At 37.5% G+C, this 72,089-nt stretch overlaps 5 protein-coding genes across 5 annotated transcripts; 2 read left to right on the top strand and 3 right to left on the bottom strand.

Moving 5' to 3' along the window:
* Positions 1-14,997: 14,997 nt before the first annotated feature.
* LOC114144157 (zinc finger protein 394-like) lies at positions 14,998-22,006 on the bottom strand. The gene is made up of 4 exons (XM_028016680.1): positions 19,430-22,006; positions 19,211-19,344; positions 18,393-18,501; positions 14,998-18,009 (listed from the first exon to the last, which is right to left on the bottom strand). The coding sequence occupies exons 1-4, from the start codon at positions 19,713-19,715 to the stop codon at positions 16,820-16,822; spliced, it is 1,719 nt and encodes a 572-aa protein (XP_027872481.1). The 5' UTR covers positions 19,716-22,006; the 3' UTR covers positions 14,998-16,819.
* A 129-nt stretch (positions 22,007-22,135) lies between these two features.
* LOC114144158 (zinc finger protein with KRAB and SCAN domains 1-like) lies at positions 22,136-29,180 on the bottom strand. The gene is made up of 4 exons (XM_028016681.1): positions 28,365-29,180; positions 26,851-26,972; positions 23,747-23,855; positions 22,136-23,555 (listed from the first exon to the last, which is right to left on the bottom strand). The coding sequence occupies exons 1-4, from the start codon at positions 28,624-28,626 to the stop codon at positions 22,438-22,440; spliced, it is 1,611 nt and encodes a 536-aa protein (XP_027872482.1). The 5' UTR covers positions 28,627-29,180; the 3' UTR covers positions 22,136-22,437.
* Positions 29,181-30,977: 1,797 nt separating this feature from the next.
* On the top strand, positions 30,978-41,239 carry LOC114144156 (serine-rich adhesin for platelets-like). The gene is made up of 6 exons (XM_028016678.1): positions 30,978-31,091; positions 31,304-31,622; positions 35,387-35,565; positions 35,670-35,712; positions 35,822-37,905; positions 37,990-41,239. The coding sequence occupies exons 2-6, from the start codon at positions 31,352-31,354 to the stop codon at positions 39,811-39,813; spliced, it is 4,401 nt and encodes a 1,466-aa protein (XP_027872479.1). The 5' UTR covers positions 30,978-31,091; positions 31,304-31,351; the 3' UTR covers positions 39,814-41,239.
* Positions 41,240-42,359: 1,120 nt separating this feature from the next.
* vwa11 (von Willebrand factor A domain containing 11) lies at positions 42,360-53,518 on the bottom strand (the record flags this gene model as incomplete). The annotated part of the gene is made up of 18 exons (XM_028018648.1): positions 42,360-43,830; positions 44,759-44,918; positions 45,276-45,409; positions 45,983-46,254; positions 46,437-46,529; positions 46,646-46,798; positions 46,903-47,032; positions 47,116-47,289; positions 47,388-47,504; positions 47,944-48,056; positions 48,144-48,313; positions 48,857-49,043; positions 49,488-49,616; positions 49,884-49,977; positions 50,258-50,402; positions 50,498-50,634; positions 52,169-52,358; positions 53,451-53,518. Coding segments are annotated over 18 exons (2,844 nt in total), but the record flags the coding sequence as incomplete, so codon positions are not given.
* An 881-nt stretch (positions 53,519-54,399) lies between these two features.
* On the top strand, positions 54,400-61,458 carry LOC114144550 (prostaglandin D2 receptor 2-like). Its single transcript, XM_028017495.1, has 2 exons — positions 54,400-56,136; positions 60,055-61,458. The coding sequence occupies exon 2, from the start codon at positions 60,062-60,064 to the stop codon at positions 61,439-61,441; it is 1,380 nt and encodes a 459-aa protein (XP_027873296.1). The 5' UTR covers positions 54,400-56,136; positions 60,055-60,061; the 3' UTR covers positions 61,442-61,458.
* The last annotated feature ends 10,631 nt before the right edge of the window (positions 61,459-72,089 follow it).

The following is a 72,089-nucleotide window of genomic DNA, read 5'->3' as shown; positions in this document are numbered from 1 at the left end:
ATGGCCTAGAAAACTAGTTTAAAGCTGCATAATTCATCAAAATGCGTTTCTAATTCTGTTCATTTTACAATAAAGTAGAATATGGCTTTGGTCTAAGTCGCTAAGTCACCATAACTATTGCATGAGCAAGACGACAGATCCACATTTCACTCATTGTGTCTGTTTTCAAAAAATAATATAAAAATATAAAACATGCACAATCTGATGAACAAAAGTCAAAATGAAATTGTATTTCGCTGGAACACGTATCATTATGAGGGTATGAACAGATGCATTTTAGGCAGAGTTTTGATAAAAACTGACAATCCCTGTTTGGACATGATGTGTTTGAAAAGCAACACAAGAAAAATGATGCAGCTCTACAAAACGATAAACAATCAATGCTCATATTTCCAGGGAATGATCTGTGAAATTGCAGAATCATTTTTTTGTCAGATGCCTAAAATGTGCAAATACAGTGTCCATTGCAACATGAAAGAATACACATGGGCTAAATAAAATAATGGCTAAAAAAGCAGACACAAACTGAACAGAAATCAAAAACATATATATTTTTAGTGAGGTGACAGTTACTATTATATGTAGGATACAATGTCATCCACACGGATAAAATATATATGCAAGCCTTAGCTCTGTATGGAAACCATAAGAAACTAAGTTTTTAACATTCTCTTACAACAAAATAACAGCCCTGCTCTATCACTATTAGTAGCAGCAGCAGGTGCAACAGTCCTCTACAGCAATATTCCACCCCATCAGGGCAAAGCGTAGGCTAGCTTTGCAAGGTGCCTATCTGAGGATAATGATGTAGCATGATGTGATTCCATATTAGATTCTTGATGATTATATTTTGTTATTCGGCTTAGTACTCTAAGCTGTGTTAAGGTGTTTTAAAATCTTGTTCTACGTGCCCCTTTTTAAATTTGAGCACCCGCCTCTCTAAGGTCTCTGCATGGACTTGGTTTTCACACAGTTTTGAAGAGAGCTAAGCAGAGTCTGCAGCAACTAAAGAACCACAATCCTCCACAGGAGGCAGTAGTCATCTTCTAAATCAGTGGTTCTCAAATGGGGGTACGTGTACCCCTGGGGGTACGTGGAGGTACTGCAGGGGGTACGTGAAGCTTTTCAAAATATCTTTAAAAAATCAGTAGGCTCCTCATAATAAGTCTTGGGAAAAATTATTTTGTGAAAAGTTTGATAAAATATAAATGTGTGTTCATGTACTGAATTTTATATTCAGTATTTAGTTTCAATATCCTTTAAAATAAAACGGTTTGACTGGTTTTATACCTTCCTGGTGGTCACCGTCTTCTGTTTTTCTTTTTTGTTTAACCTTGCAATGTTTGCAATATGGATGTATTTGTCAGGTTCACTGATATAAGTTGTTTGGCTTTAATAAATCAGACAGTGATTTTACAGCACTGTACCCCTTTTTAATTCCAAAAATGTTTTGCCCGTGTCAGGGGGTACTTGACTAAAAATATATTTTTAAGGGGGTACATCACTGAAAAAAGTTTGAGAACCACTGCTCTAGAGCAACGCATGGAAGGAGCAGAGAGTAGAAACGGTAGAAAGGTACTCAACTTTTTCTACTACTTTTACACGACTTCACAGGCCCTCGCATACAGGTGCTGGTGCGAGGGCTTTCACAGGCCAGGGCCTTCACATGCCTTCGCATCCAGGTGGCGGTGCGAGGGCCTTCACAGGCCAGGGCTTTCAAGGATCCCTGGCCTTCACAGGCCATCGCATCCACGTGGCGGTGCAAGGGCCTTCACAGGCCAGGTTGTTGTGACTTTTTTACACTTATGTTGTTCGGTATATTTGCATGATAAGTGACTGATTTACAATTATATGTTAAGCATAATTTACATGATGATTATTATTAATTGTATTGAACATGATTGTATATAATTACAAAGGTGAAGTGAAGTGAAATATATTTATTGCAAGACATGATTTATTTGAATAGAGGAAGTCTTTTATTTTGAAGAATGCTTAAGGATCTGTTACTGTTTGTCACTATCTTGCTTTGTTGACTTTGATTGCCTTGGTTACGAACAGCTGTTGCTCGTTATCAGCCTTTCTTTTTCTCTTCAATAAATACTGAACAGAAAGGTTCAGTAAAAGAAATACGAGCCTCCGTCTTGTTTGAGAAGAAGCTTTACTCCGTAACACAGGTCCTTGAAGGATCCCTGGCCTTCACAGGTCCTCGCGTCCACGTGGCGGTGCAAGGGCCTTCACAGGCCAGGTCCATGAAGGATCCCTGGCCTTCACAGTCCCCTCGCGTCCACGTTCGGTGCGAGGGCCTTCACAGGTCAGGTCATTCAAGGATCCCTGGCCTTCACAGGCCCTCGCGTCCACGTTCGGTGCGAGGGCCTTCACAGGTCAGGTCATTCAAGGATCCCTGGCCTTCACAGGCCCTCGCGTCCACGTTCGGTGCGAGGGCCTTCACAGGCCAGGTCCATGAAGGATCCCTGGCCTTCACAGGCCCTCGCGTCCACGTTCGGTGCGAGGGCCTTCACAGGCCAGGTCCTTGAAGGATCCCAGGCCTTCACAGGCCCTCGCGTCCACGTTCGGTGCGAGGGCCTTCACAGGCCTTCACATTACCACGTGGTCGTCTTATTCAAGCACTTCTGAAGGAACAGCCTGCGATGTCATCGATGACATCACGTTCGTTTTGTCGGTCTGATGTCATCAGTGACAGTCAGGGATGGACGTGATGTCATCGATGACATCGCAGGCTGTTACCTCAGAAAAAATGGTTTTTATACCTATGTTACATGTCTCAGCTGTATTGAAACAGTTGTAACAATTGATGTTTGTTTTGTTTTGTCTCTTCTTCTCCTTTCTTCCGAGTGGGAAGCCTGTAAACAAGAACAGCTTTAGCGAACGAAGAACGACCGCCGTTTTCTTCCCCAAACTCTGTCTGTTTTATTACAAATTGTCAAAATCATGAAATCATGCAATCATACATTGAACATTCCTTTGTGCATTCATGTCCATGTGTCCTTCCGTTGCTCCAAAACAACCATATTACATCTACTTCAATAAACAACATCAGCCCACACCAGCTGTGACAGCATCCATGGGCCAAATCAAAACAATTCAACAATCGATTTAAATCTTACAGATTTACATAAAAAGAAAACTATTCCTCAAGTTCAGTGAAATTGTAAGGCTACTAATTTCTTTGAATTGTAATAACTCTGAAAAATGTAATCATATTATTAGTTCTATAATTTAATATGGGCATATTTAGAGGACTAGATCTAGCTTAAGCTAGTACAGTAGAATCAATTACAGGGTAGTAGGGGAAAAGTGGTAATGTCTATAATAAATGTTTGAAACTGATGAGAACTGATTTCCGGTACATGTAACAGAGTAACTTTAACACTTCCTATCAAAAGATAACACAACCCGTCAGGATACCACCGAAATCTTAATAAGGTTGGGTCGGAGAGTGTATCGAAGTTTAGATACATGTAGCAAACTTCTATAACGGCTGTTTTACGACCGTTATCGCTACAAACCGTAATTATGAAACAAAATCACTCTTTTTCCCTCGAACGTCTAAACACGTCTAGCAAGTAATTACGAAATCAGCACGGAATGAACTTGTAAATTTACATTTTAGCGGGGACAGTTTCCACCAGCTTCACACTACTAACCTGTAAACAAGAACAGCTTTAGCGAACGAAGAACGACCGCCATCTTTTTCCCCGAACTCTGTCTGAGGCGCAAGGGGGAAAGGGGCGGGGCTCCTCACTCTAGGTCTCCTGGTGAAACGCTGTCTATAATTTGGCTCTAACAAAACTGGAAACATCAGTATGTGACCTGAAAGAGCGTAGGGACACCCTAGAGCAGTGGTTCTCAAATGGGGGTACGTGGAGGTACTGCAGGGGGTACGTGAAGCTTTTCAAAATATCTTTAAAAAATCAGTAGGCTCCTCATAATAAGTCTTGGGAAAAATTATTTTGTGAAAAGTTCGATAAAATATAAATGTGTGTTCATGCACTGAATTTTATATTCAGTATTTAGTTTCAATAAATACTGAATACTACTTTTACACGACTTCACAGGCCCTCGCATGCAGGTGCTGGTGCGAGGGCTTTCACAGGCCAGGGCCTTCAAGGATCCCTGGCCTTCACAGGCCCTCGCGTCCACGTAGCGGTGCAAGGGCCTTCACAGGCCAGGTCCATGAAGGATCCCTGGCCTTCACAGTCCCCTCGCGTCCGCATGGCGGTGCGAGAGCCTTCACAGGTCAGGTCATTCAAGGATCCCTGGCCTTCACAGGCCCTCGCGTCCACGTTCGGTGCGAGGGCCTTCACAGGTCAGGTCATTCAAGGATCCCTGGCCTTCACAGGCCCTCGCGTCCACGTTCGGTGCGAGGGCCTTCACAGGCCAGGTCCATGAAGGATCCCTGGCCTTCAGAGGCCCTCGCGTCCACGTTCGGTGCGAGGCCCTTCACAGGCCAGGTCCTTGAAGGATCCCAGGCCTTCACAGGCCTTCACATTACCACGTGGTCGTCTTATTCAAGCACTTCTGAAGGAACAGCCTGCGATGTCATCGATGACATCACGTTCGTTTTGTCGGTCTGATGTCATCAGTGACAGTCAGGGACGGACGTGATGTCATCGATGACATCGCAGGCTGTTACCTCAGAAAAAATGGTTTTTATACCTATGTTACATGTCTCAGCTGTATTGAAACAGTTGTAACAATTGATGTTTGTTTTGTTTTGTCTCTTCTTCTCCCTTCTTCTGAGTGGGAAGCCTGTAAACAAGAACAGCTTTAGCGAACGAAGAACGACCGCCGTTTTCTTCCCCAAACTCTGTCTGAGGCGCAAGGGGGAAAGGGGCGGGGCTCCTCACTCTAGGTCTCCTGGTGAAACGCTGTCTATAGTTTGGCTCTAACAAAACTGGAAACATCAGTATGAGACCTGAAAGAACATAGGGACACCCTAGAGCAGTGGTTCTCAAATGGGGGTACGTGGAGGTACTGCAGGGGGTACGTGAAGCTTTTCAAAATATCTTTAAAAAATCAGTAGGCTCCTCATAACAAATCTTGGGGAAAATTATTTTGTGAAAAGTTCGATAAAATATAAATGTGTGTTCATGCACTGAATTTTATATTCAGTATTTAGTTTCAATATCCTTTAAAATAAAACGGTATGACTGGTTTTATACCTTCCTGGTGGTCACCGTCTTCTGTTTTTCTTTTTTGTTTAACCATGCAATGTTTGCAATATGGATGTATTTGTCAGGTTCACTGATATAAGTTGTTTGGCTTTAATAAATCAGACAGTGATTTTACAGCACTGTACCCCTTTTTAATTCCAAAAATGTTTTGCCCGTGTCAGGGGGTACTTGACTAAAAATATATTTTTAAAGGGGTGCATCACTGAAAAAAGTTTGAGAACCACTGTTCTAAATGACTGTGTGGTTTAGCTCAGCCACAAAACAAGACAGATCAAGTTGCAATGAACAATCGCGTCTACAGGGAGGATCATAAGCGAGGACCTTCCCTCCATCCAGGACTTGTACAGGTCCAGTCAGAAAAATCTAACATATCTGCAGACCTCACACATCCTGGACTCAAACTATTTAGACTTTCACCTTCAGGTTGGCATGACGAAGAGGCTTTTTTTTTTTATTGCAAAAGCCAGCCAACACAGAGACCTTAACTTCTCCCACTGTGATGAACACAAAAACTCTTTACAGCCTGAGTAGTCAGTTAAGTTGATGATATACAGAATTATTGTCTCTTTATCTTTTCTTTCATTTTCCCTCCAAAGTGTATGATTTACCTAATATTTGTGAGTGTGTGAAACTAAGTCAAGTCCCTTCCTTTTGCACACAATCTTGGCCAATAAATCTGATTCTGTTTTTAAGTGTGATGCTATCTGATAAAAACAACAAAGCCATTATAACTTAAAGCTTGCCTGTGGTGACTCAGGTGTGTGTTTGTGTGTTTTTCTTCTTTTTGGGATGATTCACAGACAAAACACGACCCTCTCCACTATTTTATTTGTACTGCTGGCAAATGTGTCAAACCGAGCCCATTCAACCTCCTTCACACCCACTCTACCTCCGAGTACACCCTCCACCTCATCTCTAACGCCCAGCCCACACAATCTCATTCCATACGGATTCTTGCTACCAGGCGAGATAATGTGACCGCTTTTGTTTTCACCTTTTCAGTACCTGTGAGTGATGTCCCATGAATGCAGTAATGGATACTTTGGCAGGTGTTTATATGCTTCTATATAAGTGTGAACAGGTTTTCTGAACACATTTTTGTGAAGAGAAAAAGAAGCACCAATCACTTTCCAGCTTCTCTATACCCTTAAACACAGAGAGAGATAGAAATGAAAAGTCAATCCAAGCAAAATGTAATATGCAATTAAATAATCCTTTTCTTTAGATGATTTAAATCAGCTGACATTGCTTACTAAATTAGTAAGTAAATTTGAATATGTGTAAATAATCATACTGATTGAATATATTTCTGAACAAAAATTGGATCTATTTGGCCTGTAACAAGTCATGAGTAAATGAGATGACATTTACTTTTAATGTATTATATAAACTGAATTAAACATAGTAGAAGGGATAATAAAATATACAATAGCTTTCATAGTCACTGCTACATGCCATGTCAAAATTTTGGTTGCTGTAACCACTCAAAACAAATTTGTGAGGTCTAATGCAGTCTTTTATCAATATGTACACACCCATTCAAAAAATATATATATTTCTAAAACGTGTATTTATTTCAGTAACTCAATTCCAGTCCATCTCCAAATGGCTTAAAAAAACACAAAAATGTTTTGAAGTGGCCAAATTAAATCCGGATTAAAATTCAATTGAGACGCTAACTGTGACTAATAGGTAATTTATGCTTGAATAACTCTCTAATATGGTTTGATTAAAGCAACCATTTAAAGACCAAGGAGCCAGAATTCCTCCAAAGTTATGTTAAAGACTTGCCAATTATCATAAATGACTGGAAGCTGTTTTTGGGTGATACAACCAGTTGTTAGGCTGAGGGGGCAATTTTTTTTATAGAGAGCCAGATTGATTTATAAATTGAATCATCATTGCCCAGTTGGTTATTAAAATTTGTTTGATTTGAATTAAACTGTGAAAAGGTGAAAAAATAGATCTTTGAGGGAGAAATACTTTCTCCAAGGCCTCCAGTACCAGTTGGTCCTGTATGCTGCAGACACTGACAGTGAAGGTCTGTAGAACATGTTAGGCTTTTTGCCTAAAACTCTAGTTGCAAATCATTAGAACCTGTTTCAATATTTCAGTTTTTCACTGCTTGTACGCAGAAGGAACCTCTGTTCTGAATGGGTTTATGAAATCTCTTAAGACTAATATCACAGTCAGATAAATGTGTAGCTCCCTTTTGTGTTAATAACGGCCCAAGACTTGCTGTACTTGTAAATAAAGTTCCAGAATTGCCTTCCTGTACAATTACTACTTTTCAATTTACACTAAATTTATTTTTAAATTCTACTGAAGCTGATATGTGATATGTATGCAAAAGATGTCCCACTGTAACTGCATTTAGAAAGCTGGTACACAAATGTAATAGCAATGACCCAGTAATGTTACTGATACACTATGCAAACACTTTGTCTGCACTGATGAAAATGTTATCACTGGATACTGACACTGAAATTGATGATTAGCCTTACTTTTTAGACCCTTTGAGGGCACATTTAGTCACATAAGCCTTAAAAATAAAAATGGAAAACATGAGAGAGTGACGTCATAGCAAAAGTAATTTATCCTGTCCTGGTGCAGCAGTTGTGTGGAATTTCTGTGGGTGTATGAACAAACTAGCTCTAGTGTTTAAATAAGAAAGGCATTAGCTGAATCAACATGTTTCTTTCTTTCTCTATAGTTTATGAGACTGCTAATGTACCATATTCAAGGGACAAAAGAGACCGGAATATTAGTCAGACAAAAACTCCCTCTGCTCTTGTATTCATCTTAATGAGCATGTTACGAAGGATCTCGTTAATGAGAAGATCTGTCTCAGCTGTCGGTACAGTACTGGTTAGAAGTTTGCATATCTTTATAATTGGCCATGAATCTCTGACTCCTTTTGGGATTTTAATAATGCATTTAAGCTATTTTTTGGAGTGGAATTTTAATAAAAGGACTTGGATGCACAAAGTTGTTTTTTGTGTGAATATTTTTTCTAGCCCATATATATATTTATGTATATTAGACAGACTGACAGATAGACAGATAGATAGACAAATAGATAAACAGAGAAAATGTTAGCTGTATCATCATTTTACTCTGAAAGAGGGAAAGAAACAAAACGATTCCACTGAATTGTGTATGTATACTTTGGCAAAACAGAGAACAAAAATTATCACAAATAAAAATGCATTTAATTTGTTGTCCATTTATAAGCTCAAACAGTTCTTTTCAGAAATTCTAAAATAATCTGCAATAAGTGGATACACACACAGCAAGACGACTTTTATGACTGCAGCAACTTCTACCAACTTCAAGGACAAACATGTACCTAACTGTGAGACTGGCACAGGAACAAGGCCTTCAAAGATATTTTTAAATTTCACACATAGTGATGAAAGACAGTGACAGTGTGAGCCCCAATGACATGCATGACTCTCCCCCTTTGTAACAGAAAAAAAATTTAAAAACCAATTTCATAAGCAATTAACGCCCAGTGCCAGGTTTTTTACAATAGGTATAGAAAAGGGCTTACTTGTAACCACATACAGCTCTGAAAAGGTGTTTTATCAAAACAAAAGAAGTTCTTAATTCTTCAAGCTACTAAAAGGTTTAAACAATTTTCATCAAATTGAAGGAGAAAAAAGTTATGTGCATGACATTATGCAGATTATGAGGATGGGCATGATAAAACTATCTACAAAATTAACGTCATGACTTCTTTTCAACTAAAGAACCAAAAGACTCCGGGGCTTAGAAAAACTGAGCTGGTGATTCTAATAGAAAGAAGTTTTTTTTGTACATGGAATTATAAATGGCATGATCATGTTATTCCTCATCTACTGTAATGTTTTAGTTTTTAGCTAAATAAACGACTCAAAAGCAAATACATCAGAAACATTTTGCTCAAGTGTTAGAAGTTAGAAACTTAGTTAACACCAACTTTCTATTCAGAAATCAGGCAGGAGAGACATTGGTTTTGGTAATTGTGTTAAAAGTAATTGGAAAATATTACAATAATTTTAAAAAACATATTGTAATTGTGTCTGGTACAGCTATTAGACAGTTATAGTTGCAACAGGACTGACAACTGCTGCAAATTGAAATTTAAATGGATGTCCAATTTGATTACATTATCTTGAAGAACAGATGAATGTCCCTTCATCAAACAACAATTACTATTCATTATAGATGGCATTGGAGGGGAAGTCTCCAAAGTCAACAGCATTACTCAGCTATGCAGCTAAAATTTCTGCACAAATGCTTTGCTCTATACATTCTTGATTAATCCTTGCAGTGTCATGGAGCGTTTAGATATTAGTGGACTTAATGGACTTTCGGTGATAGGTGAGTGGCAGGATGCTCTTGACAAGTATAAACTTCTTATTTAAAAAATGTTACAACTAACCAATTAGACAGCTACCTAATTGGTTATTTAACATACTAACATAAGGCTTATTTAACTTTATCTAAACAACACGAATGACCACAAGGAGTAATCATTTACCTTGCTTTAATCACAACTGAAGCAACCAAGCTAATTTATACAAGCCATTTATTCCTTTTAATTAGAAGTTCAGCTCTAACAAGTCATGAATATCTCTATTATAAATTTCTTAGAACCAACCAAAAACTAATCATCAGGTCCTTCAGTGTCAATTATTTTAAATTTGTCTTATTTGACAAATTCTCACTAAAACCAGGAAGATAGAGCACATAACACCAGTTTTAAAGTCCCTCCACTGGCTCCCTGTAGCTCAAAGAATAGACTTTAAAATACTGTTGTTAGTTTATAAATCACTGAACGGCTCAGCACCACAATACATTAAAGATCTGCTGTTGTTGTATCAACCTTCTAGACCTCTCAGGTCTTCCGGTTCTGGCCTGCTCTGCATCCCCAGAACCAGAACCAAACGAGGAGAAGCAGCTTTCAGCATCTATGCACCACAAATTTGGAACAAACTTCCAGAAAACTGTAAAACAGCTGAAACACTGACTTCTTTTAAATCTCAACTAAAAACCCACCTGTTTAGAATTGTATTTGAAATGTAATCAATTACAAATTTATGGATGGAACTTGACTTAATACTTTGTTTTGATTATTGATTCTATATTGCATTGTGATTCTGTGTTTGTAATGATGTAAAGCACTTTGAAATGTCTTGCTGCTGAAATGTGCTATACAAATAAAATTTGATTGATTGATTGATTGATTGATGTACCAATATAATAAGTATCAATACTATAAAGTGTGGGGGGGGAACAATTAAAATAAAATATTTTTTTTGGTCTATGGTTACACATCTCATTTCATTAGGTATAAAAAGTAGGTTTTTCTCTATCCCTCTCTTCCACAAGATTCAAGACTTTTGACATTGCATATATTATGTGGTACCTTCCCTCTACTATAATCGTTTTAATTTATTGATACTGTTTTTCCCACTGTGGTTTTTACATGGTTAAATAGTCAACATTTTATTAAGGTTTATAGTTGTAATTTTTCCTGTTGCTTAACAACTGCTCCCTGTTGTAAATAATGACAAAAAGGGTAATAAAAGGCAAACAAAAGACAGATTTTCAAGTTGTAAACAGAAGCATTTTAAGGCATTTCATAATTTTCCTTTACTGCTATTCTGGTTTGCAGCTTGCATTAATTATGTTTATTTCCTGCAGACCACAAGTAAGAAAAAGTGTGAAGGAAAAAAATTGCACAAGGGAGGCAAGAACACAGCCAGATAATTGTGAAATAGCAATAGCGTGAAGCATGGTATGCAAAACATTGAACACGAATGTATTCCATAACACAATACACACTAACATGAAAGTACTGATATCAAACTTTCCACCTCAAGTGTGCCTTCTCAAGGGACTATTTTATACCGCAATTTCAGAGATGTGAAGGAGATCGGAAAATATGCCGTCTAAGAGCAGGAGCTCAGAGCTCCAACAGGCCAACATCCTAACCATTCAGTAGTGCTCTGTGTCAAAACATTTCTGCCTGTAATTTGGAAGAGTGACAAAGGTCCCTTTTGACAAAACAATTAATTAAAATTTTGATTTTCAAATTCCTGCACCATTCACACAGACAGTATAGTTTTTGCTCCAATTCTAGCCAGTTTTTACTCAGATGTGCACAGGTGTTCACAAGTGAACCCATTTCTCTAAACAACATCAAAATACAAGATATGCAGGAGTAGTGTGTGACAGCAGAAGTAAATAGAAGTAGCTGTCAAAATGTTATTTCAGAGAGATCACCTCTCACATCACTCAAACTCTGAAATAATTAGCCTCTACTGCTGCTTATCATCATGGGTAAACCTGCAGAAGATAAATTTGAAGACAGCATTTATTGATTTAATTTGTTAATGCAATATGTTAACTATTGCCCTGCAAGGATATTGATGGGGTGAATCCATCTGTTAACCCCAGCAGAAGTTACATGTCCCATATGTTACGTGATATGGGACACGTAAAATGTAAAAACTGTCATAAAAATGCACATCTTCTAATCTGAGATAGTTTTTGCTCACAGTGGGCTCAATAGACTGAATGCTAACTGCTTTGTTTAAGTTACGTGTTCTTACCATGGCATGTGCTTGCCATAATTCCCTCAATTTTATACAATCACACCACTGTTCTGCATTCAAATGTCCTTGTGGGTTGTAAAGTATACACTACAAATACACATACTGTTGTATGATTCTCACAATTAAAATTTTTGATTTTATGAACTATAGCTTCCCATTACCAATATTAGCACTTTTCTTTTGGTAATTCACACCTGATGGGATGCCATGTGTCAATGTTAGCAGCAGGAATTGTAGAAAAATATTTTTAACTTCTCTCTTCCCAGGTAATGCAAACTCTGCAAAATCTGAATTTTATTTTGGTTGGTGTGACAGAGAAGACTGCATGATAATGACAATGATAACTGTACTTGGAGGCGCAGATTTATCTTTCTGGTAGTGGGTGGTCACGGTGCTTGCATGACTTGTTGATATTTTGAGGTGCACACATTATATCAACGTGCACGCACACAGACTAGAGGAGTTAATGTCAATGTAACCTAATGCAAACAACTCAAATGAAGACAAAGGAAAAACAAAATCCACAATATAACATCACTGCGTAGATTGAATAGTATACCATAACCGTATGGATCTACAAGTGTGACTGAAACTGTCCAATGTGCTGAATGTCAGTATCAGTGAACATTAACATAGCCCACCAACTCATCAGCAAGGCAATTTCATTACTTAATCTTAACCTGATATTAAAGAGCACCACTGCAATGGCTTTTAATGAGGCAAGGCTTAATTAAAAGTTTTACTAACAAACAGCAGGAAAGAATCATAACTATCAAAAATATAGCAAAAAGGCTAGAATAAAAGCAAATTGTGGACCAAATACAAATTCAAAAACATTCAGATACATCCTTTAAAACAATATCATAGTTGGCGTCATCATAATAAATATTGAATTGTTTGCCACTCACCATTCTTGTTAATTCTTGATGAGGAGTGTGTTGCCTCTGGTAGCCTTCCAATTTTTTCCAAGTTTCTATTCCTTGGCAATGTTTTGTGACTGTTCAGTATTACAACGGGTTTCAGTCTTGCTTGACACATTGTGGACTGCAGGTACGTTTTCAGGCGCCAAAGGCCAGAAAATGACCTCTCTGAAATGCACGATGTAGCAGGGACAGTCAGGGCAAGTTTCACTGGTTTTGTGACCTCAGGCAACAGTGTTCTCAAATATCCTCCCTCATCCCCCTTGAGAAAGTTCACAAAATCCTAAAAAGTAACCAAGCAATCTCCTCGTCGTTTTGCTGTTTCCATACACACGTCATAATGCAGTGTTTCATGAGTGCAACAAGAGCATGTAAATTAAGTAACTGGGTCAGGAAAGATGGACTGAGGACAGAATAGTCAACAAAGCAGTTCGTGCATCTGACATCTGCTTATGTTTATGGCAGTTCATATTGATGCAGCAACATTTACACTCTCAGTAGTAGCATTGATGCTAACTGCAGCTGCATGAAGATATTACTTTTCATGAGTTTGAACTCTCTTCAGTGCTTTGGCCCAGCTGGTAAAACCATCCCGTACAAAAGCTCTCCATGACTCTTGGTCATGTGCTGAAGGTAGTTGTTTTTGGCCGTAGTGCAGATCTCACATAATACCTTGTTTATTCCCGGCGTTGTAGTCTATACATTGGTACTTCCCTTTTTCAGCTAGCTTGAAAAGTCCGCCCTTTTTTTTATGCCTCACATCTGTACTGTTACTTTCCGCAGTCGCTGATAAGGTAGAATTCTTCTTACTCCCTTTTTTTTTATCACAAATTTGACAATTTTGTTTATTTGTATATTTTGCTTGTTTGTTTGTTTAAATAAACCACCATGCTAATCCAGTATTTGTAACGGCTTATCTGACATCACAACGTAATGCGTCGCTAGAGCAGGTCAGTAGCCAATCAATGACAAGTGTCGGCTGCATGGCACAGCTGGCTGCTAATAACCTGAAGCACCCACGGAGTCGGAGCCCGTGATTGTAATCTGTTTTCAGAACTGCTTGGTTAGTTTTAATGCTGTTCAGCTAGATGTCTGCTTATAAATCTTCAAACAGCAATGTAAGCTGGTGTGAGATGTATGTACGCACCAGTAGTTTATAGACTAGAACAATTTAACACAAGTCTATAGTGCTATTTGAAACATGTTAAATTGGTAAGACAGTATATTTATATACTCGGTTCACTGTGCTCGTTTAGCTGTGAGCAGACAGGAAAGAAGTTGTGCTGTTGCACAGCAAACATTCTTTCTCTGCACTGCTGATTCAGCTTAAGTAGCTATTTCTCAATTCTTTACAGATAACTTCTCTTGGTATTGAGTTCCAACTTGAAAAGCGGAAGATAACATCCAGAACAGAAGCCCAGCTTTAATTCATTCTGCCCGCCCTCCCCCTTCAAACACGCCCACGCACTGAAAGAGTTTAGCCTCCGCTAGCTTTTTCCACATCTTGAAAACAAGATTAAAATGTTATCGTTTGTACCACCTGCACAGAGCTGCTCCGACTCCCGCCACAGATAAACCATCAGGCTTAATCCTGAGCTCGAGCAACACACACTAGATCAGGCACAAAGATTGGCTAAAACAGCACCAAGAGATGCTTGTTACCACAATTCTTTTTTTCTTTGCTGGGTTGTTTTTCTTTTTTCTTTTAATAGAGGCTCTGTATGAAGTTATACAAGGAGATAAGCGATCATCTGAAAAGCTCCATTAAGCATTGTTGGGTGAAAGAAGCGGAAAGGGTGACATCTAGTGTCCAAAAAAAAATATCGTGCAGTACAGCTGTCGTCTTTTTTAAAACATCTCACATTTGTGAATTCAACAAGTAAATTTTTGTTTCTTTTTTGTCGCAGAAAGCTGAAATTTTAACAGCTTTAAGGATATGTATAATTTTGGGTGTCACTGCATAAGTTTCCCTTCTTGAACTGATTAATGCAATAAACTAACTTTTGAATACTAGTCTAATTAATTGAAATGCACCTGCAAACCTGACTTAAAAACATCTTTAGCATAGATACAACAGTGTGCCAAGCTCAGAAGTTCAGATCTCTCTAATACTTTTTGACTAACATGGCAAGCAGACTGCTCCTTGCAAGTCAGCTGTCAAATTGATAAGAAATATCAACGTTAATATTGCGAGACCTTGTGCCAGGGACTCGTTACACACATAATTGTACATATAACACATACACACACACACACACATATCTTTCATGTAAATTAGTTAAGAAACAATTGTTCTATGTTTATAATTTAATAAGATAAGAATAAAAATATTAAAAGTATTACAATGTGAGACAATATATATATATATATCAGAAGACATTTTTACATCATATAACAATGCTGGAATTTTAATTTAGGATTAAAACAAAGTTTTGAGCTAATACAATTATCAGTCAGTAGCAATCATTCGGAATAACTTGTGTAAGAAACTGTGCTCTAGCTCATGAGTGCTGTGGTCATTAATACTATAGGAACCAATATTAAATAAGAGATGTTTTTAGGCCAACTCATTTTTCCTGACAGCAAAAAATTAAATTGGAATCCTTTCTTTTTTTCACTTTAATAAAGTGAAAAAACTGCCCCTTAGCAGTATGTTGAAATGCATCTGCTTTTCCTTTCTACTCACACTTTAATATTTGAAATTAAACAAATTTAATACCAGACAACTATAACCAGAGAAAACACAAAAAGCAGTTTTCAAATTATGCTTTTATGCATAAAAGAACAAAGTAAAAGGTTGTGTCATTGGGCATGTATGCTGCAGTATTTCAACCACATTTAGGTCTGAACTTTGACCTAAAGTTCCTGACAGCAAAGTTCAGACATTGGGGTGGTGACCACCCCAAAACCTTCATGATGCTATTTTGAGCTTTAGAATTTGAACATATTAGCACCTTGGATTATTGTCCTGCTGAACAAATGCGCTTGAGCTGAAGGTCATAAACTGATGGCTGGACATGTTCTAATGGACGTAAAAGGACACACAGAACATTTACAGAATCTTATTCCAAAATTCAAAGTGATTGGATCAAAGTGATGTCAGCAACAGTTTTGGGCTTGAAACTCTTCCAAACTCTTCCATGGATGATTCTGCTGCACAGAATCATACACAGAATTCCCTTTGTATATGATGTTGAATGGTGCAACATCATACACAAGGTATGATTTTGCCTTGCCTTTTTAGTTTTTAATCATGACCACTGATCTTCACTGAAGTAAGGCTGGCAGTGCTTTTAGATGTTGCTCTGGGGTCCTTTGTATTCTATTGGTAGACCGACTATACCTGGGAAAGTTCACTACTATTCCACATTTTCTCGCTTTGTGTGGATCAAGACTGAATTTTGTTTCACTGGACTCCCAAAACTCTAGAAATGACTTGGTAACCCTTTCCAGGCTGTTGAGTACCATTTCTCATCTGCTAAGTTTGTTTAGACAAGGGGATAATGTGTTGCTTTTTGAAATCCAAGAAATGATTTCATGTTATCAGACAAGTTCTATTTAATTGATTATCTTGATTGTTGATGTCTATCACTCATCAAAAATATAGGTAATTCCTCAGTTGGGACTGAGGAATTAGGACTAAGTTGGGACTATTCGATCAAATCAACCCAGGATAAGGTTGCTTTCTATTGGTTTTAGTCTGATATTAAAGTTCATTTGGAACATGAAACTGCTGCTTCATAGCAAAAATCTTTAAGGGGGCAAACACTTTTTCATGGCAATGTACCTTTATAAAAAACTTTCAGTCCACGTAAGAAATAATTCTGAACATTTAACGTCTGGTATAACTATTAGCTGGTTCATCGAACAATATGAAACACACGCCACACACAGTGTTTGTCATCCTACAGTGAGCCCAGCACACCTGTAGAGGTTAACAGGTGAGCTTCATAGGAATGCACAGAACTAATCAAATCTAGAGATGTAGTCTCATGATGCAGCCCACCAACTGTGCTGCACTGCAACATGAGCCCTGATCGTCTTAAGCTAAAACACAAACACTCATGAATTTTCTTTTTCCTTCAGATCTCTGAGGTCAAACGTCCAGATGAATCCTCTGGTGGCGTTTCAGGTTGCATTTCTGGGTGAAGCGTTTGCCGCATGCCAAGCAGCAGTAAGGTCTCTCGCCTGTGTGGACGCGCCGGTGGGCTTTGAGGTTGCTGAGCTTGGTGAAGCTGCGGCCGCAGAGCGGGCAGCAAAAAGGCCGTTCGCCTGTGTGAATCTGCATGTGGGCTTTCAGGTTGCTGGGATGTGGAAAGCTCTTGTCACACTCCTCGCAGCGCAGGAAGGGCCTGTAAAGCGGAGAGTCAGGAAGGGAGACGGGGTTGCGGGGCGACTGATGGCAGTTTGCAGGGTGATTGTTGGATTTGATGCTGATCCAAGAGGCACTGGCGCGGTGCAGAGCTACGGTCTGTTTGTCACCCAGGTGAACGCGCTGCAGTGGCTGCAAAGATGAGGCGGCTTTGGATGTGGGGGAAATCCTGTTAGGGTTATTTAAAGGTGCAACCTGAGAGCGAGGGTCGGAGAGCGCTGCTGTTGTCATGTTTGATAGTCTCTGTGGAGACTTCTTCACTGGTCGGTGGAGGTGTTGTATGGCTGCCTGTAGCCTGAGTCCTGAACCCCTATGAGACTGGAGCTTCACTGCCTCCTGTGCTGAGGATCTGTGGTGAAAGTGGTTTGGTTTATGTGCCGAGTTCATCCTTTGTTTCTGTAACGAACCGGTGAATGATTGCGTCCCAGCTTTCTTTTCTGTACTCGCCCCTTCTGTAAACCCATCAGAATCGATAAGGACTTCTTCTTTAACGATCACGTTTGGCATGTTCTTGGCTTGCAGTCTGGCTTTGGGAGATTCCGAACAGGAAACCTGATCTCTGACTGAGGTAAACTGAGCATCTGCTCTGGCAGAGCCAGAAAGCTCATGCTCCAGATAATTCACTGAACCTTTAGGTGGGCCTGGAAACTCCGGTTCTGTGCCAAGCTTGTGATTCTGCTGGAGCCCAGCTGCTGTGGCCGCCAAGTCAGCCCACTTGGAATTAAGTTCAAAAGCTAGAACATCGGTCTGGTCCGCCGCCACTTCTGTTTCGTCCTGGATCTCGGGATACGCACAATCAGTGGACATGTGTGGGTCTCTCTTAATGACATTTCTCTGCAGCTCTTCACTGTATGTTTGGGCTGGTGTCGGCTGTGCCTCAACCAAGTCACCTGCATTCTCTGGTTCAGCTTCACCTGGAAGAATTTAAACAGATTTATAATAAACTGAACAATCAAAAACTTTAAAATATTTTTTTGTGGTTATTATGTGATAAACTAACATAAATTGGGGCAAAATAGTGGGGTGAGTGGAAAATGATATCTGAATATTTTAAAAAAATTATTTTAAAAAATCTGGATAAAGTGTAGTGTCCTTGCTCAGGTGGGAGAATTTGTTGACATGACAACTATGAGCTATGTACTCCATAAATCTTTTTGTTATGATTCATATCTACGGTGGTGACAGCATTATACTGTGGAGATGCTTTTCTTGACCAGAATTAGAGAAGGTAGCCACAGTTCACCTGTAAAGTATTTATTTTTTTAAATACTGTTCATTTTTTGAACCGGATACTTACGAGCAGAAGTACTGCTCCACTCTCTCAAATGCAGAGAACAAGAGGCCAGTTTGTTTAGTTCTTCTTCTTTCATTTCCATAGATGCCATGATTTCCTTTTCTCCTGCGACCTGAACACAGAATATTATGTGTGATGAAAACCAAGACACAGTACAAAATCATCTTAGTTAATGTTTTACGATCTGTACATTCTTCTCAAGTTTATTCTGACTGAAACAAGCTTTGTGAATAACATTTACAAGCCTTGTTGGGTGCCAAACAAGTTCAACGTTACACTACAGAAGTAAACACCAACCAAAAACAAATGTGATGTGCTGCCTGTATTTCAAGATGCCAGTTTTAGAGACTATTCTGCTCCAACACAGCCGTACCAATATCGGCCAACATCGATATGGGGGCCAAGATATTTCATGTTAAAAATATTATCCACATAAGACCTGTGCTACAGCAGAGAGCAAGGCTGGGTTAAAATACCTGACTAATCTCATTTAACTTTTTGATTAATTTATTGATTACCAAATAAATATTAGCTGTAGCTTTGGAATGTGATAAATGGTGTATATCTGCTCCTTAATTTGTCTCTGTTGGAAGCAAGTTGAAAATCAAATTGAACGCTTTTCAGCAGCACTGCTTTACTGTCCTCTATACAAGTCAGGATTTTCTTTGGTATCCACTACGCCGTAGAAACTGTATGAGTGAATATTTTAGGATTTCTATAGATGCTTTTCTTTAAAAAGGCTTCATATCTTTTTTTTTTTTAAAGAAAACCTGCCAACCTCCAGTCGGGCCAAGTGACATCTTGACAGTCATGTGACTCACCTTAGACTCTCTTCCAGGGCTCTGGATCGGTTCTGGATTGTCTGCTGACTCCGTCTTGGATTCTTCCCTGCCATTTGACAACCAATGTTCTACTGCACCATCTGGATTCTTCACCTCGCAGTCACTCATTGTGTCTGCAATAAAAAGGGAAATGTAATACATTAATGTAACACAGAGTAACCCATAACCTGCTTTGAAACTCTTGCTGTATGTTTTTACCATGCTCCTCTGCTTTTGCTTTTACCACGACAGGACTCTGATCTGCCTCATTGCTCTCCAACTCAACAGACCCGTCGGTCATTTCTGCATCCCCGCCGCGTTTGCTCCCAGTCCACTGCAGCTGCAGCCTCAGCGAGTCCACCTCCAGTTTGCTGCGCCTCACCTCCATCATGAAGACATCCTCCACCAGCCTGGTCACCTCAAACATCGCCGTCTTCACTACAGCCTCCATCACATCGGAGAGCTGGCTCTGAAAGGTCACGATGAGGGTGTCCAGGTCCGACATGGTCCACTGTGTCCTGACACCCTGCGAGTCTGTCCTTTAGTGTCCACTTTCAAAACTGCTTGGGGAAAATCTTTAAGAGTGCTTTTGGTTTGGATCAGCCAGACATCTATTTGTCGGTATCGGATTCCCTGGTTAGCAGGTGATAGCGTGACGTGATTTAACGCTAAATATTATTACTGATTACTGCTGATATCAGATATTCACCTCGATATTAGCATGACGCTAGCGTCCCGTAAGCTAAATCTCGTTAGCAAAATAAAAGCGAGACGCAACAAACCATGGAGCGCATGCGCTACAACGCAAGCGAGCCGAACGTTCCGCCGTGGATTTTTAAATTGGATAATTTCTAATTAGGAACAGATGTTAGGATGAAGAAAGCATTCAATACCCACTTTGTGAACCTTGTTTTTGCTAATGACATCACAGCTGACGCAGTACGGTGGCCTGAGGCTAGGAAATGATTGCGAAACGTTTCTAGCCCCAGGCTAGAAATCTCTAGATACAATAATGTTTTTAATTAATTTAAAATACGCTTCACGAGCTTAAACAAAAATTATGGTCCAGTTTATTTCTAGATCACCGTGGGGGTTTTTGCTAAATAGGGTGTCTGTTGCCAAAAGCATTCATATGCCTTGAACATTTTTTTCAAATTATGATAAAATAAAATAAAAACTGAAAACGAGTCAAGAAAAATAAAAATAGTACGAATACATAGAATAAAAACAAGTATTCTACATATTTCCACTGATTAGCAGTCTTATCACAGGAGGGATGAAGCTGTTGTTCTTAATTTGAAGCTGCTGAATCTTTTGCCAGAGGTCAGCAAGGAGAACAAACAATGGTGAGGGCTGAAGGGGTCTTTTGTGATTGCCCGAGCCCTGGTGAGGCAGTGACTGCGAGCTGTGTCAAAGATGGAAACCAGTCCTGATTATTCTCTCAGCTGTCTTCACCGCTCTCTCTACATAATGCCAATCAGAGGCATCACACGTTCCAACCCAGACAGAGATGCTGTTGTCATGTTGTCTGTAGTGCCTCGGTAGAAAGTGGTGAGAATGAGAAGGGAGAGGTTTGCTCTTCTCATCCAAAATGTGCAGACGTTGCTGTGCTCTCGTCACCTGACCAAAGGTATGGAGGGACTAAGTCAAAGTGTCTGTGATCTGTATCCCCAGGAATATAATCCTGCTGACCCGCTCGACAGCATTGATGAGGAGGGGGGAGTGACTTTGTTGATCTTTTTTTTCTGAAATCGCTAATTTCTTTTGTTTTGTTGACATTCAGGATTAGATTGTTTGCATCACACTAGTCCATCAGGTGTCTCGCCTCCTCTCAGCAAGCCAGTTCATTGTTGTTCTGGCATAGCAGTCATTGTTCATCAGGGTGAAGAGCAGTGGGCTTAGTACATAGAAGGAGTCAGTGCTGAGAGAGATGACCCGTGAGGAATTTTTGCCAACCCCCACAGACTGGGGTCTGTCTGTGAGGGAATCAGACAGCCAGTTACACAAGGGGGGTGTTGAGTCCATGTCCTAGACCGTGCATTGGGATGTGTGTAATGCTGACACACATCCCACAGTCCAGACCCTCACCTACTTCTAAATGGGGTTTCGTCTAGTAAGCAGGGGCCTACAGGTAGGAATTAAAATTACAGAATGATGGTCTGATAAACCAAGGCGAGGGCTGTCATGAAAGCTCCTTTAATATTTGTGAAGGCTCTATCTAATGTTTTGTTGGTTTATATAAAATCATATTTGTGTAGCAGAATGGCCCACTCGTATCTCAAATGACTTGCAGCAGTAAGTCCACCAAAATATATTTCTAGAATAATCGGGGAGGCTGAATTCAAATGCAACCTACAGTTTAGTATTTGGAAAATGTCTTGAAAACCAGGTGTTCTTTCTTTCTTCTTCACAATAATGTGCCACTTTGTTTTGTTATATTCTATACACCACAGTAGAAGTTTGTGGTTCTAATGTGACAAAATGTAAAAATGTTCACTGTAAATGCAATGTAATTGCACAGAGCATTGTCTGACAGAATGAAGTAAAATCACAGTAATATGGTTGTTTATTCTGAGTTAGCTTAATTTATAAATTAAATACTTTTAATGTTTAAATTTAAATTTATAAATAGTTGATTAAAGCAGTTTAGATTGCTATGGTTACCCAAAGAAAATAACCAATCATTCTGCTGGATATGTTAAAATTAAACCTCAGGTTCAGGATACACAACAGACCTAGCTGATGAAATAAGTTGAATTATAAAAACGTGTGCCACAAGCTTCTCTTGAACTGGCAAGAAAGCATTCAGTTAAACTCAAAATACTTTAATAATCCCAGAGGGAAATTAAATAAAATTCCATGACTGGCTGCCATATAGCAGGTTGATTATTCTATTTTGGAAGCAAGAAGAAAATAACCAAGTAATGACATCCAAAGCCAGTTTTATTTTTTATGCCGCTGAGAATTCACACTGAATACATTCGAATCAAATACAGTTAATTAAATATACAAAGTGTGCAGGTGTTAAGTTGAAGACATCAATTTAAACGTGAAAAATATTACATTTTGTCATTTATTTTCATAATAAAACATATTTAAATAATTGCATTAAATAAATGCAACCGACAACTAAAGAGTTTGAAACTTAGCAGTGCAAACATTCATTTGTAGATTACCAGATTGAAAGAAAGAGAGCACCATTAAACCCAAACTCGCTTGCTTTAGTCCTATAGGTTTGTCACATGTTTGCGCTGATGTGACTTGAGGTGGTCCAGGCGTTTGAAGCTGTGGCCGCAAATGGCGCAGCAGTATGGTCTTTCCCCTGTGTGGGTGCGCTGGTGCACTTTCAGGATGTCTGCCCTAGTAAAGCTCTTATCACACATGCTGCACTGGTGAGGTTTTTCCTGCGTGTGAATCCTTTGGTGCAGCTTCAGGTTCCAAAGGCGGCTAAACTTGTTCCCACAAACAGCGCAGCAATAAGGTTTGTTGCCTGTTTGACCACATTTGTGAGTTTTTAAGTTGGCAAAGGATGGGAATCCTTTTCCACAGTGGCTGCACAGATGGAGGCCCTGCCCTAAGTGGATCCTCTGATGGACTTTCAGATTACAGGCTTGAGTGAATGTCTTCCCACACTGGTTGCAGATGTATGAGGATCCTTGTCCTGTACCTTTATGGGACTGTTTGTGGGGCTTAAAAGAAACTGAATTAGGTAACGTAGTAAAACAATGGTTGTGGGTGCTGCTCCTTGCTTCATTTTCTGAATTTTGATTACTTAATCTTTGTTGCAAGTTTAAAGTGTCATTGTATGAAGCCGAGGATTCATATGATGCATTGGGGAACTGAACTTCCTGTCCTTGAAAGCTCATTCTGCTGCCCAAATCACCAGATATCTGATCGGAGTATCTGATATTTGGCTCCTGCAGATATCCTTCCTCATCAATAAGCAACCCGCTGAATTCCCCGCTCACATCACTGTTAGTCCTAACAGGGGAGCTCTCCTCAGTTCCTCTATTCTGTGGAGACCCTGCTGTGTAACACTGGTGCTCAGCTCCTTCAGGGTTTTTCCTATTCTCGTTAAATTGATCCATATAACTAAGGCCGTCAGGTAGATGGGTTGGAGAACCCTGTAGCCCATCATAGTTATCCATCTCTCCATATCCAGGTTTGCCAAAGCTACCCAAGTCATTCAAGACGTACCTGTTCTGGAAATTTGATTCAGAGAGGACCTCCAATTGTCTGTCTTGGCTCAACTCCGGTCTCTGGTCAAAGCCAGGTTCCCAGTTCACATGGCAAGCTGGGTTATTCTGCTCACTGAAATGCTTACTTGGTCCTGGTAGACTTGTCTCTGAAATAATATAAACAAACTGTCAAGCTAGTCACAATAACACACCTAGCATATGAATAATGCAGTTAGCTTCCAATGTGGATAATATTAAATTTTCTAACACAAAGATTGCAAGACATGTTTTTCTCTGTACTTTGTAGTCTTTTCATAAATAAATACTGTTTTCATCACCAACTTGCATAGAAACTCACCTTCTTTGCCGACACTCCACCCGTGGGATTCCTCGTTTTCTGGCTGGATGCTCTGAGGAGTTTCTTCTTTGAGTTGTCTCTCACATGTATCCTGTTGTACACCTGCACCCTGGAAGATAAGCAAGAATACAAAAGGTTGCATTTAGGGTATTTTTCTTTTTTTTAATCAGTGGCTGGAGTCTTGAAGGATATCTCTATTTGGGTTATTTGACGAGTGAGATTCAGAAATTTGCCATTGTTTCAAAATGGTTCAACGTCAACTCTTTTTACTGATGTAATAAAATGTGTGTATTTTAATGAATAATAATTTATATTGTTTTTTTATTTATTTACGGCTTTGATTATGACAGAAACAACTAAGGAAATCAGTATATTTTGTTTGGCGATGCCCCCAACAGCTGTCCAGGTCAAGAGAGCACTTGTGTACGCATCTCCATATATTCACTGCAATTTACAAAAACAAAATCTCTCTAAATAATCATTTCTTTATGATTATTATCATTATTGCAAGTCTAAAACCATTTTTGAGTTTTTCTGCTGCTCTGAATCAGCCTTGAAAGAAGAAGTTAATATCATATTTTGTGGGTCCTGAATCCAACGACTCTTCTGACAGCAAGACTCTGGATAAACAGCTGCTAGAATGAGACTTAATTGTCCAGTAAATTAACTTATTTACTGTACATCTACCATCTAATAGGTAGATGTACCAAACCTGCTCCCCAATACACAAGCATGAATCCCCAAACCAAATACAAACATCACACCCATATTGACATTTCAGTTGCATTCATAAATAATATTGGAATCTGAATGCTGCATATGTAGATTGTTATGAGTGATAATAGGGATTAAATAGTGGGAAGCAACATTTCAATAAAGAATGTGACTAAGACAATTACCTAAAAAGTAGCTACAATTAATGTTTTATATCATTCTAATTCTAAAGCAGGATCTGATGCAATTTAGTTTCATCTTGATTAATTTGAGTATAAAACACAACAGCCTTTTTTGGAAATTAGAAGTCTTACATTAAAGGCTGATTCCCAGTTGAGCTACAGCATATCTGTTGTACACGCCCAAGAAAGTGTGTGACATAATTTCTAGCCTAACATTTGGTAGGACAAACTACATTTAAGACATCAAGTGTCTTTTGTGCATTATTAATCTTATGGTGTGATATTGTCACTTTAAAATCGGTCTAAAATCTTTTGTTCTATCAATGATAAAGTAGCATCAGGTTGTAAACTATCTAAAATGCATTTAGGCTGTGCTGGTTATTTATAGATGTCCATCTATTTGAATTCTGATTCTTTTAACAGTTTGATTTTGTGGGTTCCAATATGTGTTTCTGTACCTGATAGGATAATGTAATCAAGTGGGGTGACCCTTATGAAAGCCAGCAATAATTAGATCTAATATGGACACCTGGAAAATAACTACTGTCAGCAAGATTTAATGTTTTATTCCACTGGCTAATGCAGCAAGGTCATTTTGTTTGCGTTTTAAAGGTGGCATAACCTCATATTAATTTATGTAGATATATCTGTATGCGTCTCTTTAGTTTTCATAGCGATCCAGAAGATCCATTGCATCTGTGGTGATGGGAGATGTTGAAATAAACAAACTTTAAATCACCCGTCAAGGCTATGCTAAACTTGGTTCAAGAGCTGGGGAGCTGCTGAAAATTAGCTGTGGATATGTAAATAATGGTTTCCAGCTGTCTGAATTATCAACACCTATTGTTCAAACTCTAGGATTTGCTACTATACTCACCATTTTATACAATCCCACAAGGGACATGACCTGCGATTATTACTGCTCTCAAAGCTACATTCCTATGCAAGTTTGTTGCGTTCAGAAAAATATGAAATGGCATACAACAAACACAAACCAGTCATACAAGCCTAAACCTAACAAAAACTATCTTTGAAAAAATATCTTCAGCTGCTTTTTAAAAATTTCCAGTCCAGTTTCCAGTCGTCTTTACAGATGAAGACGGTGCATTCCAGCCTGGATGCTACTGTTTGGAAACAACAGTGTCCAAGTGGCTGCAAGGGAAAGTTAAAAAGCTCTGATTGGACAACAACAGACTGTAATAAAAGGTCCAAGCCTGAATTACATTAGCAATACAAGAAGAAGGTAGTCCATGGAAAGAACTGAAGGATAAAACCAAAGATTTTACAATAAATTCTGAAATTAAACTGTAGCTAAAGCTCTATTCGATTATGTCGGGAGTTTCCGTGTAGAATCCTGGACTACCTGAAGATAAACTAGCCCTTTTCTTATGAGACAGATTAGTGTGTAGACAAAATCATGAATAAAAATCCCAAATCTATGCAGTTCTAGATAAATGAGGTCCAATGTAAGTTCAGGACTCTTGGACAAACAGCACAAAGACTGTCAGACTAGTAAGAGCCAGCTAACATCTGTAACCAGCAGTGCTAAGTGTGATCACCATGTGAAGATAAGTCAACTCAAAGGGGGACAAAGCAATGTCTAGCAGTCTGGTGTGAGGATTCCAATCTGAACTCTAACATCCAAATAAAAACAAAGGGATTGTGGACATTTATGAGGGTTTTAGGATTCACATATGCAGTTCAACTTTGTGAAGCTTTGAAAGACATTAACTCACCTCTCACCCAGAGAAGTTTTTTTTTTCTACTGCGTAAGAATATAACTTGCACCTGTAGCAAAGAACAACTTATCTGCTGAACTGAATGAATTTAGATCAGCTGCTTTAACACCACAATTAGTGAAGTATTTTGAATAAAATTTTGTTCTTTAACACCTGGGATGGTTTTAAATAACAAAGTACCGGGTCTACTTGACCCAGTGCAGTTTGCCTCTTGCCTAATTGGAGCTACGGAAGATGGCTCTACCTTGGAAAAAAACAAATCTCTTTAAATTAGCCATTTAAGTTTTTATGTAAGCATCCTGAAAGCCCGTTTACGATTATTCATGCTTAAATTTGGATCACTAATACTTATCAAAGAACAGTTCTGCATACTGTAATAAGTCTGGTTAATGCCAAATTTATCAGCTCACAAGCACAGAAAAACTGTGCAGACATAACACAACAGTGTGAGTTCTTAAAAAACACCCACCTGTGCCGCACTGCTCGTCTCTTGCGTAGCCTTTTCAGCGTTTTTACTTAGTCTCTTTCCAACAGTGCCTTGGTAACTCTGTGCCTCTTCTTGTGTCACTCTCTCCTGCTTCAAGCTTTTGTCTGTTAAGAAGACAGAAAAAATACACCTCACTCAATGCGCAAAGGGTCAAATAGTTTTGATTATTAATTTTAGAATGATCTAATGATCTTAAAACACCTTTAAATCAATTATGAAGTTAGGAGGTGTTTTAATATTTTGCATCAGGGTTTGCATCTCTGCATTATGTTTTGTTAGTTACCACACAGTAACATCTGAGGTATTCCTCACTTTGTAGGGTTTTTTTTTTTTTTTTTACCAGACAAACTAATCAACTAACTAGAAAAAATAGCATTGTAAACAGTTGAAATAGTAAGAGATGCATATTTTTATATAGAGAACTGAATCTTTGTGATTCTTTAGGTCCAATTCAGTTTAATTTGAGTTCTGACCTTATCCACTTAAATTCAGCGAAGTTAATTGGATAATATGTTTTCTTCATTAGTTCTGGAAAGCTCTACTAAACTTATCTTTTAAAGTTTTCTGCTGTATTATGGGTTTTATCTGGCTGTGAGCTGTGAAACATAAAATTCTAATATGTCTCTGGTCAAGCCAAACAAATACTAAAATGGCTTCACAATTTTTTTTAATAACTGAGGCTTTTTGTTAAGGTAAAGATAAAAGTAACAGAATAGAAAAATGAATAAGAACAAGATAATTAAAATACTGTATATGACAGCAGAGATGATAGAAAAGAAGAAACATTTGACTCATGATATCTAGATTATGAAGAAAAGAATACTGGAGACAATTACCAAAATGGTTCTATGCATTATGCTAATTGCGTACCATAAGGTGTAAGCAATAAATCATAAATACCCCAATAAGCAAAACAATTCAGAATCCCTGAAGTATTTTTCTTGAAAACTACAGCTGTGCTACATTTTCACCAAGAGTAAGTAAAAGTAAGGTTGCCAGTGCCTTAACCAAAACAACCAAAGTGGCATTAATGACGACAATTCCATCTAAGGATGGATTAATATTTAAAAATTAATCATGTGAAAAAGACACTTGAATGTCTCCATTTATCATACTGCCTTGCAAAGCAGAAGATGAGGATCCTTGGCACACCTATAGATTGAAGCAGAAATCATTATTAGTAATTGTTTTGAATTGAAAATCAATTTTGAATAAAACCGTGGTCCCCAAAAATTAGAATGGAATAATGAGATGGTAAAATATTCCCATGTTTGAATGAAAGGCAATGAAGGAGCAGCCAATTTAGCACATCCTATAACCACTTATTTTAGAGATTTTGGAGCATCTATGAAGATTGCTTTCCATCTGTGAACGTTTCTAATTTGTGAGAAACTACAGCGGGGTGATTGGTTGGGTTTATTTACCGTGATGCATCTGACCCAGTGATAAAATAACTAAGATGATGTAGTTTTAGAGGGACATCAGACATCACCCACCTGTCAGGCTTTTGTCTTCTCCAGTCGTCCTGGCTCTCCCGCAGTCAACACACATCTCCTTCCCGTTGTCTTGCCTATCTTTCCGGCGGCTCTCTGCCGACTTCAGCCTCTTCTCCAGGGATTCCACCTGCTCCCTACACCGCAGCACTTCCTCTACAAAGCTCTCCTCCACCAGCCGTGTGATCTCATAGATGGCAGCCTTGAACACCGTTTCCATCACTCCCGAAAGCTGGGACTGAAAAGACTGAATCGTCTCCGTCATTGTGGCGACTGTGTTAAAATGTATAGTGGCTCTAACGCTGAACGAGAGGAAAATTACAAATTAAACTTAAAAAGCTCACTGCCAAAAAATTACTGATACCCAAGTAAAAATGGGCGGAAACTACTACAAATTAGTTTATTAAGCCACACAAAATGGCCGTATAGGTTTAATGTTCAGCTGCTTTCCATGTCAGTAAAGCACAGCTAAATAAATTGTCAGGGTAAATGTGAATTGTTAGCCACATAGCTTTTTACACTAACTTTAGTTTACCGCAAACCCATTATCTGAAACATCTCTTACCCTTTCCATTCTTTATACAGTCTACGTTCAACCAACACATTGGTGGAAAGGTTTACCTAACAACTTAACAGCTAGCTTATCCCTTAATAGTACTGTTATAATCACAACTGTTGTATTTCCCAGAAGCCTGACTTCCTGCTTCAAAAAAAAAATAATAAAAAAAAAATACGGCTTCTTCTTCTATTTTATGGCGGCTGGCAAACAACTTCATGTGCAATACCGCCACCTTCCAGTTTGGAGTATGGATCAGATTATCTATTACTACTATACATGTACAATTTTACTGTACTCTTTTTTTACTTTTGTTTTACATTCAAATCAATAGTATTCTTTTTTGCAGCACTTTTAGCAAAATTGTCAGCCAACAAATTACGATTCCAATATGGGAAGTGATCCATACTAATTTGAAAACTCAGTGAGTTACATCCAATATGTTGCCTTGAATATTTAATGTGGTACTTGAGTCTGAAAAAATCGTACCCGTCTTTTCTCTAACTTCTCCAATCCACTGGAAAATTAAATTGCCATTAATTTATCTGCTATTATTTTATTTTTCATAATATTTAAATCTGAAGTTACAAAAGACATACCTAGTTTGTTATGTATCAGTTTAGAGGCACCTGTATAGATCTGTATTCTCTGAATATGTCCTTCCTACTTATATTTCCACCTCATTTATTACTAATTATCTCCTTCATTTCAATAAACGAGGGAGATTTTTTGCCAATCAACTACAACCTGTCCAAGGATCCATGATGGGATAATGGTAATACCGCAGGACTAATTTGAAAGTTACCTATTTATTACTTTGTCCGGAATTATCCATCCAAAACCACTAACTCGTTTTTTCTCTTTTTCTCAACAAGGTTGGAGAGTAATAAAAGTTTTGAACAGGAACTTTTTACTTATTTACTGTATCATACAATATATGCTTAAAGGCATACATATTATCCTGTAAAAAAAACAGAAAGACTTTAATGGGTTACATTAATCTCCACATCAAACCTTTCTAAACAGGACATTTGGTTTGCAAAGTACTCTTAAAAACATATTGAACATAACATTCCTGTCTGCATTCCAGACAAATGGCGCTTCAGCTGCAGGATAGAGAACAACAAACGCGCAAACAATTGCCAGCAGTTCGTCCTACTGCAGAGGCTGCTTCAGTTCAAACAGCCCTGTTCCACCTTTGACCACCTTCCCCACAACCAAGCAGGCCGAGGGAGAAACCAGCTGATCACGTGACCCCAGCATGGTGGCCTGTTTGATGTTCACTATGTCTAATATTAGCCCAATAAGTTATGGCTTGTTGTGCTTAAAAACACGGTTGCCGAATTGAGACCAATTTCAGTCTCTGTATCTAGGAGAAGAAATAAATGCGCGCATCACCGCCCCCAACTGGTTGAGTGTGAATTAGATCGACTACGAATTTTCATTCTAGCCTTAAAATATATTTACTATTCTCTGCTTTCCATGCATTTTATTATAACGGAAAATATAACATAAATGTTCTTCCCTCTGGGTGATATGCCAGATAAATTACTTCCTGGTAAATGTGTTGTAAATTAGTGTGGTCATGTTCACACGTTTTAAACAGAAAAGTCCAATAAGTTATTGTGATTAACTTGAAACTCTTCAGGACTAGATTTTTGGGGCAAGTTAAAAAAAAATTCACAAACGTCTTTGGTTTATAATTCTCTTGATAGGAATCAATGTTTTTTTCTAAGGGTTGTTTCAAATTTGACAATGATAAATAAATACATAAACAAACAAATAAATAAATAAATACTTATTTGACGTTTAGTTTTAACTAATCATGTCCACATATTATTTTAATATTTATTTAGCACTTTTGTCAACAACATGTTTTTTATTGAAGCTTTTCCATCTGTAATTTGTTGTGTTTGTATTAATAGACTTGATTGAGTTGCTGTCATGGAATTTATAAGCATTCGGAAAACCTTTGAAATAAAAAGAAAATCTAGTTATTCTGATGTCTTTCACGGTCCCACACTGGTGTCCACTAGGTGGCAGAAGACGCGATTATTTTCATTCACCGAAGAAGAAGGACGAGGCGGAAGTAGACACGTTTTAGCCACATTGTGGCATTGTGTGTGTCACGGAACGGCGCGTCTGTAGTTTCGGGGGTTTATGTAAACTCAAAGGTAATTTTCCGCTAATATTGGTTTTAATTTATTCTGGTGGTTTAGATAATTTAAAATGACAAATTAGGATAAGAGTTCGTGACCGGATATTAGCTCAACTCCAACCGTCATTTGATGTGCGTCACACAAAGCAGAGTCCGCGTCCTGTGCGTGTGAAGGAGCCATATTGGGTCAGCCGTTAATACCCTGTTTTTAATGCTTTCGTTCCGCAGCTGAACTCGCCTGGGCATAAACGGAGGGGCCTATAGGTTTTTATCAAGATGTCGGCGGATGATTTTCAGTCGAAGTATGCCTCCGTCATGGAGAGTATGTTGAAGAGCGCCATCGCGGAGACGACGAAACTTTTTGAAAACATGGTGGATGAGCTGAAGGAAGAAATTTCCAAGATCAAGAAGGAGAACGAGGACCTGAAAACGAGATGTTACCAATATGAGACTGCCACAAGCAAACCGGTTTTTCACACGGGAGAAAGTCACTCTGTTACAGAACCTGGCGATGCCTCTGAGAAATGCGACACTGCTATACAGTGTGGTGAGTAGTTATCTTTATTACACTAAGCATAACGCAGTGCTATTATTATTGACTTTGTTTTGTCCTTTAGATTTTATAATAAGACTCGGCAGAATTTCCACGTTATTTTGCTGGGTAGCCTAAGCTCACGACCGTTACGTAATCGCGGCGTAATGCCAATCTTATCAGGAGGGTGGGATGCATAAAAGGAGGGAAACCGTACTGTGGTCTTTCGGTGTAAGGAACAGGTGAAAGCGAAAAGGATTTTGCAGCAGTCTTCTGGAGATGTGGCTACTTTTACTAATTACATGACAAATTTCCTCTTACGTTACACATTCACATTTTCTCTCATTCTCAGTTATCTTTTTTTGTTTGTTTGTCTGGAGCGTAAAGAGATAACTAACTAAAGGGCCAAGAACAAATTTAAAAGTTGTTGGATACAATGTTAGATGCTGGTTGTTTCTCAATTTCCAACTTTATTTTTGTTCGTTTCGTATCCGACTGAATCTAAGTACTAAAGTCAAAGCAAAGGAGCAGTCTGGTACAGGACGTTTTGTACCGTTTTCTTACCCGCCTCGGGGACGTTTTGTGCCCACAGTAACAACCACTAATTAAAGTAGTTTCTTAAAATTGGCTGTTAGTAAGGAAGCGTTATGGGACTCAAATATTTATCTGCAAAGGGTTTCTCCTTTATTAACTGGCCAAAACTGGCATAAGAACCACAATCAAATGAAGTGAGTTGCATAGAAAACCTTCAAAAATAATACAATTGTAATTGTATTACAATTGTATAATTGTAATACAATTATAATAATTGTATTACATTATACCTTTTGATTATTCCTCTGCAAGTCATCAAAGTACTTAAAGAACATAAACTCACACATTGTTTGTTTTGTTTTTCATGGGTACAAGTTATGGTCTTAAAAAGGTGTATTATTATTATTGTTATTTAGATTTATGTCATGGTATGTTATTCCCTCATCAAAACCAGTCACTTGATTGTGCTGTGAAATGAAAAAAAATATATAATTCCAGTCTTTAAAAGCTATATTTATATATTTTTGTCAATTATACAATTTCGAGTTAACAGAAAAAGATTCCAAATACATTACAATTAAATTAAATTTAAAATAATGTGCTTAAGAACATTTAACTCTTAAGTGTTTTACAAATATTCATGTTAAACTTGCAGCAGGTAACTTTTTAAATATATTTTTATACATATTTGTTAAAAATTTCACTATGTCGTGTGACACTCATTGATATATTACTGCAGTGGTCCCCAACCTGCGGACCGGTACCGGTCCATGGAAAAAGTTTTACCAGGCCTTTTATTTTGAAAATCCTTTAACCGCTTTCTTTCTATTACGTCTTGCACGCCAACTTTGAGCCCACAAGCAGCAAAATGAGTAAGAAACAGATCAGACGTCTTTGGAAACTTCCAGTAAACCCCCAACATACCATACATGAATTTAGAATAATCAAACACGGATGAAAATATATAAAAATGACCTTTACATATAGTAATAAACATTTCCACATATCACCTCCGATGTCCACCGGACTCTCAGTTGTCAACTGTTTGGGATTCCCCTCCGTTCTTATGTCACCGCGCTTTCTGATTGGCTACCTGTCATATTCAACAGGCTGCGTTCTCGCTGCCAATCAGGGAGAACCCCAGAGGCTTCGATAATCGGGCCAAGACAATGTTGAATATTCCCAATTTTACACACCACCACCTAACACATCACACACTACAGGACGTTGTAAGATTGTTGTAAAAGGAAAATCGGGGCCAAAAAAACCATGCAGAAGCATTATCTGACGGTTCCTCCTCACCCCCGCCCCTCAGCCGAAGCAAAATTGCCAAGTCTTGACTGGTCCGCGGTAATAAAAAGGTTGGGAACCACTGTATTATTGGATTAGACAGCACCTGACTGTTGTTTGTCGTACATGTGTCATTGCTATGCACTGTCAGGAATATTGGTGATCAGGAAAATGTTACAATCATACAAAAAAATCAAAAAAAGATGCAGTGTCTTGCCATTAACTGTCAACACCGTAACTAGATAACGTCCAAGGGTATCACTTTGAACACAGATCAGCAAAAATTTTAATTAAAAAAATGGCAAGGAAGTGCGAAGTAGTTATAGTAGTTTGATTATTGACATGTGCTGCATAATTTGGTGTTTTTGTTTGGTTCAAGTGTAACTAACCTCCAAATAAACTTTTTTTTTCTTGCTAATAAACTGTCTAAAAAGGTTCATTAGCATTATATCTGTATGTTTCTGTGCAAATTTTGAAATTTCATGTAAATTTGTTTAGCTCTACAATATTTTGCCTAAAACTGTCTCACTGCTGCCCGTCTGTAGGTCAAATGATGATTAAGATTGTAAATTTTCCTATTGGTTACAGCAGTACGGCTTGGTACATCTTTGTCACAGAGGTTTGGGTATTAAAGCTTCTCACCCAGACACACCAGTGCTTGGTGGTAAATCAGTAGTTGCCACCAGGCAAGCTCCCCACAGCTCCCACTCCCCACTGTGAATGCACAGGCTATAAAGTATGGACACTGATGATGATAGGTAAAAAGTTTCCCCGTAATGTTAGAATGTTTCTCCACCATTAGCTTACATGTTGTGCGGAAGAGGCTGTGAGCAGGGCATACATGAGTGTGATTGAAAGTTCTAAGACCCTCCTCCTGTCTGTTATTGGTTGTTTCTAACCAGGAGCTGTGCATTTTCCACAGATGGCCGTAGAATCACTTCGGAAGAGGCACAGTAGATAGATTTTTTAAAATTTATTTTCTTTTATGATTATCTCAAAATTTACAGTCAGGACATGGTAACAGTTGTAACAAGTATGTTTTTAAAAAAAAAAAAAGAAAATAGTTACTGTGTATTTAACTACAAAGTTTCAAACTCGTTTTATATGAGAGTGAGAAACATACCCTATTGTCAAAACTAAACACTTTTAAACTATATACTTAAAATGCACACTATATTTCAACTGTCTGGTTAAGTGTAAAGGACCTGCTGTTTTTATTTTTGCTTATGTTTTTCCTTTAAAATTTTATTTTCCTGCTGGAGAGCCCTCTGTTCCCATACTGGGACTTTTAAAGAGGTGCTACTTTACTCTGATACCTCTCCTTTGTCATTTATTTTCCATTACTTATTTCTAAACCGCTCTCTCACTTGTTACAAATGTTTTAAAAGTCTCGTAAAAATGTGTCAGGCTCTTGCTGTCGATCTTGGATGGTGGAGTAGGGATATGACTCACTACATGTTTCTTTAGGGCTACTCCAGTTAGTCATGTGCTAACTGGAGTAAGAATAAAACTTATGCAATACATGAGTTGTTTTCCTGTTCTATATACTAAGCACTTTTTTTTGAAGACTACAACAATGAATGGAAAGCGCTAAAGCAGCATGCTTGGTAGGCCTACATGCCCCCTGACTGTATTAACAAATCAAAACTACAGTAAGCTGTTGCAGATATTTTTGCAACATGATTTGGACATCTTTTTTCTTCATAATTGAAAGCATCCTTTGTTACCTTCTGCACAGATAAGCTCCTAAAAATATATATGTTGTTGAATTTCTAGTGAGAAAATATGAACAAGTTTGGGCTTTGAATTATATTACTCATTTCTGCTAAAAAAGGAAAAGTTATTCTAAAGGCAGCAATGTATATTAACTTTATTATTCAAAATTTTCCCAATTTTGCTATTAACTTCAGTCTACCATGTCAAATTGTGTTTGACATTTTTATTCATGTTTACAGATCTTGTTCCTTGCCGAACAATTCTGGTGGAGGAATGTGAACCATTAATGCGCACAGATCTGGAAAGGCACGGTCAGCAATCCAACTATAATTGGAACAACTACAGTTTACAAGAGCACAACTATGTCAGTTATAGAGACAGAAATTCTCAGATGGAGTTTGTAGTTGTCAAGGAAGAGGTGTGTTTTTAAACTTGGTACTTAAAATAATTCCCATATTTTTCTTGGAAAATTTATTATTTGTTAAATTCCTGCAATAATCTCACTGCCATTCTTCTCTGCAGTCCCAGTTCAAGCAAGAAGATGATGATCCAGAATTTGAATCAGGTGGGGGGTGATATATGGCATTTTTTTATGCCATATACTCTAATTTTTAAGTATATTGTATAATTTTATCTAAATTCTCTTAATCATTTATAATTTTTGTGTTAACTAGGTTCATTTGGGGCTTCTGTTGGTGGGGCTCCAATTGGAAGACCAAACGTAAACAATTCTTCAACTGCCCAAATAACAGTACCTCAGAAAACGAACAGCCCGATGGTTTTACAGTTACCCTGTTTAGAAACAGAAAGTTCACAGGTAACACGCAGCCAGTCCACTGGCATGCAGCATTCCTTGGTTATTTCACTTAAAGATGCCCTGAGGGATGATATTAAGGAAGAGTCGGAAATAGTGGAAGTGGCAAAACAAGGACTCGCAACATCTGAGGGCAAACAAATGGTTCCTCACACGGACAGTGGAACAACACATAATAAGCAAACCCATTTAGAATCTGCATCAGTAAACACAAACATGGCAGGTGAAGAATTAAACAAAGAAGTCCCTGGAAGGGAAGATAATTCCAAGCCCAAATCTTCAACAGGTCGCAAAAGAGGACGCCCACCAAAGAAAACTAGGCAAAAACAAGCTCTTCCTACTTCAACAGATAAAGATCCAAAACACCAGGTGGACTTAAAGACAAAGGAGATGGCGTGTCCTTCGCCACCATTGGTGACTTCATCTGTCATGAGTTCATCAATTAAAGAGAGTGCAGATATTTCTTTGAAAGACGACATCATAGATGTTGAATCTTTGAGTTGCAGCTTTTCCGCTGGAGAGCAACCCACATTTGAATTGCAAGAGCATTGCCCAGAAGTCGAAAAAGACGTGACAGCAGATAAAACGCCAACCACCTCATTGGCTGTACCAGTACAAGCATCTTCAGGTTTGCTCAAAGCTTGCCAGACTTCGGTTAGCCTTCAGGATGCCTTGCTGCTTGTTGAAGCTATGAATCAGTCAACTTTGGAAAAAAATGATCTCCCATTAAAAGTCGTGTCACAGCCTCAGATCACGTCCAGTTCTGTTTCTTCTGTGGGTTCCTTCAAAGCAGTAGTTGAGACTCCAACAATGCAACAGATGGCTCCTGTTGAAACTCTGTTCATGTCAACTACGACATCATCTGCGTCTGCCGATTTAACAGCTGCCTCTTCATCGAAAGTCGTAGACCTTCAAAATGTTGTCACGTTACAACCGTCACATTTGCCTCCAAGTTGTACTGCATCATCTTCTTTGTCGTCGGCTTCTGCTACTCAGACTGTGATAAAGTCACTTCCGCTTCCTCTGATCCATAGGCCAGCACCCAATAAAGGACCTCGTACAATAATTATTCTCCCAAGACCTTCTCTTACATCTGATATTGCCAAAGCAGGGTCTCAAACCCCACATTCTTCAGTTAACCCAGCAACTTTGAACAAACGTTATCTACCTCCATCATCTACAGCAGCTACGCCTCCCATTTCTTCAGTTCCCAAAAAAACTATTAAAGTTGTCTACAGGAAACAAGATCCTGTCATGTCTTTACAGTCAAGCACCATCTTTACAGATCATCAGTATGTGGCACCTCAAACAATCACTATTGTTTCAAAAGCGATGCCATCTGCCAGAGAACCTGAGACGATTGCTCTTGCAGCAAGCCTGGATGACAAGGAATTTGTAGCTCCTGTTCATCTGGAATCATCAAAACACTTGATGTCTGAGTTACAAGAATCAAGTTCATCTAATTCAGGTCATGCAACATCATCTAAAAAATTACACAGCACAACTGACAACCTCAACTCTTCTGGACAAATTAGCGCTAATGCTGAAAGTACAATAGCTTCCATTCAAGAACACTCAGGTTCAGAATTTCCAGCTGATGGAGTACCACCATCAGTATCTCTGGCATTAACCCAAACTACTGAGCGCAAACTCAGAGCAGTGGTCAGATTAACTCGACTCCCGTTGTCTATTTCCACCAAAGAATCTGTCTTAATCTCAACGTTGGTATCCAAGGGTATCATCAAAGAAAAGTCATCATATGCTCATGTCTCAGTTGAGGCAGATCGGCTAACTCCTGATTTGGAACAGGACATTTTATGCAGTGACATGGAGGATGAACAAGAAAGTGCTTTCATAACACAGGAGGATACATCTGACCCTCATGTTCAGATGAGTAAAGCTCAGTTTCTAGCCAAACTCTCTGTGTCACCTTTGGAAAATGAGGTAAGCTATGCAAATGCATAAATATAGTGAAGTGTTTCTATTTTCTTTTTGGGTTGTACTAAATTCATATTTTCTTTTTTACAGTCCAACATTAATGAAATTTCAAATGCCAGAGGAACCAAATCCATTGTTTCCCGTCTACGTAGTCATCTGCAGGCTCATTTGGAAGCAAAAAGAAGTTTGACAAAGCAGGTTGCAGGAGAAGAAATGCAGACTGAAAACAAAAACAACAAGAAACCACGGTTAATTGTTCAAGGCTCAACCAAAATACCAGCTCAAGCTCTTTATATTCTCTCTCCAAGTAAGATTGCTTGTATGCAGAGTTTAGGACTGCACAAGGGTGGTGGTGAACTAAGTGGTACTTCTAGAATGTCAGGATCTACAAAAGAATCACCTAATGTAGGTTTTAAGAAACCTTGCTCAGGTAGACATAGTGTTATGAAGTCTATATCTGAAAGTCCAAGGCAGTTGAGCTCTCCAAAAGAAAGTACAAGCATAAATGTAACTAAATCAACTTCTGTGAGCCCAAAGAAGTCCCCGTCAAATGAAAATGATACAATTTCACTAATTAAAAGGTCCAGTTCTGTCAGTCCCAGGAGACCCACTTCTATAAGTTTTAAAATAACAGGAAATGATTCTACACCTAAAAGTGCAAAATCCAGTTCACTGAGTCCTAAGAGGTTAACCAAAGTATCTTCTTGTCCCGAAAAGACAAAATCTAGTACAGATGAAAACAGCTCAAGCCCTGAGATGTCGACCACCCAAAGTTGCTCTACATCACCTAAATCTAATCCCAAGACAAAATCCATGAAAAGGGAATACAGTCCTTTAACTCCTAGGAGGTATATTGTAACTGCAGACAGTTCTATTACTGAGATAACTAAGAGTGAACCTGAATCCCCTAGTCCAAAGTGTCTTAAAATGGCAAAAAATGATCCCAGTCCCCCAATGACTGTAGAATCCAATCATAAGAAACCCAGACAACTTCAAGGCCATTGTGGTCAGAAAACAAACCATAAAGTTGCAAGTGCCAAAAAATTGACCAATGCAGCTAAAGGTAGGAGAAGAGTTGGGAAGAAAAGAGGTAGCTATAAAAAGAAAAAGCTGGAGTTACCAGTGATTTCATCAGGGGTTGTGAAGAAGTGGCGAGCTAAAGTGTGGTATCCTCCTACGCTTCCGCCCAATGAAAAACCTATGACTGATATAATAAGGCCGCCACCTTTAAAGGTAGAATACAGAATTCCAGATATACCCCTTAGAGCACCACCTATTGTGTCACCCTTACAGCCATTGGCTGTCATCGGCAGGCATCTGCTGAGGAACCAGTGTGGAGAATGTGGCCGTGTTTTTAGCAACAGCAATGCACTCGAAAGCCATGTCAGTCTCCATAAAATATACCGGCCTTTCTCCTGTAAACTCTGTGGGAAGTACTTCCCAGACTCCAAGACTTTTAAACGTCACGATCGGGTACATCGCAACGGCAGGATTCACGTCTGCCAACATTGCGGGAAGGGTTTTGTTTATCGATTCGGTCTAAGCAAACACATCCAAATGGTCCATGGCAGGATAAGGCCTTTTATCTGCCAAGTATGCGGCAACGGCTTCTACACCAAACGGGATGTAGAAATTCACATACGGATCCACACCGGAGAGAAACCTTTCCAATGCCACATATGTGAAAGGAGATTCACAAGGAAAGTGGAGTTGAATGTGCATTTGCGGTGGCACAATGGAGAAAAGAGACACTGGTGTCAATATTGTGGTAAAGGATTTTTAGATTACAATAACCTGAAGAGACACAGATATACCCACACTGGGGAGAAACCATATTCCTGCCCACACTGCCCCAAGAACTTCACTCAGACTGGTCACCTGAAAAAGCACGTTAAAAGTGTGCATAAAAAATAAAACTGGAATAAATTTTTTAAAACAGGGGACCACCCTGTTTTTCTCGGCGCTTGCACTGTAAGAGAGAAAAATCAGTTAATTTCCATGTTTATTCAATAGTATTTTTTTCTCTTTTGTGTTAGTAATGACTTGATGCAACAACACACAGTTTACAGCTTTAGGAACTGGTTTTATTTTTCTTTCAAAAAAGAAAAGTAATTACCTTGTTTTATGCATGTAAGGGTTTAGGAAAATAAAACAAAAATGACAACGTGTATAATGTGAATATAGATGCATTGACGAGCCCTAAAATTTCAATAGAATTTGCACAAAATAGATGGGTTGATGTCTTATTTTTTTAAAACTGTTATATAACTGACACAGTGTGCTTTTTATAGTGTAGCAAGAAAAAAAAAACATTTGTTGATATATTTGCTGTTTAAAATAATTTATCTGGAATTTAAAGACAAAGTTATGCAAACTTGTGCTTTTTTATTTTAAGGTGGGAAAGTAGTTGGTTTTACTTAATTTGTGAGTAACAATTACTAGATTTGTGGTAACCTTCATTTTAATTGCTTGCTATAGCTTTTAAGGAGTATGTAATAGGAAAATTATCTATTACATACTGAATGCTTTGTAAATTTCCAAGAGTCTGCAAGTTATCTCTTAGACACCTGTTTTAGATTATCCAGTGACGCAAGTATTTGACTCACTTTCCCGTAACCTCACAAACACAATTAAAATATTTAACGAGAATTAATGCAACATTGGAATTTGAACCAGCGGTGAACACATTATCTAAAAATAATTATTTTTATTTAAGAGAATTTTTTAAATATTGTAATTTGTTTCATTATGTAGCTTTTTCAGGCTTAATGTTTGACTGTTGAATTGACTTGCTTTTACAGCAATTCAATACAAGTATGTAAGCACTTAATGTATCAACATCAGAAGAGCTGTAAATGTTTTTTGCTTTATCTCCTGTTTACATTGCTCATGGCAAGATTTTTTTTACAAACGGCTTATAATTCACTTGGATATCAGGATATGAACAGTTTGAGCAGAAAAAAGTATTCTGATATCAGTGTGTGATTTTGTGCATGCTTTAAGTTTATTTCGACTTCATTTCATGCCTTAGTTAAACCTTTTTGTCAAACAGGAAAAAGAAGCACTTCGACAATGCTTCAGTGTCTGTTGATTGAGTTAAAGAAGAAAGAAAAGTATTAAATTTAATTCTATGATTACTGTTGCATTGCAAAAGTAGTAGTACTTTACTAATTGCCTAAGTTTTTTTTTTTCAGTGCACAAGATATTAAAATGTTTTAACAAAACAGATTTGATATGTAAGTTATGGAAAACAGCTGTATATATTGTAAAGTTCCTGATTTCTGTCAATTTCAGATGGATATTTTGTTTGAAGAAATAATAAATGTCTTGTACAAAAGTCTTGTTTGTGATGTTGGAATTAATAAGTATCTCTTTATCCTGTAGACTTGGAGTTATGCTACTACGTGATATAAAACTTGGAGTTGTGAAATGACTTCAGATAGCTTAGTAGGTATTTTGGACATGTCTCACGAACAAGGTATTAGGGTAAGTCCAGAGCTGTCCCATACTGACTCTTCTTACCTGGAACGTCCTTAGTGTGTCCCCAGAAAGGGCTAGGGGTTGTTGCTGCTTAACCCATATTTAGGCTCACCAACTAGATCTATTTACTGCTGTTATTTGACTTTGGACAACCTTTAGGCAAAAATGTTTGACCACATATGAAGCTATAGGGCAGTGTAATAATGTAATCAGAATCTTAAAACTTATAATCATCTCAGCAATAAGTAATTAGATTTTGTCTTTTCAAGGCAAATGGAAACAGATTTTTAAATGAGAACTGTTAAAAGGGCATGTAAAAATTATGCATTTGAAGAATACAAAACTAGGTAGATTTCAAAAATCCAACCACTTAATCTGACTATCGAATACCTCTGAGGTTTGCCATTGTTTTTTTAAGGGGTGAGTATTTGGCATTCAGTTTCCAGGTGAACAAAAATGTTTAATGTTTATAACCCCTTCGAAGAAAAGCTATGAGTCTTAAGTTCTTTTGTTTGCTACTCTTCAAATATTACAAAACCCAACAAGCAATGCATCGCAACCTTTGTGAGGTAAAAAGGAGTTACTCTCAAGCTCCCTTTAATCACATATGAAGAAGAGCTTTACTTGCAACTACTGCAGTGTTCTTTTCAAAGGTCAATTGACTATTTTACGTCACGTCAAAAAGTAGTCCATACTTTTAGCACTGTAAATGACAAGGCAACTGAATCATCTTATGTGGTGTTATTTAGTTAAAGGATGTAAACTCTACAACATCAGTAAAACGTGTATGAATAAAACATCAAGCACAGTAATTGGAAAAAATATATATTATAGCAATAAATTTGTTGAGGTGTCTTTTTGCTGTCTCAGGGCTTGTCCTGCTGAGAAAGCTAGTACAGACACTGAAATAAACCCGAAAAAGAATGTTACAAGAACAATACCTGTAGTTTAGTCTGCAATAAACACTCAAAAAACAGAAATAGTGAAATGTTCCATTTTATTTGGTAATACATCAGTTATGTGATGCCTTAATCTTTGGTGATGTGTGCTGTAGTTTACTTGTATATATAATGTACAAGACATGGCATCTAATTCTCATGAACAGGTCAAACATTTTTGAAGAAGTTATTTGTTCACTCATCTAAATGGACACAAAAGTGTCCTAAGGGGCTTCCTCTGTGAAGCAGGGTTAAAGAGTCACTTTTTAATCATGCATTCATTTTACTGCATTGGTAATATTTAGTAGTGATCCAGATATCTAGTACTTGACTCTTAAGCATTAAAGACCAAGTTGCAGCGTTGTATTTAATTCTGCTTAGTAGCAATGACCTAACTTATTCAGCCTGCAAGTCATTGTTGGTGCTATTGCAGCACCAACAAGGTGTGTAATGAATGTCATCACAATAGTGAAAAGCAAATAGTTTTAAGTTAACAAACTGTGTATTGACTATTTGTCCCTAAAACTTAATTCCAAAATTGAAAAAATTCAAATCTCAAAAGTGATCAAAGCAAAATGAAATAAACTCAAACAGTCAATACTGTGCATCATGGGTTCTGGTTTACCCCATCCAAACAAAAGGTCAAAACAGTCAAAATGCAGCTCTTTATTTACTTTTATTCAGTTTTTTGGCTAAAAACAAGTTACAGGCTTCGGATAAACCTAACCTAACTCCTGCACCTGTTCTCACTGATAAAACTGACTAACTGACTGATGACAGACAGGTAAAAAACCATAAGACCACCCATATGCCTCTAGACTCATCTAAACTCTACGTATTTATACTGTGAAACACACCCACTTCCCAAACTGAAATCAAGTAACTTATTAAGTGAATTACTAACCAACAACTTATTTAGAACAACAAAATAAACATTCTAATTATAAATCGACTACAAAACAAAAAATAAACTAAATAATCTACATTCTAAACTTTAACTGAAAATAATGGAGAAATAGCTCCTACAAACTGTAAAATATTTAATAAGAGGCAATAGCGTAAGTAGGCTTTTTTTTCAAAACAAAATAATTTACAAGATATACTGAACATTTATCATGATATCTTGTAAACTTCTTTAAGGCCTTACCACAAAAATAGAAGCCAAAAGGCAAAGCCATAGTGGCAACGACAGAGTTGTAGTAGGAAAACTGTGTGAACGAATGATCGAGTGGTAGCATTTGCCCACATTGCCAGCCTTATCTACAGCTACAATCTGGACGATCTGAGAACAGCAGGAGGCGCTGTAGTACGCTTGGACGACAGAAGCATTCAGAGTGGTGTGTGTCAAATTCCCATTGCCTTGAATCAAGGAAATGCTTTGAATCCGAGTGCCATTTTGATCAGTGAAGTTGGCAGAGAGCTCCCACTGGAAAGGTCCACATTTTGAGACATCATGAGGGCAATTTGCCACTATGGTCGTCACTTCACACTTTGGTGGAATAAAATCTGTGATCTGTGTAAAATGCAGAAAGAAAGGTGACTATTACAGACAGTGATTCTTCATCATGTCCACAAAGCCCTAATAAAGCTGGGTTTTTATGATTAATCACTTTACTTTGGAAAAAAATGCCACAGTGACAGTCTTAATCTTGGATTTAAAACGGCAAAGGTCAGTGATTGGTCCAGAGGAATCAAAGCCAATAGGAGGAACTCTATTCTAAAATGGACTAGCAGCCGGTGGAGGGAGGTCATAACGAGATGTGCTCGCTTCTGGGAGTAGCAGTTCAAGACTTGGATCAATTGAAATTTTAACACTGTTGCATGGCCTTTTAAGAACTGAAGTGACCTTTCAAATCAGTATGGTATTCTAAAAAAATATCACTTTTTGGTTAGGTTTAAAAGTCTATTTCTAGAGCTAATGGAAATGTTTGGTGCATTTGGTAATCCATTTAATGTAAGAGCAAAACTCAAGACAAACCAATGTGACCTAAAAGTGTTTCAATTCAATATTTTATAATGAAAAGTTCCCCAACATAAAATTTACTATAGGATGTGAAGAAAGTCCCTCCAAACGCAGGAGATCCATGGGCATCTTTCTCTGGCTATTTAAGGTTTACCAGTGCTCGTCTTTATTTAGCAAAGATAAAATGTTGAAAATTGGACTTTTTGGCCTATAGTTCTGTCCAAATTTGATCTAAGCTTTGACTTTGAAAATCATGTTTGCTTTGATCAGCCCAAAGCAACTTTTGACCTAATGACATGAGTTGTCATTTTTAATGTGGATGTCTTTTCATTTTTTTCTTATAAACCACATTTTCAATTTGTATGAAAGTTTTAGACAAGTGTTCTTTGCAGATGTTATTTGTACATAAATTAGAATAAAATCCTGTTTTGTTCTACCATGTTTTCTTGGAGAGCCTAATGAGAATATGTCATCTTACCTTATTGACAACAGACAGTCTCAGAACAGCGTAATTGGAATCAATGCCATTTGATGATTTGGCTTCAATAGTCAGAGTGACATCAGTGCCTGATTCTGTGCCAGCAGTTGGTGTAATAGTCAGTGTAGCATTAGCATATTCTCCACTTAACAAACTGAGTCTGTCAATAGATGTAAAAATTAGTTTTAAAATTATGTTGAAAGAATTTGTGAACTTCAGTGTTAAGAAAGATCATTTATCATAACATGAATATACTCCAACTAAAAAGACAATTTGCATTATCATTATTATCATTTTTACAGTTATCAATTAAATTCTTAGTTTTTTAACTTGTATATTGTCTATTTTGCAATATGTAGGCCAAATTGTGCTGCTCATTAGTTCAGTAGATTCCTATAAGTCTTACATAGATGCTTGATGTCACATTAGAAATGTTTTCCTCTCACCCCAATCCTATAATGTCAGTTTTATACAGGAACATTTTGGAAAGAAACCATATAAAACAGATTTTTCTCACGTTTTGGGGTATGACATAGGAAAGTCTCTGTCATTTCGGGCGCTGATGGTGTATGCACCCCCTTCACTTTGGGTCATCACACTGAAGGGAAGTTTAAAAGTTTCCCCTGGCTCAACACTGCTTTCCACTGCAGCCTTGAGAAAGAAGAATCACGGCACATTGTTAGGGAGGACCAGTTTCTATCTTTTCACACCAAAATATATTTTAATGTTCTTACATACAATTCTAGGCACAGAGAGTATGATTATTCAATTATGAAAACCTGGAATACTACATATAATCAGGACGATGCATTTCTGCAGTTCAGTGTCAAGTCTTAGCTGACACTGAACTGGCAATGGCTTCCAGACATTGCTAACCTGCAAATCGTTTTTAAAGGTCTTCTGTTGTCCTCAGAATGTTCACTTGCCTATGTTTTTTGTTTTGTTTTTCTTTTGTAAATTGCAGAATCTGCTGCCATAGTTAAACATATGTAGGCGTATTGAGCAGAAAATGGGCACAAAAAAAAAGTGTAAATGACCTCGTGTAGCCTTTTGCATGATCACTTTGAAACACTAAAAAGTTGATTTGCTTGCTCAAGGCAACGTTTTAAGATGTAGATTATTGAAACTTTCACACATAATTTTAATCTGAATACTCTCCATTTTATTGATGTCATCAGTCAAACGTGTATTTGGAAGATGTGATGAGATACTGCAAGAACAGACCTGGATATTAACTTTGGAGACGGACATTTGGGTGGTAGACTGTCTCTGAAATTTGCTGTTAGACACTGTGTCTGTTCCTTTCAGAATGAGCACAAACTCCCGCTGAGGAACAGCAACAACCGTGACCAGGATCTCTCCATTCCCCATGTCAGTCATTGTGCCATTGGTTACAACCTCTGGACCAGACATTGTTACCAAGCCAACCTCTTCGATAGTTGTTGAAGTTGGACCTTTTCTTCCTATTACTGAGAGCACCAGGGTAGCAGGCTGATCTGTTTTTTATTTGAAAAGAAATTTGTTTTAGTTTTGTTTTACTTTTTTATTATTATTTCCCACAACATAAGATAGAGATTACAAATTTCTCTCATGAAGAGCTCTAAACTTGAATAAATACATTTTAATATTTCACTTTAGAATACTGTACATACAAAAAATACAGAACCGTGCTGTGTACCTGCTCGTGGACGTCCACTGAGTACTGCATAGCCTGAGTGAGGTCCTGTGAACTTTTCGACAAAGTCATAGATAAAGGTAATTGTGCTCTGGCCTGGGAACAAACAAACAAAAAAAATTAGGATAAATTCAAAATACATCCGATGCTACTGGTGCATTAACTTTATTTAGAGGTAACAAAAAAAGATGAACAAATATATGGTATCTTACCTGTGACTTTGAGTGTGTATGGCTGACTGGATTTGATGTTGATCTGCCAGGTTCCTGACTGCTTGTCAGCATACAGACGGATTCTCCTGAGGTTACCCACTGTGTGGATGGTTCCCAGTTTACCCTTGGCTTCAGTGTCAGTCTGGGAAACACCTATAAATGTGAAACATGCAACATTAGTCAGCGTGGTTACTCTCAGAGAACAGACAGGCATTCTGTCGGTTTTATCTGAAATTTTCTTTAAAACTATGAGTTACCAGCAGGATTGGTCAATGTGAAAGTTAGTGATGTTCCTGTGATGTAGATAGTGATGTTTTTCAGAGATTCATCCAACACAAAAGGGAAAGTCTCCTGCTCTGCAACAGTAGCTTGCTGAAGAACTGTTACCTGCCAGAAGGATGGATAATTCAACTCATGGTTCTTTAAACCAATTCAATCACTTCCAGACTAATACATGTAAATAATCCTACCAGAGCAGAAGTTGAGGTGTCAAGGATAATATCTGTAGCCTGAGGGAGTTGGGCCTTGGACACCTGGATAGCCTGGCCTCCAGATGCCAAAGCCAAGTCTTTATAGTCACTGAAGGAGGAACTTGTTAGAGACCGCCGCCGCCTGCTGCTTGCGTCTGTCATAAAGAAAGAGACCTATGGAAAAGAGATCATGGAAAGATTAGAACCTCCATCTCCCTAATTGTGTAGACTTGCTATGCTTACATCATCGTTTAGTGCTTTTTGATGTTTACCGTTGATTTGGTGCTCCTCATGAGAGCAATGATTGTGTCTTTCAGTTCAATGTCTTTGGCTATAGCATCAGTGAAAACATAGATGTTGGATGAGGAAGGGGCTCCAGTGAGAGCCAGCTGAAAGAATGAAATGTTCAAAGTGACGATTCACAGTTACTTTTAATGCTTCCTATAGGAGTGCACCGATTGCAGTTTTCTGGCTGATCGCTGATTACCAATCTTTAAAAAGTCTAACCTTCTGATTCCGATTTTGGCCGATACCAATAAAATGTTGCTAAAATTAGCAAATGTGCAGACATGACCTGGTGGGCCGGTCTGTCAGTCAAGCCTCTCTCACGGGAGAGCAGAAGAGGATGGTGGCTGATTTTTGCTGAGGTAGATCAACTCGGAGGATAAGATTGGCTCTTCAGATGTAAGTATCAGCCTATCACCGATCTCCCAAAATTAAGGAAATCGGTGCCAATAAATCAGCTGGCCAATAAATCAGCTGGCCAATAAATTGGTGCACTGCTAGTTTCCAGTTGAAATTGTAAAACATCACAATCAGTTCATGTACCTGAAGTCCTGATAGACACATCTCTGGTGTGTCTCCACCACCTGCTGCTTTGAGCTTGGAGATTTCTCCTTTCATTTTCTCAGCATCAGTTGTCCTGATCATAGGCCCAAACTCTACAAATACACGCATAATTGAGCGAAGCACAGAGACTAACCTTTAAGCATCTGCATTTAGGATTAGTAAGGTAAACTTGTTCATACCTGGGTCATTAAAGGGCACGAGGATGTACTCAGATGGTTCATCTTGTGTTCCCTTTTTGCTGTCAATGATTTTATACATGACCGTTCTAGCTGCTTCAATATCATCAGACATGCTGCCGGTGGTGTCAATGACAAAGCACACCACAGATGAACGAGCAATCCCCATCATTCTATGAGAAAAGGCAAGCATATTTTTTAATTGCAAAATTTACTTTTAGGCAGTTTGTGCGCTGACATACCATAGTAACCACCTGCCTAATGTGTTCATTCACCATTTGCTGCCAAAACATCTCTAACCAGTCAAGGCATGGGTTCCACTAGAGCCCAGAAAGGGAGCTGTGATATCAGGCTCCAAGTTGTTAATAGGCAATCCTCTATGTTCTCCAAATCTGAAGGTGAAGCCTCTATGTATTGGACTTGTCTGTACAGTCAAACTCAGATGTTTGGTTGGCTTGAAAGTACTTAGATTGGAAGTCAACTTTCAAGCTTCCCAAAGCATTTTCAAGCTGTATTTACTCATCTTGAAGAATGGACCACACGGCCCATCAATGTCCCTTGGCTGCCCATGGCTCTGAATTTTTGCCTGGGTTCTGACATACCCCACTGACTAATAGGTAGGATTAAGTGTTACTTACTTCCTCAGTCAGTGATTCTAAGGTTGTGTCTGTTTAGTGTATTATATATATATTTTTTGTCTTTAAATCTTGTCATACCTCAAAAAGTTATGATTGCCTGAAGCCAAACGAATGTCTTCTAACAGTTGGAGGCTGGCAGCTACTGCTGCATTTACAGCAGCATCATGAAATTCCTTATTGTCAGAGCGGCGCTCGTCTTTGCTGATGCCTCCTCGAGGAACTGTGTTGCTGGTGAGATCAGATTCACCTCCATGGCTACATTTGCCTGAAACAAGACAGGAGGAAGAAGATAAACTGGGTCTTAATGGACACCTATCTGTGGAGTATTAAAATAACTTTTAAACATTAATAGTGTCTTAAAGAATTTAGATACAATTTGGTTTGGAGAAAAGACTGCATGCTAGTTTTTCATGCTAAGTAATAGAAAGTATTTGAAGAAAGGAATAAAATTATGTGCTGCCTACAAGATTTTGTCAAAATGCATTCCTCTTTTTTTGCAGGACCATGTCAAAAAGGACAACATTTAGACTTCTCCAGTAAGATTTTGCATGGTTGCATTCAGACAGAGTACTTAACAGTGGACAATAGATGTTCCACATATTGCTGGAGTTACTTAACAGCAAACTTTAAGAATTTTTTAACTTCCTTACTACTCTGGGACTGGATGATTGTGTTGTTTTAGATTTGTTGTAAATATGAGATAATATACCTTTAGGTTTCTGAGAAGAAAAGATTCCCATGTAGCCTGATGTGAGTTTCTTCTCATTCAGGATGTTGGAGAGAATCTGATTAGGACATTTTCTATTGGCACAGTCGCTGCAGGTCGAAGTGTTCACATCTGCACAAAAGAAGAAAAAGAGATGGAAGTGGAATTTCACAATTTTTAAATTAAATTTTGTCAGGTGAATAACTGTAAAAACACTTGCTAATTTATTTCATTGGCTAAATTTTGAAGACTTCCTAAGCCATAAGTACGCAATCTTTGCACTTTGGACACCCAAGTGTTTTTCAGGAAAATATGACTCAAGTTGTCCTCTTTAAGACACTTCACCCCACCCACAGAAAATGTCCTTCTTTATGGAAAGCTGTATTTCAACACTTTTACCTGCCAGGTTTTCTAGAGGCAGGTCTGGTCTTAAGAGGTTGACATATGGTTTGGTGTATCCCAGTTCCACCCAGTTACTGTGGCTGTAGAAATCCTGAGAATCAACAGAAACATTCATGCCTTGAAAAATCAGTTAGCTCATAAAAAAGTGCAACGGCCACCTCTGCATCTTATTTACACTCACAGTATAGCATCCTTTTTAACTATCTATAAGGCTTTTAAACCCTTTTCCTCTAGTTTTTTATACGATACATATGAAACAATTGAAAAAAAGTACTATAAACAATAGACATACAGTATATGTACTAGCTTGTCTTTTGTTATCATTTTGAGCTATTTATTTTTAAGATTTTGTGTCATTTGACCCCTCTCACCTGTATTGTGTGCAGGACTCTGCCCAATGTTTCCCTGGCAGCTTTGAAGTTCTCCTTCCGAATGTTAGCCTTGATGGCCGCTACGCCTTCAGTGATTAGTCCACGTCCCTCTAAGAAAGCTTCGGAGTTGAAGTGATGTGGTGGACTGAAGTTTGGAGAAATTTTCAATGCAAAACATTTTACTGGATGCGTACATTTTAATTCAAACTTCTTTCCACAGTATTTTTCTTCCCACTTTACCTGTTTACAAAGTCACGGTCCACCAGGCTGTTCTGGGTGTAGATCTCCCAAAGAGCTGAGTGGAACTTGGCACCGGAGACATCTCCTGGTGCGGTGGGACCCAGACAGGCCTGGACTAACTCTCCTGGAGAAGAACCCTAAAGTTCAGAAGGAGAAGTCAAAAGATAATAATTAAGAAAGTGAAAAAAACAACACAAGAAGTTAAATGGTCATTTCTCCCCTTCTTCATTGCAAAATTTCATTGAATGTAACTCATCAACATTACATGTTGAGTTATAATGCAATGCTATTTGCATTGTAGTTAGTCATGATATGAGTTAGGTTTCTCTTTGGTGTCAAATGTGAGGTAATATTCTGAGAAGTCATAAAATGTGACAAAACAGTTTTAACTGTTGTGACTGAAATAAACGTTGAATATTTGTATAACGCTTTATGCTGTGTTACTTGTGGCTATGATTGAGGGAAATATGTTCCTGAACAATTGTGAAGGACACATACACATTTACCTGAATCTTTCTTTTTCAAGATGATTATCAGTCAAGAGCTTACGGAGTGCTAGTTTGAAACAGGTAGTGGGTATCTTGATTTTGTCTTTACCGAGTCAGGCACAAATATTGTATCCATCCTCTAAGTGCTCAGTGGGATTTTAAGAATCTTTTCAAGTCTAAACTGTGATGTGCAATGAAACAGCCAAAGATCTCAGAGATAGAAGTGGAGATTTTTATCAAAGCAGAGAAAAGGGTATTTGTTGTTTTCGTGACTAGAATCAACAGTGGTGGGGGGAAAATAGGGAAAATGATAAAGTGTGCATGTTTAAAGTGAAGGATAAATTAATACAAAGATGTTAAAGAAAATAACACAAACAAGAGAACTGTGACTAAACTAAAATAAGGTTATTTTATTGAGTCACATAAGAGAAAAATAGAACGACTCTTTGATGAATTTGAATATCACAAACAACCTTAATTTACTTAAGAAATTCAGTCCAAATAATGAAACATACTATATACAGGTATTCAGGATTAAAACATAAAGTTTTGATTTGATATTTAAAGTTTTGAGAAATTGAATTTTGGGTTTGGGTGATTATTAATAAAGATAAATAGTTAAAATATCTTAGTATCCAATACATTATATAAGCTTAGCTTTTTGATGTATTGAAACAATGAAAATGATTATTGCAGTGTTTGCTGGTTTAATAAACAGTCTTTTAAAACCAAAGCAGCACATGAGCTAATTTCATAGAAGCTCTCTAATGCTCTTTTTGAAAATACATTAGCAAAACCTTCCTATCAGAACAATGAGTGTTACTAAGATTATTGAGAAGAAAAAAAAGAGATTAGAAATTGTTTATATACTCTTGCATTAGTTTTTATATTATGAACTAAGAGTTAAAATGCTGCTTGTACACTTCTGATATGTTGTTATCAACATATCAGAAGTTATGTTGATAACTTCTGATATGTTATCATATCAGAAGTTCTTTATAATTTGGGTAAATATAAAGAACAGAATAAAGCAAAATGTGAAGGGGTGTGTGCGGGTGTGTACGCATGTTCTCTTATTTTTACTGTCCATAAATTGGACAGTAAAATGTGATGTCAGAGTCCAGTTTCTACATGTTGACCAAGAGTTTTAGTGTTATTGCATGTGCTTTTTCTTTCTTCCTACCGTAGGTTTGAACTCATGACCGGCTGCATCAGCCACCGCCTGGCACGTCTCTGCAACCTTTTGCAGCAGGGCTGTCCCAGTAATGCTGACATGAGTGGATGTCCCTCCCCCGATTGGAACAAAAGCCAAGGCAGGGGACATCAGACTCAAAGTCAGCAAGGCTGCACCCAGCAGTGAAGTCATGATGACTCTAGAGAGATAAATAGAAACCAGTTCATTATTAAATATGACAGGAGTACGCCTGAATTTTGTAAGTCTGAATAATATTTCCTCATGTTGAATCTAGAGAAAGTAATATTTTTCAGAAAAGTAAATGCAACAATTCAATATAATTATGTAAGAAACTGTGACAGGAAAAATAAGCAAGATAATAGATCTATATTCATGAATACTAGATATATAGGCCTGTCTCAATAACACATATTGCTTAATGACAATTTTGTCCCAGAATTTATTGCAATAAACGATATTGTTTATTGGAGACCATTTTCAAGTAATATATTGGTAATGACATTATAATGCAAGAACACATTCTCAAATATCAATAAACTTTAAATTCTAATGAACATTTAACACTGGAAGACATTTTAGATATCCAAAATAAACAAAACAACAGAAAAAGCAAATAAAATTAATTATGAAGTCTCTGTAAAAGCCTGTTTTACAGAGCTAGTTGAGACCAATGCATTAGACTTAAGGCTTTTGTCTGCAAGAGAAAAGAGGAAAACAATAAACAATGCAAATGGAAATTATTGAGCTTGTTTTAATTTGTCATGCAATTAATTGATTTATTGCTTATTGTGACAGGCCATCTATATAATTTATTTCCACAACACTCATAGCTGTTCAGTTCAGAGATGTGAGATAAAAAAGAGACAGATACAGAAAATCATTCAACCAGTTTCAGCTCGCAACCAACCTGGTATCCTGGTCCTTCGTTTATTTTATCCTGTATTAGTTACTAATAAGGGTCTCAGTAAACATGAACATGGTTGAATAGGAAAAACGTTACACAGGTAAAGTGATTAGAATTATTCTAAATAGACATGAAAAACAAATATTCATACCTTAAAGTGAAAAAAGTTATAGGAATCAAAAGTAAATTAGATGCTGTTCCTGCAAACTTATGACTTAGATGAAGGCAAATTATACACTCTAAAATATTATACACTCTAAAATTTCACATTAATAAAATAACTTTGGTTATTAGTATTATTGAGAAAAAGCAAGAGGCTATTAAAAGACATATATTATTACAGAATCAATCAATTTTAGCTCATACCTGAATAATTTCCAACACCAATGACCCAAGTTTCCTCCCTCCCCCTCTGTAAAGCAGAGTTTCACTTTTCACAGCTTTATATACACAGAATTTTGCAATAACTGGGTGGAGAGTGGCTCATACCTACATGACAAAAGTCAGACTTAACAGGAAGCTTGGAAAACAAGATAAGAAAATTACGTCAATCAGTTTTCTCCTCCCTGACTTATTCCAACGTGCATTTTAGAAAAAGGTACAAGTACCCAGTAAAAGGGAGTGGAGCATGATTAACGGTTTGTAAAATAATGAAATATGTGCCAGAACTTTCAATTCAATTAAAATCAAAAAAAGATTATTCAGAGGAGAGAATTGGTGACATCTGCTGTTCATTTTGTGGTACTTTAATAGTTTACAATACACTCCTGTTGATATAACCATCACTGCTCCCTACAGTTACATGTCTTTACATTCATACTGGCATTTACACAATCTATGATGTTCTCACTTGTTTTTAAATAACATTTCTACTGTTCTTGTTCATCTGATTTTCTGCACTGGTGCAGAAGCAGATGATCATCAGTCCCTGTTGTTAATAACTCAAATAACCCAAAAATGCAAAGAAATCAATATAAATAACTCCATAAATTAAGTTGTATGGAAATAAAGTGAAAAACATTTTTTTCTAATATTGAGTACACATGTACATTATGTACATTTTTGAAAACGTAAGCCTACTCAGTGGCTTGTTTTTTGTATATTACTCTGACACATTAGCAAGTTTTTGGTGTGAAGTTATATATATATATCTATATACATATATATACATATATATGTATATAGATATATATATATACATATATATATATATATATATATATATATATATATATATATATATATATATATATATATATATATATATATATATCTATATACATATATATATAAATATATATACTGTATATGATGCTGCTGTTAGATCTGAATTTCCCTTTTGCAGGACAAAAAGGCTGTTTCCATTCTATTCTGTTCGATTTTGAATTTGAATACAAAATCAAACAATTTGAAAGCCAGTTATGTTTTATAAATTCCTGAGCTGTTTTTTGATGTATAGGGTGTTCAAACAGACTTTGCTGCTGTTTGTCTGATTTCACAGAATGGAAACAGGATTTAAATGGACTTTTGTTTAACTGATGAGAGTCTTTTTGTTGCCTTTAAAAGCTGTCATGGGTGGACATGCTGTTGTGCTTTGGATAATTTTTCTGCTCAATAATTCAAATCCATTTAAGACAAAGTCTCAATGTAATGGCTTGTTTTTCCTTTTCAAAAATGCCTTATACAGAGCAGAATTCAGTGCTCCAACACAGACACAGTGCTTTTTCCCATGGATGGCATTTTTTCTCAGTGTCTTGTTATGGAAGAGTAAACACTGACCTTAAATGAGGCAATTGAGGCCTACTCTTATGTTGTTCTGGGGCATTTTCATTCCGAATAAACACTGATAGACTATTTGAGTAATTAATAGTCCTGGGAAAGTTCCCCACTGCATTTTATTTGTGGATAATATGTGGATAATAATCTCGTTGCAGTTTGTTGGCGTCCCAAAGCAGTAGAAATTTGTTAATAACACATTCCCGACTGATAGATGCAAATTATTTTGTTTTATTTATTCTACATATCTGGCAGTAATTAGCCAGATATGTTGCCAGCGAACTGGAACACAACTTTCCCAAAAATATGGTTAGCTTAGCAACAATCAATTCATGATTTAACAAGGAGGGTCGATACCTTTGGACATAGCTAGTTTTGATTGCTTTATCTATTCAACGTAGCAAGTTGTTTGTCTACACTAAGGTTACATTTGTCTTATGGTAAAATGTGTTTGCGATTCTTGAACAAAAACAGAAAATAGCATGTTTGTGGAAGGTCATATACATTTTTACAGCACCATATTATAGAGCAGATACATAGACCATTAAAAACTACAAAGGGGAATTTTTGTGGTTAAACATGAAAACCATGTGACTTTTAAAGCAATTATAAAGAATTTTATTATCAAATTGAAAGGTAATGAAAGGTAAAAGGTTTCTCTACTACTATGCAAACTTTAGGAAATACTTGGATCTCTCAATTTTTGTAGGTAAACCTTCTCTATATGTACAGAAAGTTTAGTCAAAACTTTACATTGTCACAGCCATGCTTTTTTGCAGAATAATAATAAAGGAAAATGTACTTTTCCATAGCTGATCTAAGAAAAACAAACAAACAAAAATCTGCTGGAGCAGAGTATCATCACAACAAAAATACAATCGTATGGTGAGTCATGTTCACACAAGCCTTCCCTTGTTGAGAGACTCTATGATGTCAGACTGACAGTAAAACAGTGCAGATATTATATTTCAGTTTTTCCCCCTTTCATCAGTTTTCCATGTGCTTTTTGGTTTGTTTGCGTCGCTCCTCACCAGTTGCTGCCTGCATTAAAATTTCAGTGTAATTTGCATCTGTGCTGTTCAGTTTCTGTTGGGAGGAGCCAGCTGAGGTATGTGCATCTGCGTGAATCAGAGGGTGGGTGTCTCCAGCACAGGAGGGCAGCAGAAAGCAATAGAGTTGGAGAAATGAGTGTGTGTGGGGGACAAAGAGAAGAAGCACGGGAGAGGATTTAATGCCTTATGCTCCCCTCTTACAAGCGAGTATAACCAACAGCCTGGTGAGTTTTGAGCTTATAAAGATTAATTTATCTTATAGAATGAGATGCTAAGCTGTTAATTTAGTATGATAATAGTAGATTGATGTATATAATAATGTGGTATCATATGCTTCTGCTGGAATTCTCTGTTGATAAAGATTTCTATGAAATTCTGTTCATATAATACACTTTAAGCTTTTATGGTTTGGAGCACTTTTCTAACATACATTTTAGATGGATATCGCTTTTAAATTACATGAACATCATATAATCATAGTCAGTTCAGCTAATATATAAAAACCTTATCATGAGCTTGTTTAAATTGGACTGAATACTGAAATAAATCACCTTTTAATGTCTTGACACTCTTGTTAGCTGGTGAAAAATTGTTCCAGTTTTACAGTCAGTGTAGTTGTTCTATTGTGTGGAACTATGGGACTGTGAGGAATACAAAATATTTCTTTCATAAATCTAGTGAATAGTTATTTGTTATGTGTTATTGTATTATGTATTAGAAATCAAGGAAGTGAGATGTACAGTACAGACCAAACGTTTGGACACACCTTTCTAATTCAATGGGTTTTCTTTATTTTCATGACTGTTTATAAGGCAAGAAATCCCACTTATTAACCTGACAGCTATGAAGTGAAAACCATTTCAGGTGACTACCTCTTAAAGCTCATCAAGAAAATGCAGAGTGTGTGCAAAGCAGTAATCACAGCAAAAGGTTGCTACTTTGAAGAAACTAGAATATAAGGGGTATTTTCAGTTGTTTTACACTTTTTTGTTTAGTGCATATTTGCACATGTGTTATTCATAGTTTTGATGCCTTCAATGTGAATCTACAATGTCAATAGTCATGAAAATAAAGGAAACTCATTGAATTAAAAGGTGTGTCCAAACTTTTGGTCTGTACTGTATTTTATTTATACTTTTCTACTGTTAAAGACATTTAAATTCAATTAGTCACATCTGCTCTTATTGGATGTCAGACGAATGTTTGCTCAAGTCTTTTCATGTGCTGACTTGGAATAATAATTTATGTACGTCTCCTCCAGTCGGCAGGTTGTGACTAAGTGTGTGAGTTTGGTTGTGAGAGGACTATTCAAACCATGAAACACTAAATGTTTCATGTTCAAACTTTAATTTGAAACATTTGACAGAGGAGTTAATTAGTGTTATCTCGTAAATGTACAGGTATCCCAAAATTATGCATACCTGTAGCCTCTAATAAATTGGTTCACAACAGGAAATGACAGGCGCCTTTCAAATGATAACAAAACAATGCAAATGAGCATAATTTTAAAAAAGCAGCTGTTTTTATTTACATTTTATTGAAAACTTTTAAAATGCATTTATACCTTTGACAATAATCATTGTAATATCTTAACTGGCATCGCATCAATCAAACATTTTCCTGCTTAGCAGCTTTCTTCACATATATTTCCACTGGCTGTGACCTGCATGTAAAAAATGTTGCGTCACAGTTAATTCAGCAATTAAACACGAGTTTATTGTATTTTGAAGCAAGAAAACAACAAATATTCCCTATGGCGCTAGGTAAAACATGCAAATAGAACTTTAAATGCTCATTGTTGTTCTCACATATTTGTTAACAGGTAAATGTAAATTAGTAACTCAATTATAGCAGCGTATAAGTGTGCTAGAAGTCAATGCTAATGTAGGGAAAGTTGAGCCTAATCCCTGAGTGTGTAGTGGTTAAATGTTATTTATTTGTTAGTTTCAGCAAACAGGCAGCTTCATTAACAGTTACTGGTGATGAGACTTAAAAGTAGTGCTGCTTTAATTGTTTTTGTGCTAGGAGAAATGAGATAAGATGGAATAATTTGCTATTTGAGCAAACGTTATTAATTTATTTGAGTAAATATGGAGCAAGCGAAAGCAATTCAGCTCAGCTGTAACAACTGTTGATCAACAGAGACACTTATTGTTGCTCTCATATCTGTTTACAGTGGTCAACAATAGAGAAACTTGCAATACCACATTTAATCATTATTATTTATTGTGCAACTTTAGGTACAATGAGTTGGTAAAACTTGGATATAAATGTTTGTTCAGCAGCAGATAGCCATCTGACATTTTGCAAAACAAAATCGTTGAAATGTATAAAAACAACTTTATGGATTAAAAGTAAGCAAATTATTAACCAAGAGTAAATTTTCAAATGCTGTTGTTAGCCAAAGCAAGACTTTAGCTGACTCATTTCCGTTAGAGAACTGATGGTTTTGTCTTTCTTTCCCTTCCTCATTCAGTTTCTAACCATTTTTACGAACTTTTTGCTGCAAAAACGATCACTGACCACATATGTGCATCTTTAACTGTGAAGGACTTTATGTTTTAGTGATAGTTTCAAATTTTATAGTGCAGGATAAGTAGTTCAGTCAAGGCAGCACTGAGTTTGACTATAATATGTTAGCACCTCTGAGGTGTTAATCCCTTCTGTCCATGCAGTATTTCTCAATAGGAATGCGGCTAGACAACATTAACAGGCTTTAACATGCTGTAAGAAAAGCACAACCTTTTTTTTTTGTTTTGCTTCTGTAACTCTTAAGAGATGACTACCCTGGAACAGTTCAAAAAGATTTTACAACGATTACTTCGCCTGTCCTATACAATCAAAGTTAGTTTTAAATGTTTCACTAGAATTGTGTCACAAAATGGTGAGGAGCAGGCCCCAAATATAGAGAAAAGGCAGAAGGTACAGTAAGACTATTAACTTAGAAATATGAGGAATAAAAACTACTTAAAATCAAAGTGAAAACATAACAAACACAAGGTCTAGGAGACATGTAACAGTATGATATTACAAACTACGATAAAGCTAAGCTGAAGAGTTGACATAAGGGACAGGTCGTTGATTAGAAACTATGCTGCTTTGAAGAAAGGCAAGTGGCTGAACTTAACTAATATAAAATGGGTGAAAATACTTATACACAGGGAACATGGAAGCATAATATAAACACCAAAATTAAGCAAAACACACAATCAAAGTCCCAAAGATCAAGACGAATTGTAGTCCAAAGACAACTTCTTCATTTTTCAAGGCTATTACCAGCTGAAAGGGTTATTGTTTCTGTACGGATGGTAATCAGTCCCCAGAGATTGTTGATGGAAACAAGTCAGAACAGAACGTTGAAGGTGTCTGCTTTCAAGAATACTGTTGTAAAAATTTAATCTCCTGCAGTCTCTGCCAGATTGTTTATTTTAGATCTTTTAATGCTAACTTAATTTCATGCAATAACTTTTAGGGTGCAGTAGGGTTGTAATTTGTCTTTAAAAAGTATAGACTAAGTAATCTGTAAAAGTGTTTCACCCATGAAAAACAACAATAATTAGTTCACGAAACGTTTTCGCTCTTGGCTCTTTCTGATAATGTTAATCCTAAAACAAAATTAATCAGTTTTGCGATAAACTATTCATATCGCTTGAATTTTTCTCTAATTTTAATATTAATACTACATGCATTAATATATTTTACAGAGATTTTCTGTGATAGACCAACACAAAGTAGTGCATAATTGTTAAGTGGAAAGAATAATAATTTATGGTTTTCCATTTGTTTAAAATCAGAAAATTATCAAAATGAGCAGCAAACTGCCTCTAAAGTCACAGTAAATTATATCTAAACTCAGCTGTTCTTCGAAGGCCTTAGAGATTGTTTTTAGAGAATATTAGACAGCATCATGAAGACCCATGAACAAAGCAGGTCAGGGTCAACTTGTGGTGAAATTTAAGAAAAGAGTTACCAGTAGGTTATAAAATAAAATCTCATATTTTGGACTCCTCACAGAGCTCTGTTCAATCCATCATTTGAAATGAAAAGTGTATGGCTTAGCTGCAAACCTGGCACTCAACTTTCTAATTATAACATACAATGAGTTTAAGTTTTTCATAAATCTGACTTATTTCTTGTTTCAGCCGTCTGATGTTCAACATGGTGTTCACCCCCAATGTCTCTGAGGGTCCGTTATTCTGCCCACTGCTGAAGCGGATGAGAGAAGACAATTTAAACAACAACACACAGGTCAACCTGGTCGTGGTTTGCATCCATGGCATCTTCTCCTCCCTGGGAATTTTGGAAAATGCCTTGATCATTTGGGTTTTGGGATTTCGCCTCCGGCATCGAACCGTGGCCTCCATTTGGATGCTTAACCTGGCCATGTCTGACTTCCTGGCTACCCTGACTCTACCGTTCTTCACCTTCTACTTTTATTCCTCCCATAGCTGGGAGCTCGGATACCCACTCTGCATAGTACAAACTTCCATCTTTTTCTTCAACATGTTTGTTTCAGCCTTCCTACTGGCAGCCATTTCATTGGACCGTCTGCTTCTAGTTTCCAAGCCAGTGTGGAGCAAGAATCACAGGTCGGTGGCAGGAGCTTGGAAGGTGTGCGCTCTGGGCTGGCTGTGGGCAGCGTTAAATACCCTACCTTACTCCATATTTCGTTCAGTGATTGTGAAGACTGATGGGAGGAAGTTATGCTACCATAATTTTGCTTTGTATTTATCCAGTAAGGATTCATTAAAAATGGACTGTAATGTGAGGCAGGGGGCAACAGCCATCTCCAAGTTACTGTTAGCTTTCGTCTTCCCTCTAGTGGTCATTGCAGGGAGATACATCAAAATTGCCCTAAGCCTGAGAAACAGACACAGAAGGAGAAAGCAGAGTACCGGCAAACTGGCTGATATGCTGACTCTGCCTGGCTACGATGCACATTCAGGAATGGTTAAAACAAATGGCGCTAAGTCTTTGACTTCTGGTTCCTCATTTAAGTCCAAATTAAACAACCTGTCTCCCGTCATCTCCAGTCCATCATATCAGAGCCTGGTGAAACTTTCTCAAAGTTTCACCAAAATGGTGACGTCTGTGATTGCAGCATTTGTGCTGTGCTGGGCTCCTTATCACATTTTCTGCATTCTAGAAATGACAGCCCAGTACAATGAAAAAATCCTCAAATTAGTGCAAGAGGGCCTTCCAGTGTCTGCAACTTTTGCTTTTCTGAATCCAGTTTTGAACCCTGTCCTGTACGTCTTCAGCTGCCCCCACTTCTGCGTGAGAATACGACAGAGTCTGGGAGCAGTGTTTGATGGGCTTGTGGAGGAGGGTGAGGGGTTACTGATGACTCCGGCCAGGAACCTGCAAGCTTACATTAGGCGGAGGAATAGTCGAGATGTGAGCTTTGCACCGCCAGGGTCACCAAAGTCACCAAAATCTTCATCCTACCAGCCTCATGGTGCACAACTACCATTGCCTCTGCTCTCTAAAGACCTTAGAGGCAGTCAAACAGATCAAACAGCACAATAAGTGGAAAATGGGATGGTGACTAGCTAAAACATCACTATCTTCTTTGAGATCATACTTTTATCATATATATCATACTATTCTCATTGTGATACTAAGGATGAATCCAATTTTACACCTTATCTGCAAAGGATAAAAAGCTTGCTGAACATGTTTCTTTTTTTGTTTGCATGATGGCCTATGTCCTATTACAAAGTTAGCATAAAAATCCATCCATCCATCCATTGTCTGTTCACCCTTGTCCCTAATGGGGTCGGGAGGGTTGCTGGTGCCCATCTCCAGCTACGTTCCAGGCGGGAGGCGGGGTACACCCTGGACAGGTCGCCAGCCTGTCGCAGGGCAACACAAAGACATACAGGACAAACAACCATTCACACACACACACACACACACCTAGGGAGAATTTAGATAGACCAATTAACCTAACAGTCATGTTTTTGGACTGTGGGAGGAAGCCGGAGTACCCGGAGAGAACCCACGCATGCACAGGGAGAACATGCAAACTCCATGCAGAAAGACCCCGGCCGGGAATCGAACCCAGAACCTTCTTGCTGCAAGGCAACAGTACTACCAACTGCGCCACTGTGCAGCCAGCATAAAAATATCAAAAATAAAATATTTATCTAAAACAATATTGTTATTTTTTTCTCCGAAGAGTTTTTGCGGCGCTAGTGGCTCGTATTTTTCGACAGTAGGCAGGGTGAGGAGAGGGGGAAAGACATGCGGCAAAGGTCATCGGGACCGGGAGTCGAACCCGCGACATCCACGTCGAGGACTAAGGCCTCCAAACGTGGGGCGTGCTAACCCCCTGCACCACCACATCACGCCCCACAATTTTGTTATTTGTGTTTTTGGTGGACTAAGAGGGGGTTTTTTTTCATTTGATTGTAACAAAAATAATTCATGTAAATGTTGATATGATGAATGCAGATGGGGTAAAATTGCATAATTCAAGATATTAGGTTGTGGAAAAGTGCCTTAAATATGCTAAATGACAACAAGCATTAACACACAGACCACATGTTGCTTGATGGCTTGAAGGCAAATTTGTGACAATAGTCTACAAGAGGCTACACAGTCAATTTTTTAGTTATTGTTTCAAACAAATGTTTAATATTTGCTTTAAAGTCCTCTAATGACACTCATCTACTCTGATAGCCTCATCGACTGTGTTATATGTTATGAACATCCATTATCTATGCACACTTATCCCTATAAGGTCACAGGGGACCTGATGCCTATTACTAGCAGCCATTAGGCAAGAGAGAAAATGAGTACATACTGGACAGGTTGCTAGGGCAATACAGAGACACACAGGACAAACAGCCAGGCACACACCCATACCTATAGTAGTTTAACCAATTAGCTTGCATGTTTTTGGACTATGAGAGAGAAGGGAGAGAATCCAAGTACATGCAAATTCCATCTAGAAAGAGCCCAGACCAGGATTGCAATGTTGCTTACCACTGTTACTTCCTGCCACCAGAGGGCAGGATAGGACCGATGACATGAATAGCAGTGAAGTGAGAAAGTAGGATTATGCTCTTCAGGTCCTGTTTTCCAGGATCACTTCAAATCTGAGCTGCTGAACATCTGACCTGCTCTCTGAGTGATTGCATTTCATCTTACCTGATATAAATTTTGATTAACCATCTCATCACCACCGCTGCAGTTATGTGTCTTTTTCACACTCTGGTGGACACAGAGGCTTTTGCATAATGTAGGTCACAGCATGGGATTATCACAAAGGTAGTTCTAATTTAGATAGAATATTACAGAGTGAAGATTCTGAGAATAAACACAAACCGGGATTAGGCCTGGATCAGCTTCTACATTCCCATGAGCCATTCCCATCCAACAAACTGTTGTTCTCTTCCTCCTTTTTGGATTCATATTTCCTTCTATAAGTTCATATTGATATTTGTTGGACTCATAATTACAGTTTAGTGGCTTTTTTGTAAATCTGGTCAATATTAACTAAGAGAAAACTTTCACAATTTTCTTTAGTTTGAGGCTATGGTGATTTGACTCAATCTTTAGTTAGAATGTTTAGGTAACATTCACAATCCACAGGTTGTGTTAGGCAACCTTCACACTTATTGGTTCTCCTGGTGAAAATGATTTAAAATAAAAGCATATCTTAATCAATTAGAATTCAACCTTTAATTTAAATATATTTAGACAGTGGAGAAATCATTAAAAAGATGAAAACAGCAGGAACCGTGACGAACAAGCCTGGGTGAAGACTCAGGTGTATTTTGCCACCACATTGACATCACAGAGGATACTAAAATAACAACCTCCAAAGTGGCCTTAAAGCAACCATTATGTGCAATGTACTGTACATCATCACTGGTTGTTTGGGAGACATGTTGTAAAAACGTCTCCCCTTTTCTACCATCAGAAACTAAAACATAAGACCGGATCTAGAGTGAAACAAAATTGAAGAAAAATGTCTAATGCCAGCTGTTGAGTATGGGGAAAGATCTGTCATGCTGTGGGCCTGTTTTTCATCCAAAGCCCTAGGAACCTTGTTATTGAAGATTTGGTAATAAAAGGCTATTTTAAATCAAAATCTCATGAAAATCATTTGATCTTCTATATTTATCTAAAACAGATCGCCCTTAGGGGAATAAGTCCCCCTGAAAGAAATGAGCTGAAGAGAAGAGAGCATGTGATACAGCAAGAATCTTCAAGGCTGCCAACAGGTGTTGCACTAATGTGCCATTTATTATTTTCTGTTCCTCTATCACTTCGCAAAAGTGCTCAAAATAACATGTTATGATTTCTAAAGCTCCTAGTGTAAGATTCTGATACTGCTGATTTGAACTTTTTTTTTTCAGGCATTTTGCAATTTTCACCAGAAGCTCCACTAACTGAGAAGGCTGCTGTATGAACCAAGATTCAGTCCATAATTTTACATCCAGATCAATGGTCCGAGCATGTATTTGAATAAAAAAAAAATAATAATAAAAAAAGAATTTCTCAGAGAGGTCATGATTGGAGTAACACAGATGGAATAAGACGCCTAACTGCATGTTTCAGGTGGATTATGGAACAATAATTAAACAACAGAAGAAAAGTGAGAACGTCTGAATGCAGAAGATGCTTAAACTGATTCAACCAGAGAGAGAAAGAGCGATAGATTATGTAAAGTGCTGTAAAAACAGCTGGTACAGATGAGATATGAGAAAAGAAGGAAAGAGAGTTTAGGGAGGAGGAGTGTTGCTTTAAAAGGGTTTAGAGCTCGGCTGCCGTACTTATAGCTGGCAGATGCTGACAAGAGTATTAGAGCTGAGTTACGTGGTCGCTATTTATCTTAATCATCATGTATTTAAGAATATGCTCTTTCACACACACACACACACACACACATACGCGCGCACACCCCCACTAGTGCACACGCCCCCACGCCCACACACACACCCACACACACATTCAAAAGAGTGAAGTGTCATTGCTGGAAGGCATCTGTAAATTAAAATCCTGAGAGGAAGGTTATGATACATTTACATGTAAGGTGAGAGCTTCCATACCTGAATATTCACATCCCCCTCTAGGGTTTTTTCTCTGAACATAATGAAATTCTTACAGCATGAGTCAGCTCTACTGTCAAACAAATAAGGACTGTTGTACTGTTACAACAATGCTTTCCTTTCTTTAGATAATGGCTGCAAATGCATTTACTCATTGTTAATTTACCCTTATTTTATGTAATAGACTTTATGTCTGCTTGCTGTGAGGAATTGAAAACCAAAGTCAAGTTCTTTGTCTGTGCAGATAATTTAGGCCAATAAAGCTGGTTGTGATTGTGATTCAGTTTAAATCACTCCAAAGCCAAAATAGGTTTTCTTGTAAAACTGCCCTGCATTTAACACCATCCATCTTTCTGTTAACTCTGACTTACTTTCCTGCCTCTGCTAAGAAAAGCCATAACATGATGCTGCCACCACCATGTCTCACAGTTGAGACAATGTAATAAATGTGATGTGACCTGTTAGTTTCCTGTCTCAAATAACTGACTTATCTGCAGTCATGTTGCTATTTGTCCACTAACGTTCTTTACAAGACCTCTGAAACCTTAACAAATCTTCTTTATTTATCCTGAGATAAAATGGTGCACTCTACTTACTGACTGCAATTTCTGAAGAGAATTTGTTTTTGTTAGGGGTTTCAGAGTAAAACACACTGAATTTACATGGTTGTCAAACTTTTCAGAGTTTAATTTGCAGAACAAAAACAAACAAACAAAAAAAAAACATTATAAACTACTTTGTTTTGTTTGTCACAAAAATATCCCATTAAAATATATTGAAGTATATGGTTGTTGCGTGGCAAAATGTACCATCTGCAAGGTGTCTGAAAACATTGGAAAGAGACTGAAACAGCAGGTGTTTACCCAGTTCTTATTTTGGATATTGCTTTATTTATAATTTAAATATTAATTGTTGCATATTTACTGTTATTTGTTGTTATATCATTACTCAGTGATATTTTAGTGTCATTTTCAAATTTGATCAATGTTACACACTGCAGTGCATCTTGTATCTGAACAAGTCAATAGCATAACATATGCTATTGATTTGCTATAATAGGTCATCCATGAATCGTCTATCAGGGCTATTTGCTTTACACACTGAGATTTGGGCAGAAGAAATCATCTAACAGCAGAAGCTTTGCCTACACAAACTCCTACCTCCTTTGTGCTAAAAAACAAGACTATTTATCATGAAGTATTTAAAGCTGACTGACATTTCCTAATAGTTTTTCATTTTTGCAGAGTGAGAGGGACTTCTTGAGTGCACTTTTTAAAATTTGGACAGATTTATTATCCAAGTTCCTGGAGGTTGCACAGTTAAGGTCAGAGTGAAAACAGTTCAAGAAGTTCCTCAGTTGATCTGTATTGCAAATGTGTTGCATTTGTGAACTCAACATTTCTCCCAACACTTAGATCTTATTTTAAAAACTTTGAAGACAATCCGTCTCACATAGCATGTTTGCAGAAAGTTCAACTACAAAGTCAATGTCATCAAGTCATGTGACAAAACTCTTGTTTTCTGACATTTCAGAGGAACTAACATAATGTAAAGCATGCAATGATATACATGTGTGCATATGTATTAATTCAATTCATTAATACATTTGCATTAATATGCATTAATATGAAATATGTGATATCTTATACAATGTGTTTTGTAAAGAGGAGAGGTCTAATGCATCATCTGACAGTTAAGATGAAACAGCATGTCCTTAATAATGAAGTCTTGGATCTTATTACAAATTTGTAACAGCCATATATCTTCACAGCATAATTCATTCATACAGGTAAACCCAAAAATGTTCTTATCCCTGACATTAACAATCTAAAATCTGATTTTGGTAGAAATGAATAATTTAAGGTTTAAGTGTACATTACTTAAAGAATAATAACCCACAATAAACCCGGAGAGAAGTCAGACTTGTACTCACAATTTTGGTCTGTAACTGAGTTACAATTTCAGGTCCTTTTTTCCCAAGTTTCTAAAGCAGCCGCAATGTAAATTGAAAAAATTAATTGTGAAGACAGTTAAGTACAAAAGCTCCCTCTCCTTCTTGTGGTTCCTCCTTTATGAACTCTAAAAGGGGAAAGAGCAGTTTTTCATAAGTGGTTTTCTAAACTGCCATGTTTCACAACAAGCTGCTGCAAGAAAAAAATCTTGCTGTTGTGACTTGCTCAGTTTTTAAAAGTGGGTGTTTTGCTTCAAGACTTCCTGTCTCTTTGAATTAAGCACCAAAATAAGCCTCTTTCATTTCTTTCACTGTAACAGAAATTGCAAGTATAAAGATGGAGGGCAGGGGCAGTTCCAAACTTGGGGATTTCCAAATAATAAATTAATACATTCACATGTTTTCAGTTGTTAGAACTTCAGCCGTGTGACATTTCTCTTTTCAGACAATTACATCAATAAATGTTCCCACATAAATCAACACAACAGTGCTGTATCCCTTTTAAAAAACAAAACCACAGAGTCCCATTATTCTACATCTTTCCTTAAAAGAAAGCCAGTCTTCATCAGAGCAGTAGACTTTTTTTCTACCCGAGTCACCATATACTTTTGGACGCATATTCTGTAGAATGGATGTTTGGAGGTGAGCTGCCATTCTGACTATCCCAAACAGATACATTTGACAGCAGTGTGAGTCATTTGAGCCAGAAATTGAAGGATTTTAATATGATGAAATTACAAAATACTTGTACCTTAATTTGGACTTTCGCACCAATGACCAATGACTTCACTAGATGGATATTGTTCAAAATAGAATGTTAAGGCCATTTTGGTTACATATTTGGTTTAAGAAGTGACTAACTGTTGAACCCAGAGCACTTAAACTTGTTATTATGCTGCCTGACTTGACATTTGAACAACATAAAGGATTGTTGTTGATATTAATTGAACATGACAAATTTAGTAAAGTCCATCTGGAGATAGAACAAGCTATTATTATTGAGTGTAATAAGTTGAATTTACAAAGTTGACTCAAATGATTAAAGCATGCCATCAAGTTTGGCAGAGGCCTTGTAACAAGCTATTCATTTGAATCAGGTTTGTTGGAAAAGGGTTGCATCTAAAACCTGCACGACAGTGAATCTCAAGGACTACAGCAGTATAGATTCCTAGTCTCTACTCTGATATGGGCTAGAGGTTCTGTCTGTTTCCCTTCAGGGAGTCTCTTTGGTATGTGAGTTCTTTTGTAGGATGGCGGCTTGGCCGTGCGCCTGGCATACCAGGGTGTGTTTCTATGATTTCGGTAATGGTATTTTGGTTACGCATGTGGGACGATGCTTTACTAGCAATATCTTTGTCAGTGAGCCAGTGCCGCTGGTTTCGCACCACAAAGATGCATGAGAATGAGTTCCCTGATGAGTTCATGGACTGTGCTATGTCTCATGCTATGGTGCGCTCTCAGTCTGTCTGGGAAAGAAGCTACAGGTATAAACAAGAACTTCTTTTTGTGTATTGTGTATCTGCGTATTTGTCTCATAGTGAGTTGATAGCAGAACTGAAAGCTGATTCTTTTCTGAAACTGCTGTTTGGACTGGTGTGTCCTAAAAGTTTGATTACTTTCTCTAACACCCACTGTTAGTGAGAGACTTGGTGCCACACTTTGGCTTTGTTGAAGATATTGTGTTAAAGTTGTTTCGCTTTTTCTGGAAATCCTGTTCCTTGGACAGAATTTTTGTACTGTATGTTGTTGTTATTCTAATTATGTATCAGATCCTTCAAAATGAACAGGAACAAAAGGAACCATTTTCTCATTAATGCTATATAAGCTTTCTCTTTAACTCATATTTCTCATGAAATGTCCTGGAAACGAAAGATTGAGATGGGTTGTCCTTTTGATGCAAGAAGAGGGACAACTTGACATGAACTTGCTGTCAGGTTGCTGTCAGTGTCTACTGCTGTCAAGTAGATGGGTTAAACAACCAATCACAAACTACCATTCCACCATGAGAAAGAAAACATTCAAAACAGATGTCAATCTTTCCATTAGTGGGTGTTTAAGCATAGTTTCACTAACATTAGATTCTGCAGAAGACAAAGAAATGATAAAACTCCCAAAAGTTAGACTTAAGATCACTCACTAAAAGTCCATGAATTTAAAATAATTATAAGGACACAATGTCTTGTAAAGGATGTTTTCTGGGTTTTTTGAGAGGACAACAGAAAAGCACAGAATGGTTGTGCGTCTAAACAAACATTCTTCTTCAGCCAACTGAGACCAAGCACTCTGAGGTAGAACAGTAACAGTGGTCTTTTTTTGCTCCAGGTTTAGACACCTGGAGCTCTGTCACTTTGGTTTTGGAACCAGTTTGTTAATGCAAAAAGGACACTAACAGGTTATTCAATACACCAAAGCATACCTTAAAAATTAAGAAAAAAACTGAAGAAACATAATCAGCCCAGGCTATGACGCAATCAGGTCAGGCTGTTTTGGTGGATCAAAGCTTTTTGAAAGTTCTGACACTCAAAGGTTCTCCAAGACTCGCTTTGGTCCCTAGAGCAAGTCAACTCCTCGCCCTCTTAAAAAACAACTTTTAGGCAATGTGGAAGCTGTTACCAAGAGCTTTCTCTTCTCTGACATCAGAGACTTTCACAGACGTGTGATTCTGCACTGAAAAAGGAGAATAGACTTCCAACTTAAAAAAGTATTTTGTTACATGAAATCGAATTAAGGTTGTCTAACTTACTTTACATTTGTTTAACATGACAACGTGATAAACTAAATGTATTTTGTTGGATAATGTTAATGTGGTCACCTGTAACAAATTAACTCTCCTTTTTTAAGTTGGATCTCCTGTATTCTTTTTTCAGTGTGACCACAACATTTCTTCTTAAGTCAAACAAACTTTGTGACAAATATTGCTTTGCATATTTAAGGTATTTAAAACCACTACTGAACAGAAACAATTTCTCAATTTGAATTTTGACATAATGAATGTTGAAAGAGTGTGCTAAAAGAGAACTTCTGAACTATTTTAATAAATAGAGAAGAAGATGGCTAACCTTTGTCATCTTATCCTTTGTCTCAAAAGAGAGTTTGATGCATCTGCAAATGGCTTTCATATGAAGAAAAATATTCGTTTGGAGCCTGGGAGGTCACAAACACATGTTTAGTTATAAATAAATAAATTTTAAAATCCAAATGGCCAGCTGAAGAGAAAAAGTGGCCAACATGTCAGTGGAAATGAAAAGACTAAAAATCTAGGGATGCTATACATGCTTTGAGAAAATTCGTGTTTCTAAAAGCTGAAGTGTCAGTTTGGCTGGTTTGACAGCACAATAATCTGATGACAACAGCAAAGCTGCAAAGAAAAATATCAAGATATTGAAATACACAAGTTAAGCTCAACTTGACTGAAATGTTTTGGTGTGGAGTCATCTTCTGATGTTAATAAAGATTGGCCAGTGAGACAGTGATGTAGCATGAAAGGCACAGATGAAAATTAAGATGAATCAAGGATGATAAGAAGGAAGACAGTAGGAACTAATCAAAATGACAAGAGTAATTTGTGGTTAGTAATAATAATAATAATACACATGTGCATAATTTGAATTTATGAATGCCATGTTTTACTGTTGTGCCACTTAAATGTCATTGCTTAATTTTTTCTATGTAACAGCCTGATGTGAAATACATTAACACCGCCCACTGTGTCTGTTACAGCAGAGTCTACTCGAAGTTGTTAGTAATCAAAATGTCTTTGTTGTGAAAACTTTAGCAAGAATGATGTCTCCTTTTTGCATGAAACAAATGCGATGATTTTTGAAGCAAAGTTTTTTTTTACTGTTTAAACACAGGCTCTATTGACCAACATAAACATTTTCTTGTTTCCCACAAGGTTTAGCTACATAAATCTGTGAAGACAGATGTATTTCATCCATAATCTAATTAAAAGAGGATGTTTTGGTAAGTTGTTACATATTGGTAAGACTTGTTTCTGTTTTGCTTATATTGTAGGATTATAATAAATGTTCAAAGTGATTACAAATGCTTATAATGACACACCCAGCTATTGTACCGTGCGTGTTTGGAACGGTTGAATTTGACACATTTTTTCCCATGGAAAGAGATTTCTTTCTTTTAGCCGAGCCGTTTCTTGTGTGCATTTTTAATGTGGCCTCTAAAGCCAGATCGTTCACAATTCTTTAAAAATTATAATAGAATGTACATTATGACACATCAGTGTATGTCAACAGGACATCTTTACACTCATGCACAGATATCCTGGGGAGCAGTTTGATATATAAATCAGTACTTGGACTATTATACATTATTATTATACTATTATTATACATATGAACTTTTAGAATATGGAAGAACCTCAGTGCTCGTTCTGTTGAACCTCAGTGCAGCATTTAACTCTGTTGAACATGAAACTGATGCAACAGGAGAGCTGGGTGGACTCTATGGTACTTGATTGGTTTGAATCCTATTTAAGAAACAGGACCTTTGTTGTGTCGCTAGGTAACTTCTCATTGGAGGAAGAAATCACCTGTGAGTTTCAATCCTGGGGCATCTTCTATTAAATGTCTATTCTCCTGTTAGCTCATATTATAATAAATAATAAAAGTAGATACCATAGCTAAATAGATGATACACAGCTCTACATTACGATGTCACAAGGTCCAATTATCTATCCAAGCACTGATTATTAGATCAAATCAGTTCATGGATGTACAATAACTTTCTCCAGCTGAACAGAAACAAAATTGAAGTTATTATCTGTGCTTCTTTTTCTGTTTGTTGCTTGTTTGTTCACTGTCTTATGTTTTTATCATGTGAAGCACATTGAACTGCCTTGTTGCTAAAATATACTATACAAATAAACTTCATTTGACTTGACTTACATCAAGTAAACATCAAGTTTGCAACCTGTACTTTCAGGACTTTTTAACCTGAACATCCCATCTGAGTTGGAAAATAGACCATCTTACATGCTCCCCCTAATTCTGACACTCCCTGCGGCAACACTTGAAACTATCGCACGTAACAGCTCTCTAAGATTTTTTAAATCTTTTAAAAGCTGTTCTGACAAACTGCCAACAAGCCACTCCCCTCTGCCGAACCCATCTGCTGCATCTTTCTTCTCTGCTGGAGTGATGAGAAC

The sequence above is a fragment of the Xiphophorus couchianus genome, chromosome 5 (genome assembly GCF_001444195.1).
Source record: "Xiphophorus couchianus chromosome 5, X_couchianus-1.0, whole genome shotgun sequence".
Classification (NCBI taxonomy): Eukaryota; Metazoa; Chordata; class Actinopteri; order Cyprinodontiformes; family Poeciliidae; genus Xiphophorus; species Xiphophorus couchianus.
This window is presented reverse-complemented; position numbering and strand designations above follow the sequence as displayed.

Bases quoted from the DNA above. Each gene is read 5' to 3' on its own strand.
- LOC114144157 (XM_028016680.1), bottom strand. From the start codon at position 19,715: ATGTCGGACCTGGACACCCTCATCGTGACCTTTCAGAGCCAGCTCTCC. The intron at 19,345-19,429 runs GTAAAAACATAC...TTTTTATTGCAG, and splicing joins AGCAAAAGCAGAGGAGCATG to ACACAATGAGTGACTGCGAG. The intron at 18,010-18,392 runs GTAAGTATCCGG...AAATTCTTCCAG, and splicing joins GTGGAGCAGTACTTCTGCTC to GTGAAGCTGAACCAGAGAAT.
- LOC114144158 (XM_028016681.1), bottom strand. From the start codon at position 28,626: ATGACGGAGACGATTCAGTCTTTTCAGTCCCAGCTTTCGGGAGTGATG. The intron at 23,856-26,850 runs GTGGGTGTTTTT...CTTATCTTCCAG, and splicing joins AGACGAGCAGTGCGGCACAG to GGTGCAGGTGTACAACAGGA. The intron at 23,556-23,746 runs GTGAGTTTCTAT...ATATTATTTCAG, and splicing joins GTGGAGTGTCGGCAAAGAAG to AGACAAGTCTACCAGGACCA.
- LOC114144550 (XM_028017495.1), top strand. From the start codon at position 60,062: ATGTTCAACATGGTGTTCACCCCCAATGTCTCTGAGGGTCCGTTATTC.
- LOC114144156 (XM_028016678.1), top strand. From the start codon at position 31,352: ATGTCGGCGGATGATTTTCAGTCGAAGTATGCCTCCGTCATGGAGAGT. The intron at 35,713-35,821 runs GTGGGGGGTGAT...TGTGTTAACTAG, and splicing joins TGATCCAGAATTTGAATCAG to GTTCATTTGGGGCTTCTGTT. The intron at 37,906-37,989 runs GTAAGCTATGCA...TCTTTTTTACAG, and splicing joins TGTCACCTTTGGAAAATGAG to TCCAACATTAATGAAATTTC.